At 52.5% G+C, this 70,808-nt stretch overlaps 1 protein-coding gene across 1 annotated transcript; it reads right to left on the bottom strand.

The window, feature by feature from the left end:
- Nucleotides 1–23,234: 23,234 nt before the first annotated feature.
- LOC120394616 (butyrophilin subfamily 1 member A1-like) lies at nucleotides 23,235–65,889 on the bottom strand. Its single transcript, XM_039518857.1, has 11 exons — nucleotides 65,783–65,889; nucleotides 62,084–62,431; nucleotides 58,221–58,502; nucleotides 54,640–54,756; nucleotides 52,078–52,110; nucleotides 51,162–51,194; nucleotides 51,041–51,073; nucleotides 44,273–44,293; nucleotides 42,676–42,681; nucleotides 42,553–42,579; nucleotides 23,235–23,814 (listed from the first exon to the last, which is right to left on the bottom strand). Exons 1-11 carry the CDS (start codon nucleotides 65,886–65,888, stop codon nucleotides 23,255–23,257), a joined length of 1,566 nt encoding a protein of 521 aa, XP_039374791.1. The 5' UTR covers nucleotide 65,889; the 3' UTR covers nucleotides 23,235–23,254.
- Between the last annotated feature and the right edge of the window lie 4,919 nt (nucleotides 65,890–70,808).

The following is a 70,808-nucleotide window of genomic DNA, read 5'->3' as shown; positions in this document are numbered from 1 at the left end:
TAGCTTCAATTCATACTAGTGCTTGTAAAAACTGCTTCATCAAAGCACTTAGTTCAATTTTGCAATAAATGTCAGAATCCAATAAAGACTACTAAATCTGACTTATTGGCTACATATGTATTATATTTGGAGATGCAGTCAGCTATTATTCAACAGTGAGTTTCGGGGGGTGGCTGTCAGGGGGCAGGGGTGTGGAGGGGGTCAGGGCAGTCAGGGGACAGGGAACGGGGCAAGTTGGGTAGGGGGTGGGGACCTGGGGGGGTAGTTAGGGTGGGGGGATCTTGGGAGTCGGTGGTCAGGGGACAAGGAGCAGGGGTGGGGTTGATGGATTGCAGGTTCTGAGGGGGGCAGGACGTGGGGGGGGTGTTGGATGGGGAGGGCAGCTGTTTTGGGAGGCACAGCCTTCCCTACCTGGCCCCTGATACAATTTTGCATCCCTGATGTGTGGGACCAGCTTTAGGAAGTGTGGGGCCCGATTCGAACAGTTTTGCCAGGGCCCCGGCAGGGATGACTTAAAAAAAAAACACACGTAAAAAAAACACGTGAGGCTTACTCACCAGGCGGCGCTCCAAGTCTTTGCGGCACTTTGGCGGCGGGTTCTTCACTCACTCCGAGTCTTCGGTGGCACTGAAGGATCCAACGCTGAAGTGCTGCTGAAGACCCGGAGTGAATGAAGGACCTGCTGCCGAAGACCCAGTAGGGAACCGGTTGTTAAGATTTTGGCAGCTCCTCACTGACCACATCTGCACCTAAGGTAGCATTCTATGATTTTCAGTCATAGGGCTTGGCTACACTTACAAGTTGCAGCGCTGGGAGTTACAGCGCTGGTCATGCAGCTGTGTAGGGCCAGCGCTGCAGTGTGGCCACACTTGCAGCACGTTCCAGCGCTGTATTGAGAGGTGCATTGTGGGCAGCTATCCCACAGAGCACCTCGTCCCATTTTGGCGCTGAGTATTGTGGGAAGGGGAAGGAAGTGTGCGGGTCATTCCGCTTCCTGTGTGCCAACGCCCCGTGGTGCATCGCTTCACATCCCAGCATTCACTCTTTCCGGCAACATTTGGCGCCATTGTGAGTGTCTTTCTGTTTTACTCTCTGTGTGAATCGCGATTTCTGTGGCAAATGGAGCCCGAGCTGCTGAGGACTGTGCTGATGAGTGTCGCCAGCACAACACGTTTGGCAGTCGAGCTATTCCTTCAGCTCCAAAGTGACAGTGAGGAGTCTGACGATGATATCGATATCGATTCTCCTGCCGCGTGTGACACTAAAGTGCTTGTGGCATTCACGGAAATGCTCAGCACCGTTGAACGCTGCTTTTGGGCTCGGGAAACAAGCACTGAGTGGTGGGATCACATCGTCATGGAAGTCTGGGATGACGAGCAGTGGCTGCAGAACTTTCGTATGAGAAAAGCCATTTTCATGGGACTGTGTGCTGAGCTCGCCCCCACTCTGCGGCGCAAGGACACAAGATTGAGAGCTGCCCTGATGGTGGTAAAGCGGGTGGCTATTGCAATCTGGAAGCTGGCAACTCCAGACAGCTACCGGTCGGTCGGGAACCAGTTTGGAGTGGGAAAGTCGACCGTTGGAATCGTTTTGATGCAAGTTTGCAAGGCAATTAATCGCATCCTGCTAAGAAAGACCGTGACTCTGGGGAGCGTGCAGGACATTGTGGATGGCTTTGCACAAATGGGTTTCCCTAACTGTGGAGGGGCGATAGATGGGACGCATATTCCTATTTTAGCCCCCCCCCCCACCTGGCATCAGAGTACGTTAATCGTAAGGGGTATTTCTCTATGGTTCTCCAGGCGCTTGTGGATCACCGCGGGCGTTTCATTGACATTTACACAGGCTGGCCTGGAAAGGTGCATGATGCACGCATCTTTCGGAACAGTGGCCTGTTCAGGAAGATGCAGGCAGGGACTTTTTGCCCAGACAGGAAGATCACAGTAGGGGACGTCGAAATGCCCATTGTGATCCTTGGAGACCCCGCTTACCCGTTACTGCCTTGGCTCATGAAACCCTATACAGGGAAGCTTGACAGGAGCAAGGACCGGTTCAACTACAGGCTGAGCCGGTGCCGGATGACTGTGGAGTGTGCTTTTGGCCGTTTAAAAGCTCGCTGGAGATGTCTGTATGGGAAGCTAGACTTGGGGGAAAGCAGCATCCCCGCGGTTATATGCGCTTGCTGTACCCTCCATAATATTTGTGAAGGGAAGGGTGAAACATTCAGTCAGGCATGGACCACCGAGGTTCAAGTCCTGGAGGCTGAATTTGCACAACCAGAGAGCAGGGCTAATAGAGAGGCCCAGCACAGGGCTTCAAGGATTAGGGATGCCTTGAGGGAAGAATTTGAGGCTGAAAGCCAACAGTAATGTTTGCTGCCTTGCATGGGAGTGAATTGCACTGTTTACACTGTTATTCTATTATCCCTAAAATGATTTGCAGTGCCTCTTTCTTTACTGGGCTAAGGTATCTTTCACTATCTGCTATAATAAAGACTGTTTTCAAAGCCAAGAATTGTTTTATTGAAAAGAAAAAAACTTCCTTGACAGACAGACAGACACACAACATTTCATGAACACAAGAGGGCAGGGGTGTGGGTTGGTGAACTGTACAGTCACAAGTTTGCATATGTCCTGTCTGGAGTGCTGTTTAATGAATCCTGCACTTCAGGGTGCATATACTGCATGGTGATGCGGGTTGAGTGCAGAGGGTAAGGGTGGTGGTAGGTATCAGGGCTGGTTGGTGAACGTACAGGTGTTGGAGGCAGCTGGTGATGGTAAGAACCAGGATGCTGGGGAAAGGTGGTTTGAGCTGACATTGGGGCACAAGGCAAAAAGCTTTGGGACGGGGGGGGCCTGTGGGGCAGCACGGGACTGCTCTGCCTGCATGGCTACGATAGCCTGGAGAGAGTCCGCTTGGCGCGACAGGATCTCTAGCAGCTGGTTTGTGCTTTTCCTCTTTGCCACAGCGTTTCTACGCCAATGTCTCTGGCGGATCATGCTTTCCTTCTCTCTCCACTCCTTCAATTCTTTACTCTCTCTAGCAGACTGATGAAGAACAGTTTTCAACATGTCCTCCTTGCTCTTTCGGGGATTTTTCCTCAAATTGTGCAGCCTCTGTGCCGTGGTGCATCTGCTCAGCCCAGCAGTCAAGGTCACTGTAGAAAGCCAGAAATGTATACATTTAACAGGGCATCATTGTATTCACTATCTCCAGACATTCTTAGTCCTCAGTTTAGCATTCTTTTACCACACACATAACACAACAGAAGCCACAAAATGGTGAGTGAGGGGTGCTTATAGAGGGAGAAGTGGGGCTTGATTGATAGAGGGGAGCTGGTTGCTTCGGGTAATCTGGAGTGATAGAGGGGTTGAGTGAAGATGCAGCTGCAGGGGTGATCTTCACTATCTCCCTATCTCTTCACTAAAGAGTCTCCCAACATTTTTCACAGGAGTTAATCCTGGAAGATGTCTCCCTGCTGCGAGTCACTAGGGAACAGCGAGAGGCTCTTTTACAGCAATGTGGATTCCGCCCTGGGCCCTATGCAGCTTGCCTGTATTCAGAAATGGTCCCCCCACCCCTCGCGGCACAGTGGCGCGGACGCGTCAGCGTGGCTGGGACAAGGAACACAGTGGCTCTCCCTATAAACCTGCGAAGGCACATTGCCCACGCTCTGGCTGAAACTTTTGAGGAGATTACCGAGGCCGATTACCGCGACATGATAGACCACATCAATGGGCTATTCCACATCTAGGCTGGCATGCATGCAGCCATAACCCCCCTTCCTCTCCAGAAACATTTCCACCCAGAAAATAAAAGCCGCTTACCGGTAACCCGCTCCTCTGCTTGTCCTTCTGCAACTGCTGGCTGCTGCAATTGGGTACTTTCCTCCTGGCTTGAGAAGAGCTCCTGGCTGCATGCCTCCTGGAAATCTGGGGTGTCTTCCCCCATCCCAGTAGCTTCACTCGCGTTTTCCTCCCCCCGCCCCGCCGCCTCTGCCTCCGCCTCCGCCTCCTCCTGTCCCCCAGCCTGCTCAGAAGTGTCCATCGTTGTCCTGGGATTGGCAGTGGGGTCACCCCCAAGTATCGCGTCCATCTCCCTGTAAAAACGGCAGGTCGTGGGGGCAGCTCCGGATCGGCGATTCCCCTCGCGGGCTTTGTAATAGGCACTCCGCAGCTCTTTAACTTTCACCCTGCATTGTAGTGCATCCCGATCATGGCCCCTATCCAGCATGGACCTTGATACCTGCTCAAAGATATCGTAATTCCTACGGCCGGAGCGCAGCTGGGACTGCACAGCTTCCTCCCCCCAAACACTAATGAGATCCTGCAATTTGCCAGTGCTCCATGCTGGGGCTCGTTTGCCGCGTGGAGGCATGGTCACCTGTAACGATTAACTGATTGCACTCCACACACACCTGGCTGCAGCAAACAGGAAGGAGATTTTTAAAATTCCCGGGGCATTTAAAGGGCGGGTCACCTGAGGCAAGAGCAGTAGAGTGCAAACTGATGAGCAGAGTGGCTGAACAGGAATTCTGGGATAACTCCTTATTCCCTGGAGGACAATTAAAGCGCTGGTGAGTGTCCACACCTGCTGAGCAGCGCTGGATCACCAGCGCTGCACTCCTTATACCCCAACCGGGATGGGTTTTCAGCCAGCGCTGCAACCAGGGAGTTGCAGCGCTGGTTGTGCCCTGCAAGTGTGGACGGGGTGTAATTGCAGCGCTGGAAAGCCTCCACCAGCGCTGCAACTTGTAAGTGTAGCCAAGCCCATACTGTTACAGATCACTGTATCTGTCCAAAACTTACTGTGTCCTATCACCCATGACAGATTTTTTTTAAATAAAATTCCTTTTACTCCTTTGCCCTGAAAGCCAAATAAAGGAATAATTTGTCCTTTTTGCATGTCCTCCTGCACCAATTTAATCAGAGTTGCCTCTGTTCCTGTATCAATTAATGCAAGTAACCATTGTATGTTTCCTTTCACCCCCACCTACCCCGCTTCCACATAAGGTCTAGCAGCTACGTGTGGCTGCAATTTAGCCACTAACATTCAATCTTGGGGGCAGGGGTTCCCTGACGGGAAGCTGCCACATCCATCTGAGCCAGTTCCTGGGACAACAAGCCATAAGGGCCGACCAGATCTCCCGTACCTGTTCCCACAATCTCAACAGCCTTAGCCCCAGGTTGTGGCATAGGCCGTGACTTGTTCCCTGCCAAATCACTCACAGCATTTAACAAAACCTCTAAAGACTGTCCATTTAAATGAACCATATCCACTCCTTTCTCCTGGAGTAAAGCCCATATTTGTGCTCACACTGATCCTCCACTGGACCCTCTGTTGGGTCGTCCTGCTCCACGTCCCATACTAGCGTGATTACGACCCCTGTAGCCTGCTTGGCTGTTGTAAGAAACCTCGCTGACTGCCTTCTGGGAGGAGCCACTTATTCTGCTTACTATCTTTTTTGCCTCTTGGGCCATCTTAATTAATTTAGCCTGATCCAACTCCTTTTGAGATTCTATAAACACCTTAATGTCTCGATTTTATAGGGACAGTCCTGATTTTTGGGTCTTTTTCTTATATAGGCTCCTATTACCCACTGTAACACGGCTCGGCCGCGGTTTGTCCCTCAGCAGGGCGGTGGGGTGTCCCAGGGCCTTGCTACTAATAGCCTGAAGCTTGGTCATTGGTCAGGGCGGGGCAACAGGCCCGGAGTCAATATGCTCAGGCCCTCAGGTATGGCTGAGCAGCAATAGTTATAAGCCCGGCCCTTAGGTCAGGGCGGGGCAGCAAACACAGAGTCAATAGGCTCAGGCCCTCAGGCAGGGCTGAGCAGCAACAGTTTTAACAAGCCCAAGGAGCCCAGGCTCCTGGGCCTGAGCGTTGGTGTGAGGGGGAGACTGCCACCCATAAGTGGGGTGGCAGGGGGGACACAGGCCCACCCACTCCACTGTGTCCCAGCCCGGGGCCCTAACAGCAGCAGGCTGCCTGCTGCTGTGTCAGTGGGGATCCAGGCCGCAACACACTGACATTGGTTCTGGCAGTGCTGCAGCCAGACTGGTCGGCTACCCCCGGGCTACTTCCACTCCCCTCCTCGTCAAGTACCTGCGTCGTTGTGGTGTCACCGGCCGTCTCAACCACCATCGGCTCCTCGGGATAAGTGTTCAAGGGTAGGTCCAGCGGGTCCTCGGAGTAGTGGGCGAGAGGCAGGCTCGGCTCCTCCTCGGGGTAGCTGGTACAGGGTGATCCTGGCCAGTCTTCCTGGGGGTAGCTGGCGTGGGGCAGGCTCGGCCAGTCCTCCTCCAGGTATGAGTGTGGGGCAGGCTCGGCCAGGCCTCCTCCGAGTAGCGAGCACGGGGCAGGCTCGGCTGGGTAGGTGTGCGCCCCGGTGAGCCACGGCCGCAGACGTCTGGTCCCTGCGGTGGCTGGGCCCCTACTGAGTTATGCAGGCCAGCTTTTATTCTTCCAGGTCTGCGCTGTGACCTCTGAGGGGCGGGCTCAGGACCTGGTGACTCCGCCCACAGCAGGGTTGGGGAAGGTTTGTCCCTCAGCGGGGCGGTGGGGTGTCCCACGGCCTCGCTAAAGCCCCCCACCCCTTCCTGATTTTTCACTCTTGCTGTCTGGTCACCCTACTTTAAACCATTATATAACAAATTTGTTACCTGCCCTTCCTTTATATCAGCTACAGAACCTGCCAACAACAGTCTAGCACAATAAGCCATAACTGATCCTTGAGGGGGCAATTTGGGGATTGGTCCTGCTTTGAGCAGAGGGTTGGACTAGATGATTTACTGAGGTCCCTTCCAACCCTAATAATCTATGATTCTATGATTCCTCGTGATGCATCAGCAAAACTGCCTTTAACTCAGAAGGGGTTCAGAAATACCGAGTTATCGTCTGTACTGCAGCCTCTCTGTCTGCTCGATTTGACTCCATCTCAAGCTCTGCTAACACCCCCCCCCTTCCAGTTATTACCAGCTCCCTTAGGTCTCCTGAATCCAAATGTTCTCTAACAGTGTATCCCATTAATCAACTCAGACACGTTTTTTGAGTCAAGGGGCCTAATTGCTTTGCTAACGTCTGCAAGTTGCCTTTTTTAATAGGGGATTTAGGTATTTGAACCATCGACGCTAGCTGTCTTTTTATTTTTTCCCCTGGTTCAAGAGGCTCATCCTCCTCATGCAGGAGTTTAAACACCTCGCTGCCTTCTTGATCCTTTACCATCGTACCATCGGTATTGCATTTAGCTCTATATCTTTGTTTTTTAATCACCTGTGAACGTCTTATGGGTATATCAATGTTCTGGTATATACATAGGCTGACTTGCTGCTTCAATCCCATACTTTTTGCCAGACCATAATGACACACACACCCTTTTCCCATTTTTCCCCTCTTTCATATATTTACATGGAGGTGGAGGGGCGCTTGGCTTTACATATTCCTTCTCCTTCTCTTGTACTTTTTCCCTTTGACACTTTTTCACAGCATTTTCCCAATCCTCATCAGCTCAGGGATTATGACTAAAAGCCAAGCTACAAATCGTTTTTCTAGTCACCAAAGCAGACTCCAGCTTATTAATTACTTCAATGCATTTCTTATGATTCTCTTTTCCAGGTGGCTTTGTAACCTGTTCAGTTAAAATTGACACAGCCCCTTTATATTGTTTTGCCTCTGTAACAGGGTCCATGACCCGCCCCTTTTCCTGGGGCCTGCTTGCCACCCTCAATTAGGCTGAGAGAGGCTTCAGGGTTGTGCAACACCTCTGTCTTTATTTACTTAAGGTTATCTCACAGCCCGTGTCTATCTATATACAAGCTTTACAGGATTAGTCACCTCCTTTTCAGGCAGTCAGCCTTCAGGTACAAGGCCTCTGGTTCCCTCACGGACCAACTTCTCCCTTGCTGCTCCCTGCCTTCTGGCTTGCTCCCAGCCTTTATAGCTCTTGGCTTGTCAGGCCAGCAGGTGTTGCCAATTCTCAGGCCAACATCAGACCTTTTCTATCAGCCCCAATCTGTTTCCCCAATAGGAGCTGACTAGGCAGGGGCTAATTAGGTGTTTTTGCACCGGCACCCTGCTACAGCCTCCCATTTATACTTTCGTTTTTCCTGCATTTGTGCATTAATATTACATTTTAATTCCTGACAAGTTTCAGTTAAAGCTGACATCTCCTGGACATTAGTTACATTTTGCATCAGAGCACTTTGCAAATTTTTTTTCATCTCCTTATTTTGCAATTTCAGCTACTTCAGCTCCTGTTGCAAACTTTCCTTCTCCTGTTTCCAAATTTCACACTCCTCTGCAAACCTATTCACAGCCTGTTACATAAGCCACACAAGTGACACAACAGCATTTGTCATTTGTTTCTTTTTAGGAGTAGGAGTGCCACATGGACTATAAGGTGGATAGAAAGCTGGCTAGATCATTGGTCTCAACGGATAGTGATCAATGGCTCCATGTCTAGTTGGCAGCCAGTATCAAGTGGAGTGCCCCAAGGGTTGGTCCTGGGGCCGGTTTTGTTCAATATCTTCATTAATGACTTGGAGAATGGCATGGACTGCACCCTCAGAAAGTTTTCAGATGACACTAAACTGGGAGGAGAGGTAGATACGCTGGAGGGTAGGGATAGGATACAGAGGAACCTAGACAAATTAGAGGACTGGGCCAAAAGAAATCTGATGAGGTTCAACAAGGACAAGTGCAGAGTCCTGCACTTAGGACGGAAGAATCCCATTCACTGTTACAGACTAGGGACCGAATGGCTAGGCAGCAGTTCTGCAGAAAAGGAACTTGGGGTTACAGTGGACAAGAAGCTGGACATGAGTCAACAGTGTGCCCTGTTGCCAAGAAGGCTAATGGCATTTTGGGCTGTATAAGTAGGGGCATTGCCAGCAGATCGAGGGATGTGATCATTCCCCTCTATTCGGCATGGCGAGGCCTCATCTTGAGTACTGTGTCCAGTTTTGGGCCCCACACTACAAGAAGGATGTGGAAAAATTGGGAAGAGTCCAGCAGAGGGCAACAAAGATGATTAGGGGGCTGGAGCACATGACTTATGAGGAGAGGCTGAGGGAACTGGGATTGTTTAGTCTGCAGAAGAGAAGAATGAGGGGGGATTTGATAGCTGCTTTCAACTACCTGAAAGGGGGTTCCAAAGAGGATGGATCCAGACTGTTCCCAGTGGTAGCTGTTGTGTATTTGGTTGTCGTGGTAATAGGACCTTGTTGTTGCTATGGCAACTGAGTTAGATTATTAGGGGATAGCCCAGCCAGTTTTGGCTGATTTGGTTAGTTCAGCATGTGAAAATAAATGGTTGCTTTTTAAGGCTTACAACTCTCTTTTCTCAAGTGATTTCTTCCTAAACCTGCAGCCCCCAAAGATACAACAGTAGCAGATGACAATACAAGGAGTAATGGTCTCAAGTTGCAGTGGGGGAGGCTTAGGTTGGATATTAGGAAAAACTTTTTCACTAGGAGGGTGGTGAAACACTGGAATGGGTTACTTAGGGAGGTGGTGGAATCTCCTTCCCATAGGCGGCAGGTTATATACACCTGCGGTGCCCGGGCTCCAGGAATATTCAGGGCTGGGTGCCCTGCTCCAGCAATATTTGGAGCTGGGTCTCTCCCCCGGCCCTGCCTGGATCGGGACCCGGCCCCCGCAGGTCTCCCCCTGCCCCGCTGCGTCCCTGCCTGGAGCAGGTCCCAGCCCCCACCTGCCACCCCTCCCCCTGTGTGTACCCCCCCCTCCGCTGCGCCCTGTCCCTGCCTGACAGAAAGCAGCGGCGTGCCTCTCCCCTGCCTGCTCTGTGCTGCCGGAGGGCTCCCGGCAGAACGGCTGTCTGCTGCCACAGGGTCCTAGTGCCTGCCCCCCACTAATGGCAAGGCAGGCTGCCCTTACCCTGAGCCTCTCCAATGCCCCAAACCCTCAGCCCCAGCCAGAGCCCCCCTCCCCTCCGCACCCGACTCCTCAGCCCCAGCCGGAGCCCTCATCCCCCCGCACCCTAATCCTCAGCCCCAGCCGGAGCCCTCATCCCCCTGCACCCTAATCCTCAGCCCCAGCCAGAGCCCTCATCCCCCCGCACCCTAATCCTCAGCACCAGCCAGAGCCCTCATCCCCCCAGCACCCTAATCCTCATCCCCAGCCCTGAGCGCCCCGCATCATGAACCCCTCATCCCCGCACCTAATCCTCAGCCCCAGCTGGAGCCCTCATCCCCCCACACCCTAATCCTTAGCCCCCGCCAGAGCCCTCATCCCCCCGCACCCTAATCCTCATCCCCAGCCCTGAGCGCCCCCGCATCATGAACCCCTCATCCCCCCGCACCCTAATCCTCAGCCCCAGCCGGAGCCCTCATTCCCTCGCACCTTAATCCTCAGCCCCAGCCCTGAGCGCCCCAGCATAATGAACCCCTCATCCCCCTGCACCCTAATCCTCAGCCCCAGCCAGAGCCCTCATCCCCCGGCACCCTAATCCTCTGCCCCAGCCCTGAGCCCCCCCACATCATGAATCCCTCATCCCCAGCCCCACACCCCTCACCCCACACCCCAAACCTCTGTCCTAGCCCTGAGCCCCCTCCTGCATCATGAACCCCTCATCCCCCAGCCAGAGCCCTCATCCCCCCACACCCTAATCCACTGCCCCAGCCCTGAGCGCCCCCGCAGCATGAACCCCTCATCCCCAGCCCCACAACCCTCACCCCACATCCCAACCCTCTGCCCTAGCCCTGAGCCCCCCACGCATCATGAACCCCTCATCCTCAGCCCCACAGTCCTCACCCTGCACTCCCTCCTATCCCCAAACTCCCTCCCCAGAAGGTGCACCCCCTCCCCCTTCCCACACACCCCTTCCCAACCTCAAACTCCGTCCCAAAGCCTGCACCCTTCACCCCCTCCTGCACACCCACCCCCTGCCCCAGCCCAGAGCCTGCACCCAGCACCCAAACTCCATCCCAAAGCCTGCACCCTGCACCTCTCCTGCACCCTAATCCCCAGCCCAGGATCTGCATCCCAGACCTCCCCTGCCGAGCCCCCTCCCAGAGCCTTAGGCAGGTGGGGGCAGAGTTTGGGGGGGGCGGAGTTGGGGGCGGGTTCTGGGCACCACCAAAATTTTTACAAACTTGCCACCCATGCTTCTTCCTTAGAGGTTTTCAAGGTCGGGCTTGACAAAGCCCTGGCTGGGATGATTTAGTTGGGAATTGGTCCTGCTTTGAGCAGGTGGTTGGACTAGTTGACCTCCTGAGGTCCCTTCCAACCCTGATATTCTATGATTATCCCAGTGTTAGGGAGCGGGGCTAAACTCACTCACTGCTGCCCCCTGTGGCTGTTTCACTCCCCTCCATGGGCAGAGACTCCCCAAAGGCTGGAAATGCAGAGATGTTCCCATCTCAGAGTCAGATAACACAGTTAATGGCCCCCAGACTGACTCCCCCGCTACCTCCTCCCCCACTGCACAAATACAGCCCAGTTGGTGGGTAATCCTGAGTGGGGGCCTATCAGGGCAGATAAAGTCTCTCTCGTGCTGGTCACTGTGTGTAACAGGGATGTAAATTGCTTTATCAGGCACTGGTCAGCATCCCAGTCACGGCCCCTCAGGGGCATCAGCTTAGCAACGTCCACAGCCAGATCTCTATGGTAGGGACTGGCTACAAGAGCTTCCTGAACCAATGATCCTTCTCCGATGGCAGTGTGGAAGCAGAAAAAAAATTAACAAAAATTTAAAGGGAATCTTAATGTATGTCAGTCAGTTAGCAAAAGTTAGGCCACACTGTAACCCTAATAACGTAAAACTTGTAGAAGCAAAAATGGTGTAAGGCAAAAGAAAAAGAACTGTGTAAAAAGTTATTACGACCTTGCACTAATAACCAAATATGCAGACTGGTGTCTTCTAAAAGTAAAAAAATAAAATAGCAAAATGGCTTATGTATAAACAAAATGCAGTTGTTGCTCTTTATTGTCTGTATTATTCCTAGTTATTGTCTGTAACAAAGGTATAAATGCTTGCTGTAATTGTTTACCAGTTGAGAGACCTGTCTGGGACTGGGGCGACCCTGTGTCCTAGGGCACTCCCTCCCTCCATTGTAATTATTGAAAAAATAATAAAGTATTTGATTTTGCTGCACCCAAAAGAAAAAGCAAAAACTGAGTTTTTCTCCAACAGCGATGAGATCCAGGTCTCAGCACAGCTTCCAGAGGCTGCTCAAGGGGTGTCATAGGATATACTCAAACCCAGGAGCAAATAGGCAAAAGTTGGCCCCATCCCAACTTTTAAACGGGTTGGGAACTAGACACCAGAGGGCACACAGGTAAACAGGCCAGTAACAGTTGCCTGCAAAGCAGTGTGGGATAGCAATTGGAGAACTGTCAAAGTGATGTGCAGCAGGATTGTGTGCACACAGACAATAGATGGATAGGATTCTATTTGCAGCTGTGAAGGGTTGCAGTGTGTGTGCACATACATTTTAAAATCAGATCACTTCAAATTAATCCAGTTTAACCCCCCCTGTGTAGACAAGTAGGGTGGACACTGACCATCCCTGGAACACTGGACATTCCAGAACTTCAGGAACGGGATGAACCTGCCCTCACTGGTGTGACCCTGGCCCTGCCGTCATGACGTTGCCGGCACCATGCATGTGAAGTCACGCTGTACAGAGGACATCATTTTTCAGAGTGTGCCACCCTGCTCCCACCAGGGTGTCCAAGGTCATGCTGGCAGAAGCAGCATGGCAAGCTCTGCAAAATGGTGTCCTCCATAATGATACCAGATAAAACCAGGTATAGTACTAGATAGGGACAAACCTTTCCAAAACCAGCACTCTCCGACTTAAACCAGACAAACAGCCTGCCTAGAGATAAGCCTTAAATACGTTTTTAAATTCATTTAGTTAAACCTGTGTGAAAGGATGTATGGACACTCTTATTTCAGTTTGAACAAGACTTATTTCAGTTTATCTCAAGTCAATTAGGAATCAGGTTAATGTAAACCTCGATAAGATGTATTTAAAATGAAATAAGAGGAGCATCCACACAGGGGTTTGCTCTGGTTTAACTAAATTGGTTTAAACAATTTATGTCTATGTCTACACTGGCAAGTTAAAGCGCTCTAACTTGCCGGCTCAGGGCTGTGAAAAATCAACTCCCCCTGAGCACAGCAAGTTTGAGTGCTGTCTAGTGGGGACAGGCTACGCGTGACTCCCCTAGTGGAGGTGGATTATCCGGAGTACTGGGAGAGCTCTCTCCCAGCACTCGAGCGTGACCACACTCGCACATCAAAGCGCTTATCGTGGTCCAGAGTGGTTTATTTTGGTGTAGCTTAAGCCAGTGAGGCCATGTCTACACGTGCAGATGTAAAGCGCCAGAAGTTAAACCGCCCCTCAGAGAGCACTCCAGGGAAAGCGTTGCTGTGTGTTCCCACTGTTAGCTGCCAGGGCAATGGCATGGCAACACTTGCGGCACTTGCGTGTGCACTTTGGGCAGCTATCCCACAGGACACCTCTTCCTCTTCTGCCACTGAGGCTTGTGGGAAGGTGGAGGGGGGGATTGCGGGGCATCCTGGGTCCTGTCCCAATGCCCCATCATGCATCTCTTGACATCCCAGCAGCCCCTTTGCCTCCATCCGCACTTGGTGCAATCTTTTAATGGTTTTTGTGCTGTGCTCTCTGTCTGCCTCTTCGGCAGGGGCAGCTCTAGGATTTCTGCTGCCCCAAGCATGGCGGCACACCGCGGGGGGGCGCTCTAGTGGTCGCCGGTCCCGCAGCTGCGGTGGACCTCCTGCAGACATGCCTGCGGATGCTCCACTGGAGCCGCGGGACTAGCGGCCCCTCCGCAGGCACGTCTGCGGGAGGTCCACCGCAGCCGCGGTCCCAGCGGACCTTCTGCAGGCATGCCTGCGGGAGCCGCCTGCCGCCCTCCCGCTGGGACGCCGCCCCAAGCGCGCGCTTGGCGCGCTGGGGTCTGGAGCCGGCCCTGCTCTTCGGTCTGCAGGAATGGATCCTGAACTGCTGAGGAATGTGCTGATGGGTCTCACTAACACATCACGAATGGCAGCCCAGTTACTCCTTAAACTACAGATGAGGAATCCAACTATAATATCGCCACATGTATTAGCTATGACACAAGATTGCCTGTGGCATTCACAGATGTGCTGACCACCATTGGGCTCAGGAAACAAGCACCGAGTGGTGGGATCACATCGTGATGCACGTCTGGGATGGTGAGCAGTGGCTGCAGAACTTTCAGATGAGGAAAACCACTTTCATGGGACTGTGTGATGAGCTCGCCCCAGCCCTGCGATGCAAGGACACAAGAATGAGAGCTGCCCTGCTGGTGGAGAAGTGTGTGGCAATCGCACTGTGGAAGCTGGCTACTCCAGACAGCTACCGATTGGAGTGGGCAAGTCGACTGTTGGACTCATGTTGATGGAACTGTCCCGATTTCCTCCTCCTGGCTCGTTGCACTCTGGGCTGGCATGGCCTGTGAAGTGTTCATGGTGCTCCTTGGAGTGGAGGTGGGTGTGATGGGTTGAGTCACAGAGATCCCCTTGGGACTATCACCTGGTTTGCTGAAATCACTCCTGAGCCCATTTTCCCTGCCAGCCTGGGCCCCCCAGAACCCCATGTAATTGAGCCAGACACACTAGCCTGCCCAACACAGACCCAGGGTCTGTGCCAAGCCCCAAAAGCTGCAGGCTTCACTGAAAACAGCTCAGCAAGTTACCTGTCTCCAGCCCCCAGATACCCAGCTCCCAGTGGAATCCAAACCCCAAATAAATCTGTTTTACTCTGTATAAAGCTTATACAGGGCAAATTCATTAATTGTCCGCTCTCTATAACACTGATAGAGGGACATGCACAGCTGTTTGCTCTCTCAGGTATTAATCACTTACTCTGGATTTATTAATAGACAAAAGTGATTTTATTAAGTATAAGAAGTAAGATTCAAGTGGTTTCAAGTAATAGCAGACAGAGCAAGGAAGGTCACAAAAGTAAAATAAAACAAAATGCAAGTCTAACCCTAATACATTAAGAAACTGATTACTAGTAATATCTCACCCTCAAAGCTATTCCAATAAGCATACTCACAGGCAGGATTCTTTCCTAGCCTGGGCCCAATCCTTTTCAGACCAAAGCTGTAGTTTATGGCCTGGGTCCAGCAATCTTGAGACAGCTGAAGACAAACTGGAGGGTTTCCAGGGCCATTTATATTCTCTGCCTAGTGGGAGGAAACCCCTTTGCAAGATTACAGCAGCTAGATGGAGTTTGGAGCCACATGGGGAAGTCACATAGCCATGAATGATTCAGCTGTCTGCAGGCCGATGCCATTGTTTACATGTTAGCTTAGCACATGTGGATTGGTGTCTCCCACAGTCCATTGTTAGTCACCTACGTCCAATTTACTTGAATAGTCTTCACAATAGGTTGGCTCACTCTCCTTTATGTGTTTCCCACAGCAAACAGTTAACATACTAGAATAGAGCCAACGCTCATAACTTTAGATAGGAAAATGAGACATGCATACAAATAGGATGAATATATTCAGTAGATCATAACCTTTGCAGAGATATGTTACATGGCATATTTAGCATAAAGCATATTCCAGTTATGTCATATAGTAACTACTCACTTAAAGTCATCCCGGTTAATGTTGTTTCGTTATTACGTTGCTGATCAATTAGGCAATATGCTTGTTTAAAGTTGTGCAATGCTCCCTTCTAATGTTGTTTGGCAGCCGCCTGCTTTGTCCACTGCTTGCAGAAGAGCAGCCCTCTGCAGATAGCTGGTGGGAGGCTTGGAACTACGGTGGACCGGCAGCCCCCTATCAGCTCCCCGCTCCCCTAAGTTCCCTGTGCAGCAGCTGCCCAGCAGGCTAGCAATTGCCGACAGTTCAGCTGTCCCTCCCCCGACTGCCCTGTGCTGCTCCTGCCTTCTGCCTTGGAGCTGCTCCCAGAAGCCTCCTGCTTGCAGTGCAGGGGGCGGATGGGCGGGGGGGGGGGGGCTAATGTCAGGGTGTCCCCCTCCCTCCTGCTCCTGCACCCCACTTACCCATCTCCATATAGAGCAGGCTGGGGACACAGAGAGAGACAGAGAGAGCTTGGGGCAGCAACAGCTGCTGTCTCAACGCCAGATCCACTTAAAAAGACAATGTGCGGTCAGGTTACTTAAAGGGGCAGTGCGCAGCTTTCTCTCTCCAATACACACAGGGTGTGTGTCTTTGTCTCTGTCTGCCATGCTTGCTGTCTCCCTTCCATCCATTCCTGCTGCCTTGTAATGTGAGGCTACATTAACGTGTTAACCCTTGAGGGCTCAGCCAAAAGCTAGTTCATCATTTAGCAGTAAGGCATTCCCTGGGAAATATCCCACTCTCTTCCACCCTCTGACTTCACCACCTCAACCAAGCTTCACAATCATCACCAACTCCATATACAGTAATAAATTGTTTGTTTAAAACTTATACTGTGTGTGTATATATTTATATAGATTTTTTCCGGTGAAAAAAATTTCCCTGGAACCTAACCCCCCCTATTTATATTAAGTCTTATGGCTAAATTGGATTCGCTTAACACTGTTTCACTTAAAGTCACATTTTTCAGGAACATAATTACAATGTTAAGTGACGAGCTACTGTATTCACATTCATAAGCATATTTCCATAAACATATGGAGTGCAACGTCACAGTGGGGTCGCCCCCAAGTAAGCTCTTTGTAGAACTGGCAGGTCATGGGTGCAGCACTGAAGCACTGGTTTGCCTCCCGCACCCTGTGATATGCATTGTGCGGCTCCTTCACTTTCTCCCTGCACTGCACTGCGTCCCGGTCGTGGCCCCTTTTGGTTATGGCTCCTGAATCTGTCCATAAGTATTGTAATTCCTATGGCTGGAGCGCAGCTGGGACTGAACAGCTTCCTCCCCCCAAACACTGATGAGGTCTAGCATCTCAGCATTGCTCCATGCTGAGGATCACTTGGAGCGTGGAGGCATGGTCACCTGGAAGGATGCGCTGAGAGCGCTCCATGCCTTGCTGAGCAAATAGGAAGGGGACTTTCAAAATTCCCAGAGAATTTAAAGGGCAGGTCTGACAGTTGGTCACCTGAGGCCAGGGCAGTAGAGTTCAAACTGATGACCAGAGTGGCTAGAACAGGCATTGTGGGACATGTCCCGGAGGCTGATGAGAGCACAGCAATAGAGCAGGGCGTCCACACTGGCACTGCGGCATTTTAGCCTGGGCGCAGAAAGCTCTACGCCTCTCATCGAGGTGGATTACCAGGAGCGCTCCAGCCGCGGAGTCGGGGCACTCTATGTGCCTTGCCAATGTGAACCCGTCGAGAGTTATAGTACCCGGAACTCATTTAATGCGCTCCAACTTGACGGCATGCAAGGTGGAAAGAGGACATGTAAAATTATATATCGACATGGCTGTCCAGAGCAGAAACTGGCAGATCTGGGTTCTGAATATAATAATGAGGTAACAGTTTCCATTTGGTGTTATTTTCACTACATGGTCACCTACACAATCATGGCTGTGTGACAGGGGGCTGTTAGCAGCTACAAACTGAGCCCTTTCGAAGCCAGCACCCTGGTCACTGAGAGCACCCAGGGCACCGGGTGCAGTTAGAGTAGGAGGGACTGAGTAGTTTGGCTTTTGAAGGGTAGAGAGTATCATTTTCACCTGTAGGGAGCCTGATGAGGTCACTAGCTCAGTGCTGAGAAGAAAGCAGTAGTATAAAAGGCTGAACCAGGGAGCAGGAAGGGGCCTTCACGTAACTGCTGCTACCTTGTGATGCATGATAAATGGTATCTTGTGGGAGGTTCCCTGGCAGATTCCCTGCTGCTTAATTCACACAGAGGTCTGCCAGCCAGGGTTGCAGGAACTGATGCAGGAGCATTCATAGTTAGAAATTTAAAAATGAACATTGCCTGCAATCGCTTCATGACATTTCATGCTGTAAATTGTTAGTGACAACACACTTTTATGTCTTGTCAGATGTTAATATACAAAATAGTTTTTACTATTTGTGAACATATTTTCCCATGTAATAATGCAATAAGATTGGATAAGAAATCACAGTAATTATATATAATTCAATGGGAAATAGGAAAAGGAACACAGATATTTCTGGAGGAAATTTTAGCAAAAATTATCTATTTTTAGATTAACACTTCCCTGTGTTAAAAACTAGGAAAAACAGATAGCTACAGCCAAGGCTGGCTCTAGGTTTTTTGCCGCCCCAAGCAAAAAATTTTTTGGCTGCTCCCCACCCCAGCCCTGGGCTCCCCCCTGCACCCCTGGGCTCTCACCCCTCCCATCAGTGCCCTCCCCCCCCTGCACCCCCTGCCGCCCCAGCACTGGGCTCTCCCCCCCCGAAACCCACTGCCACCCCAGCCCTGGGCTCCCCACCACTAGTGCAGACTCCACCCGCTCCCTCCTCACCTCCAGCCGGTCCAGTGCTGGCAGGGTCAGGGTAAGCAGCAGGGCTCCCAGGCCGTGTCTCAGCCCAGGGTCCCTCCAGCCGGGGCTCCCGCCTCCAGGACCAACCGGAATCCGGGAGGGCAGAGCCGGGGGAACCGCCCCGGCAGGGGGCTGAGGATCCAGGGCAGGGCAGCCCCAGAGAGAGTGGAGCCCTGGAGAGTGGGACGCGGGCCCCGCATGGCAGTGGCCCGGGTACCAGTCCCCTCTAGGTCCCTGCTGCTGCTGCTGCTCCTGGCCACCCTGTCGCAGCCCCTGGGCGTCTCAGGCCGCTTCGCCCAGCCCTGGCTGCGGTGTTGGGGAGCAGCTGCCCTGTGGCACCTGCAGGCAGCTCTGTGCACCCCGCGGGGTGGTCCCCAGCCCAAGTGTCCCATGCTTGAAGCCTGCCTGGGTCAGCCACAAGGTGCAGGCGCTGCTCCCCGACATGAATCACAGCGGCCCCAGGGTGCCCCCTGCACAGGATGCGCTGCTGCTGTTGGGCTGGCTCTAGGCTTTTGCCACCCCAAGCGGGGTGTGTGGGGGGGTGAAGGCTGGCTGGAAAGCTGCCCCTGAAAATGTGCTGCCCCAAGCACATGCTTGGTTTGCTGGTGCCTAGAGCCGGCCCTGGCTTCAGCAGCCCATGCCACCTAGACAGCAGCAGACTGGATAAAAACACAAATGAATCCATCACAAGATAACTTTAGGGTATTTATTTTCAAACAATCAAGGCATGTTTAGGGCATGAATAAATTTTCAAAACTGAATTATTACATTGAAAATGTATGTAATGCATCACATTTAAAACAAAAAGTAGTCCTAGCAATGCCATGAGATGTGCCTCATACTCTGCTCAGCTAGCTCTTCAAGAAATGAGGTTCAATTGCTAATTTCAAGGAATTAGACCAGTCAGTCACTATTTGTACACAGCATCCAGGAAGGTGGTGAACAGAGAACCCAGAGGAACTGTAATGAATTTCCTGGAGCAACTTTATTTTTTAACCTGCTACAAACCACCGGACCAGGGCAGGGGATGAGGTGGACGAGGCTTTCTTCCTGCAACTAACAGAAGTTGCTAGATCACAGGCCCTGGTTCTCATGGGTGACTTTAATCACCCCGATATCTGCTGGGAGAGCAATACAGCAGTGCACAGACAATCCAGGAAGTTTCTGGAAAGCATAGGGGACAATTTCCTGGTGCAAGTGCTGGAGGAAACAACTAGGGGAAAAGCTCTTCTTGACCTGCTGCTCACAAACAGGGAAGAAATAGTAGAGGAAGCAATAGTGGATGGGAACCTGGGAGGCAGTGACCATGAGATGGTCGAGTTCAGGATCCTGACACAAGGAAGAAAGGAGAGCAGTAGAACAGAGACCCTGGACTTCAGAAAAGCAGACTTCGACTCCCTCAGGGAACTGATGGGCAAGGTCCCCTGGGAGAATAACATGATGGGGAAAGGAGTCGAGGAAAGCTGGCTGTATTTTAAAGAAACCTTATTGAGGTTGCAGGAAGAAACCATCCCGATGTGTAGGAAGAAAAGTAAATATGGCAGGCGACCAGCTTGGCTCAACAGTGAAATCCTTGCTCGTCTTAAACACAAAAGAACAGCTTATAAGAAGCGGAAGATTGGACAAATAACCAGGGAGGAGTATAAAAGTATTGCCCAGGCATGCAGGAGTGAAATTAGGAAGGCCAAATCACACTTGGAGTTGAAGCTAGCCAGAGATGTTAGGAGTAACAAGAAGGGTTTCTTCAGGTATGTTAGCAACAAGAAGAAAGTCAAGGAAAGTGTGGGCCCCTTGCTGAATGAGGGAGGGAACCTAGTGACAGAGGATGTGGAGAAAGCTAGTGTACTCAATGCTTTTTTTGCCTCTGTCTTCACAGACAAGGTCAGCTCCCAGACAGCTGCACTCTGCAGCACGGTATGGGGAGGAGGTGACCAGCTCTTCGGGACTATTTAGAAAAGCTGGACGAGCACAAGTCCATGGGGCTGGATGCACTGCATCCGAGGGTGCTAAAGGAGTTGGCCGATGAGATTCCAGAGCCATTGGCCATTATCTTTGAAAAATCATGGCGATCGGGGGAGGTCCCGGATGACTGGAAAAAGGCTAATGTAGTGCCCATCTTTAAAAAAGGGAAGAAGGAAGATCCAGGGAACTACAGGCCAGTCAGTCTCACCTCAGTCCCTGGAAAAATCATGGAACAGGTCCTCAAGGAATCAATTTTGAACCACTTAAAGGAGGGGAAAGTGATCAGGAACAGTCAGCATGGATTCACCAAGGGCAAGTCATGCCTGACTAATCTAATTGCCTTCTATGATGAGATAACCGGCTCTGTGGATGAGGGGAAAGCAGTGGATGTGCTATTTCTGGACTTTAGCAAAGCTTTTGATACAGTCTCCCACAGTATTCTTGCCAGCAAGTTAAAGAAGTATGGGCTGGATGAATGGACAGTAAGGTGGATAGAAAACTGGCTAGATGGTCGGGCTCAACGGGTAGTGATCAATGATTCCATGTCTAGTTGGCAGACGGTATCAAGTGGAGTGCCCCAAGGGTCAGTGCTGGGGCCGGTTTTATTCAATATCTTCATTAACGATCTAGAGGATGGTGTGGACTGCACCCTTAGCAAGTTTGCAGATGACACTAAACTGGGAGGAGTGGTTGATACGCTGGAGGGTAGGGATAGAATACAGAGGGACCTAGACAAATTAGAGGATTGGGCCAAAAGAAATATGATGAGGTTCAACAAGGACAAGTGCAGAGTCCTGCACTTAGGACGGAAGAATCCCATGCACTGCTACAGACTAGGGACCGAATGGCTGGGCAGCAGTTCTGCAGAAAAGGGTTGTATAAGTAGGGGCATTTCCAGCAGATCTAGAGATGTGATCATTCCCCTCTACTCAGCACTCGTGAGGCCTCATTTGGAGTACTGTGTCCAGTTTTGGGCCACACACTACAAGAAGGATGTGGATAAATTGGAGAGAATCCAGCGGAGGGCAACAAAAATGATTAGGGGGCTGGAGCACATGACTTATGAGAAGAGGCTGAGGGAACTGGGATTGTTTAGCCTGCAGAAGAGAAGAATGAGGGGGGGATTTGACAGCTGCTTTCAACTACCTGAAAGCGGGTTCCAAAGAGGATGGATCTAGACTGTTCTCAGTGGTAGAAGATGATAGAATAAGGAGTAATGGTCTCAAGTTGCAGAGGGGGAGGTTTAGGTTGGATATTAGGAAAAACTTTTTCACTAGTAGGGTGGTGAAGAACTGGAATGGGTTACCTAGGGAGGTGGTGGAATCTCCTTCCTTAGAGGTTTTTAAGGTCAGGCTTGATAAAGCCCTGGCTGGGATGATTTAGTTGGGTTTGGTCCTGCTTTGAGCAGGGGGTTGGACTAGATGACCTCCTGAGGTCCCTTCCAACCCTGAGATTCTATAATTCTATGATTCTATTTTATTTATGCTTTAAACCTCACATGACAACAAAAATATCACCCTTTCAATTGATTTATGGCCCAGAAGAAAGGTTTCCCAATAAAGCTTCACCAAATTTCATGTTATGGGCCATTAAGTGCCAGCATCTTTAATACAATTAAGTTAATTTGTGATGATTCAGTAAAGGAATACAACCCCGTCTCTATTTTTTTTACAAAAATACATTTGTTGCATCTTTAGAACCAAGAACATGAAGAGCCCGGCAGTACATTGAAATGAACAGTGGACGCTCACAGTACATTGGCTGCAAATAATATTTCTAAAGAAAAATAAACTAAAAAAAGGTTATTGTAGAAGAGATTTCTATCTACAGGAAGATAGCGTTTGAGGTTCCGGACCATGTTTTGTTAATTGACGTGAGAAGAAGAAAGGAAGGGTCATGTCTTGATTACCAATTATATGTAGCTAGAAAGTTAAAAATCATATGAATTAATGCTGACAGAAGTTCAAAGACTATTTTATAATCTTGTGTGAATTAACTTAAATATATTGCTTAATTAAATCTATTATTTTTTCACCTATTAATTTTCAAAGCTGTAGCAGGAGGTGGGTGTACGTGCCCTGCCTTCCAGAGAGAACCAGTCTATATAATAAAGAGAACGAGAGAGCAGCTGCACATGTGTAGTTGTGATGTTTATGACACATGTACATTGTAACTGAACAACCCAGTCTGACAGTTTTTAATAATTATTTTGATAAGAGAAATATTTTGGATTTCCTGAAGTAACACAGTTGAAATACAAATGGTGCCATGTAGAGAAGTTAAACCTCAATACAGATTTGAGGGAAGAATAAAAATAAATGTAAATAATTCCATTTCTAAAAATATGTTTAGATGCTTTTTTCTGAAATACTGTTGAAATGTAAATGGAAATGTTTTTGTTTATAATAACATTTTCTAATTTAGACTAATCTTTTTTTTTCATATTTTGCACTGAGATTTCACAGGGGTAGAACATTCTGGCAGGAGTAAATGATCTCCGTCCATCACCATCTGCTACCCCTGGGCAGGGGACGGGGAAAGGTGAGGGCAGCAAAACCCACCAGCTGTCTGGCAGTTTTTCTTACCAGCATCACCCTGTGCCGGGGGTGCAGCAAACACAGGGGGAGCAGGGGTGGAGGGGACGCTTTCTGGCTCTTTCCAGCAAGTGGGTCCCATTCACCCAGCCTGGGGTGGGGTCGCCAGGTGTCCGGGTTTCTACTCCAGCTGAAAAGGGAAACGGGCAGTGTCTGGTCAGCATCAAAAACTCCAGTTCCCTGCAGTAACTGGCCTCCACCACCAGGGGGCGGGAAGAGCAGCAGGGCTGGGAGGGGCCAGTCTGTGCCGCGGGGTCACTGTCAGGGACAGAGATTCCCTCCGGCCTGAGCTGGGACTGGGCAGATGATCAGGGGAGCCGCGTTTGTACCCCCAGCGCTGTAACCAGGACTGAAATAAGGGCGGAGCTTCCCGGAGAAGGTGTCAGTGAAAGTGAAGAGATGGGACCTGTCAGTCACATTGTAAAACGAGACCTCGCCCGCCTCATAGTCCAGGAAAATCCCCACCCGGCTGGGCCTGACGCTCACGGGGAGGGGGGTCAGGGGAGAGGTGAGGGCCTCGTATCGCCCACCCAACAGCCACATGACCCAGTATCCATTCCCAGGTGTGTATGTGACCTTCCCCTTCCTGTTCACAGATTCCCTACAAACCCCCAGGTCCCACTCAGTCTTGTCTCCCACCTCCACCTCCCAGTAACACCTCCCACCCACGAACCCCTCAGCGCCCAGGACACGGGGATAAGAATCAAATCTCTCAGGGTTGTCGGGCAGATCCTGGCGTGTGTTTCCGCGTCTCACACGTTTCCGATCCTCAGACAGGACGAGGTAGGGATTTGCCGTGTCTGGATCCAGAGTCACGTCCACTGGGGAGAGAGTCACAGAGTCAGGGCCGGGGGCAGGGGCTGGTCACTGGGATCAAAGGGAAATTAACCTGCGTCCCCGTTAATCGCTGTGCGGGGGGGGGTGTTGTCTGAGGGGAGTCAGGGTTCATCTGCCTGTGAGGAAATGGCAGATGCCGGGGAGGGGTGGGAAGGTGTCAGTAGGGGTGGGGAGGGGAGGGCAGCGGAGGGATGGGGAGGAAGAGCTTGATGCTGGGAGAGGAAAGGGGTGGGGCAGGTGACGGGGCAGTGGCGGAGGGGCGGAGGGGGGCAGGCACAAGGGCAATGGGGGGCAAGAGGAGCTGGCACCAGGAGGGCGGAGGAGGGTGAAGGGTGGAGCGAGGGGAGGGGGGGCAGACACAAGTGCAAGGCGGGGCAAGGGAAGCGGTGGGCACCAGGATGACGGGGTGGGGAAGGGAAGAGCAGGTTCCAGGGAGTTGCAGGGGTGAGGGGAGGCGGCCACCAGCACAGAAGAAGGGGACAGACCCCAAGGTACAGAGAAGCAAGGGAAGGGGCGGGCCCCAGGGGTGTGAGGGAATGGGGAGCGCCAATGGGGTGGGGCGGAGGAATGGGGCAGGTAGTGGGAAGGCAGAGGGGGGTAGAAGGAGGGGCTGGCACCAGGGGAAAGGGGGAGAAGGTGCAGGTGACAAGGAGAAAGAGGGGTGAGGGTAGGGCAGGGGCCAGAGGGCCATGGGGGCAATGCATGGGGCAGACCCCAGGGGAAATGGAACGGAGAGAAGGGGCTGTCATCAAGGGGGAGAGGGGCATGATGGTAGGGGTGGGGGCTGGTGTGGCGGGGGAAGGGCTAGTCACCAGGAGGGATGCAGGGGCTGAGCAGAGGGGCAGATGTAAGGAGGGGAGACAGGAGAGGGGTGGGCACCAGGGGGCAGAGTGGGGGAAGGGAGCAGGTGCACATGGGGTAGAAAGTGGGGTGTGGAGAAGGGCAGGCCCGAGGGGGCACAGGGGTGTGGAGATGTGGGCACCAGGGGACAGAGGGAGTATGAGGGGAGGGGTGGGACCCAGAGGTTAGGAGAGGGTGTGGGGAGGGGTGGGCACCAGGGGGGCAGAGATGGGGGGAAGGAAGGTCTGACACCAGGGAGCCCAAAGTGGGTCAAGGGAAGGGGTTTGCACCAGGCAGGCCGAGGGGGCAAGGGAAGGGGCGGGCACCATGGAGGCAGATGGGGGCGAGGGTAGAGATGGGCCTCAGGAGGGCAGAGGAGTGAACAGAGGGGCTGGTACCAGGGCACTAGAGGGGGTGAGGGGTGCAGGTGAGGGGTGAGGGGTGCAGGAGGCAGAGGGGCGACAGGAGGGCGGGGGAGAACTAAGGGAAGGTGGCAGGGGAGGGGTACAAGGAAGTGGCAGGCACCAGGGGTGGGGTGGGGCCATGGGACGGGGCTTTTGCCAGAGGGTGAGGGTAGGGTGGGGGTCAGGGACAGGCACTGACAGGACAGAGTAGAGGAGAGGTGGGCACTGGGGTCAGTGGGGTTGCATGAGATGGGGCAGGCACTGGGGCACATGAAGATTGAGGGAAGGGTGGTCATCACGGGGTGGGAGGGCAAGGGAAGGGCTGGGTGCCAGGGGGGCTAGAGGGGCATGAGGAGAGGGGTGAAAGTCGGGGGGTAGAGGGGACAAGCAGATGGGCAGGCAGCTATGGGGCAGGGGGTGGGGCAGGTTCCAGGGGAGACAGTCATGTGGCATGGAAAGGGGCAGGCACTGTGGCCAACAAGGGGCAAGAGGAGGCATTGGGGGCGCAGGGGGCAAGGTAAGAGGTGGGTGCCAGAGGGGCAGGTGCTGGGCGACAGAAGGGGGAAAGGACGGGGCACTTCCTGCCCCCTCCATCTGGGAGAAGCTGCACCAGGGGCCAGTCCCAGCTCACACCTGCGCAGTGCGTCTGCACTAGGGGTTTGCACGGGGGCACCAACATGGCTGAGGCACTGCTGTGCCGGGACCGTAACCCCTCCCCTCACTGGGGTTATGGATCAATAATTACAGGGTCACTGGGGCAGGGGAGCTCGACTCTGGGCTCCCAGGTGGAGCCCGACCCACTGGGTTGCGGAGTCATTCTCACTCCCACGCTCTGGCCCAGGCCCATGGCAGTGTTTAGACATGGGGCGTCTTCAGCAGGAGAGATTGAGGGAGCCCCACATCAGACACCTGGAGCCCAGCAGTTCCAGCCCTCACCTGAGGGGGGGAGACCCCCATTCCAATTCCTGCCCCACATATCAAAGTGGGGGATTGAACCTGGAGCTCCCAGCGGAGGGCCCAGCCACTGGGCTAAAGGCTAGAAGGGAAGCGTAGGCACCTTCTGTTCATTCAAACCATTCAGCAAACTCAACATGGATTTGCAAAGTTTCAGTCAATCCAAAATAATATATTGCAGCAAATAAACTTTGTCCAAAACATTTCACCCAACTCCATTTCAAACGTGTCTGAACAACTTAGGAGCCCAAACCCCAGTGACTTGCAGTGAGTGACTGTCAACATCCCCAGCAACGCAGTTACGGGCTCAGGACATCGGCTATGAAACACCCCAGAGCTGCCTTTAAATTTGCCCTAGGTAGGAAAATTCCCCTATGCCCCCAGCTCCTGATCTCACCCCAAACCAGGCTGAAAATGGAGTCTCAGCTCCAGCCTGAACTCTCTGCTCAGAGCGATTTGTCCCCTGGACTCTGCGAGCAGCACAGACCCTCTGCAGCTGCACCTGGGCGTCTCCCAGAGAGTATAATGGTCACCGAGCCCGTCTCAGAGCCCCAGGGCTCAGGTATCTCCATCTAATGACTGCACCAGCCACCCCTCTTGCTCTCATTAACTGGCCCTGGGTCAGACACGCTGGGAACTTTCACACCCAGACTCTGGAGACACTTTGGGTTCGTCTACACAGCCCATGGCAGCGAGTCTCAGAGCTGAGAGAACAGACTGAGGTTTGTGGGGCTCCTGCTATGGCACTAAAAAGAGCCATACAGACCTGGCTCAGAGTGGAGCTGGGGCTCTGAAGCCCAGGGTGTAAGTGGGGGCTTCAAACCCAGGCTCCAGCCCCAGACACAACATCTACACAGCTGTATTTAATGCTGTAGCACCCCAGCTCTGAGACTCGTCCATGATGGCTGACAGAGCAGCACAGCACAGACACCTTCCATGCCGGAGGGACATTCACTCTCCCAAGCTGGTGTCTGGAGGGCCAGCAACAGCCAAGGGTTTTCCAGCTCCCATTGCTGGAAGTGCCCAGGCACCCACAGCGACGCACTGAGGAGGGCCAGTGACTGGAAAGCGTCACCCTGACCCACCGCAGACAGGGCTGGTCCAATGCTGTGCACTGACTGTGGGCAGGACGGGCACATGAGATGGGGCTGCCTCCAGGAGCAAGGATGGGGAGACTGGCCTGGTTTCCTAGAACATTTGGGGAACAGAGGAGTCCCGGGTTATTAAATACAAATAAATGTACCCATATACCATGGGGAGGTCAGACCCAGGACTGTGGAAACCCCATTTTGTGCTGGGAAGAGTGACCCCCCCCCTCCAGGGTTAATTTGTTTTGACTGCAGGGAAAAGGGACACAGAAAAAGATGCTGCTCTACAAGAACTTTGGATTTGGGGCAGAGGGGCTGTTGCTATGGGGCAGTGAGAGTTTCTAGTACTGGGTAAAATGGGTTGCTAAGAAAGCAGGCCCTGGGGTATGAGCTTCAGAGGGAGAGGCCAGCCATGGGTTTCAGACGTCCCTCCGCTTACCAGGGATACCTTAGCCTCCCTCCCAGATTCAAAGCTTGGGAACTGGGGGCATTTGAGTAGCTTCTCCCAAGAACCTGAAAGGACTCCCCTGGAAAATGATCCAACCAGCAGCTCTAGTGCACAGCCGGCTCTCTGGGCCAGGGGAGCTGAGGCAGAAGCTAAATGTGATTCAGCATTTCTGGTGGTCCCAAGAGAAGGGTGTGACAAGGGCTCTGACAGGGCTATTGAACAGCTCTGTAATTTGCAGGCCCAGTTGCAGGTTTTCTTACTGAAACTGGCCAAGCAACAGGAGCAAACCCAGTGACCAGAGGACAGGCAGAAGGAGCTACTCACAGAGCAGGACAGAAGCCACCAGGTTGAGGCTACAGAGAGCAAACAGGTCAAGGCACCGAAAAAGAAACAGGGCTTTCAGCAGAAGAAATTCTGCTCTAGCTCCCAAGAGGCCCAGCCATTGGAGATAAAGCTCCAGCACCTGCGTAAGCAAAGGACTGATGAGATTATTCAAATGCAGGAGAAACTCACAGCTGCTGAACGTACCAAGCACCAGGCACCACCCCACGGGGAGGAAGTGACAGTTGGAATTGCCAAAACCCCTGGTCAAGGAGCCCTAGAGGAGAAGCAGCACCTGGAGACCAGAATAGTTCAGTCATTGGAGGTGCAAAGCATCAGGGAGCTGGGGAACAACAGTCTCAAGACAGCCAAGGTAGGAAATGAGCCACGCAGAGGAAAGTTACCCAGGAACCAAAATGGTAAGGGCTTGAACAAACCCTAGGCCCTGCGAAGGAGGGGCCCAGAAAGGGCTGCAGGACGTGAGTGGTGTGGCTGGGAAACTGGAGCAGGGTTTGCTGGGACACAGGAGCCTGCCACACCGGTTAGAAGGAAGAAACCTGGAGAACTGGAAAAAGGCGGTTACTCACCGTAGTAACTGGTGTTCTTCGAGATGTGTTGCTCCTATCCATTCCATGTAGGTGTGCGCGCCGCGCGTGCACGGTATCTCGGAACTTTTTACCCTAGCAACTCCGGCGGGCCGGCTGGGCGCCCCCTGGAGTGGCGCCGCTATGGCGCGTGTTATATACCCCAGCTGGCCCGTCCGCTCCTCAGTTCCTTCTTGCCGGCTACTCCGACAGTGGGGAAGGAGGGCGGGTCTGGAATGGATAGGAGCAACACATCTCGAAGAACACCAGTTACTACGGTGAGTAACCGCCTTTTCTTCTTCGAGTGATTGCTCCTATGCATTCCATGTAGGTGATTCCCAAGCCTTACCTAGGCGGTGGGGTCGGAGCGAGACGTGGCAGAGTGCAAGACTGCTGAGCCGAAGGCTGCATCGTCTCTTGATTGTTGCACCAACGCATAGTGTGCCGCGAAGGTGTGGACGGAGGACCAGGTGGCCGCTCTGAAGATTTCCTGGATTGGAACATGGGCCAGGAAGGCAGCCGAAGAGGCTTGCGCCCTAGTAGAGTGGGCCGTCAGGCGACTAGGTGGTACCCGAGCGAGATCATAGCATGCTCGAATACAAGCCGTCACCCACGAGGAAATCCTCTGTGAGGAGACCGGTTCGCCCCTCATACGCTCCGCAATTGCAACGAAGAGCTGGGTCGAACGCCTGAAAGGCTTTGTGCGGTCAATATAAAAGGTGAGGGCCCTACGGACGTCCAGGGTGTGAAGCCGCTGCTCCCGCGGCGAGGCGTGCGGCCTCGGGTAGAAGACCGGGAGGAAGATGTCCTGGTTAATATGGAAGGCCGACACGACCTTCGGGAGGAAGGCAGGATGCGGCCGGAGCTGAACCTTGTCTGCGTGGAAGACAGTATACGGGGGCCCAACCGTCAAGGCACTAAGTTCGGATACTCGCCTCAGCGACGAGGAAGGCCGTCTTCCACGAGAGATGAAGCAGGGAGCAAGTCGCCAGAGGCTCAAACGGCGGGCCCATAAGCTTGGCCAGTACCAGGTTCAAGTCCCAGACTGGCGTAGGATATCGTAAGGGTGGGTACAAACGGTCCAGGCCTTTGAGGAAGCGAGAGACCATGTTGGTGGAAAAGATGGAGCGTCCCTCAACCGGTGGACGAAACGCAGATATAGCTGCCAGGTGTACCCTCAAGGAGGAGACCGCGAGGTCTTGCTCCTTACGGGACCAAAGGTAGTCCAGGATAACCGGGATAGGGACGAGAAAGGGGTTCATGCCTTTCTGGTCGCACCAGATGGCGAAACGCTTCCATTTTGCGAGATAGGTGGATCGCGTTGAAGGCTTCCTGCTTTCAGTTAGGACTCGCTGTACCGCCTGCGAACAGTCACGCTCCACGTGAGTCAACCAATCAGGTACCAGGCTGTAAGATGCAGGGAGCGGAGGTCCGGGTGGCGAAGCCGGCCGAAGTCTTGTGTGATAAGGTCCGGCCACAATGGGAGAGGAATGGGTTCCCGGGCGGACAGCTCGAGCAGCAGGGTGTACCAATGCTGTCTCGGCCAGGCCGGAGCGATCAGTATGAGACAAGCCTTGCCCCTCCGAAGCTTTAGGAGCACCCGATGAACGAGCGGGAACGGAGGGAAGGCGTATAGGAGGTGATCCTTCCACGAGCAAAGGAACGCATCTGACAGGGAGCCGCGGGAGCGTCCCTGGAAGGAGCAGAACCGGTTGCACTTCCTGTTGGTCTCTGAGGCAAAGAGGTCTAGTTGGGGAAATCCCCACCTTCGGAAGATCGTATACACCACGTCTGGGCGGAGGGACCACTCGTGGGCGAGGAAGGATCTGCTGAGGCAGTCGGCTAACGCGTTCTGAATGCCCGGAAGAAACGACGCTGTCAGGTGAATTGAGCGGGCTACGCAAAAGTTCCACAGGCGAAGCGCTTCCGTGCAAAGCAGGGAGGAGCATGCTCCACCCTGCTTGTTGACATAGAACATCGCCGTCGTGTTGTCCGTCAGCACGGTGACACAGCGCCCGCGGAGATGGGCCTGAAAGGCCTGGCACGCCAACCGAATCGCCCGGAGCTCCCGGACGTTGATGTGCAAGGAGAGCTCCGGAGGGGACCAGAGGCCTTGCGTGTGAACGTCGCCGAGGTGCGCCCCCCAACCCATGTCCGAGGCATCTGTGGTCAAGGTGACGGAGGGACACGGCGGGCGGAATGGTACCCCTGCACAGACGACCTGAGGGGTTAGCCACCAATTGAGAGTGTCGAGGGTGGCCCTCGGGACTGTGACGATCGAGTCCATGGGGTCGCGATGTGGACGGTACACAGAGGCCAGCCAAGTCTGGAATGGACGAAGGTGCAACCTGGCATAAGCTGTCACAAAAGTGCACGACGCCATGTGGCCTAGGAGGCGAAGACAGGACCGAGCCGTCGTCGTGGGAAAGGATTGGATATCCCTGATGCAAGCCACCAGAGTCTGGTACCGAGTGAGCGGAAGGCAGGCCTTGGCCAACTGCGAGTCCAGGACCGCTCCGATGAACTCCACCCTTTGAGCTGGAGTCAAAATGGACTTCTCGAAGTTGACAAGCAGGCCCAGCTCTCGAAACAGAGACAGTATATCGGTCACGTGGTCTGCTACCAGCTGACGCGATGGGCTGCGAATCAACCAATCGTCGAGGTACGGATACACGTGCACCCGACGACGACGGAGGGCCGCGGCAACCACCGCCATACACTTGGTGAAGACCCTCGGGGCGGTGGAGAGGCCGAAGGGAAGCACCGCAAACTGGTAGTGCCTGTCGTTCACCATGAATCGGAGGTATCAACGGTGAGGGGGATAGATCGCGACATGGAAATATGCGTCTCTCATGTCGAGGGCGGCAAACCAGTCTCCTGGATCCAGGGAGGGAATAATAGGCCCCAGGGATACCATGCGGAATTTGAGTTTTAGCAGGTACCGGTTGAGCTTCCGGAGGTCCAGGATTGGACGAAGACCTCCTTTTGCTTTGGGGATGAGGAAATAACGGGAATAAAAACCCCTGCCCCGCCGGTCGGGCAGCACCTCCTCTATGGCACCCAAACTCAGCAGAGTCTCGACCTCTTGTAGGAGGACTTGCTCGTGAGTGGGGTCCCTGAAGAGGGACAGGGAGGGAAGGTGGGAAGGAGGGGGCGAAACAAACTGGAGGCGGTACCCGGATTGGACCGTACGGAGGACCCAGCTGTCCGATGTTAAGCGGGCCCATGCCGGGAGGAAATGGGAGAGGCTGTTGGAAAACAAAGGGGAAGGATCCACTGGAGAGACTGAAGAGCCGTCCCCGGGCGTCCCATCAAAACCCCTGCTTAGGCCCTTGAGGGGCCTTAGAGGACGTCTGGGACTGGTTGCGCCCGCTGCCTGATGGTCGGCGGCGCGTCAGGTTGGTCCGGCGGCTATTATAAGGTCGGGATCTGGCCTGAGTAAACTGCCGGGATGGTTGTCTGCGGAAGGATTGTCTCTGGGTCGCTGGTGTGTGCATCCCCAGTGTTCGGATAGCCACGCGACCGTCCTTAAGGGTCTGTATACGGGAGTCTGTCTTTTCAGAGAACAACCCTTTCGTTTCAAACGGCAGGTCCTGGAGGGAGTACTGCACCTCCGGGGCCAAGGTGGAGGATTGCAGCCAGGAAATCCGCCGCATAGTGACCCCAGAGGCAAGGGTGCGGGCTCCAGAGTCCGCCGAGTCTAGCGCAGCTTGGATGGAGGAGCGCGCGGACTTTTTACCGTCCTCGAGGAGGGCGCTGAACTCCTGACGGGAGGTCGCCGGGACAAGTTTGGTTAACTTTGAGAGCGAGAGCAGCATCTCGTAGGTATATTGGGCCAGCAATGCCGACTGATTGGCAATGCGGAGCTGCAGGCCCCCCGCCGAATAGATCTTACGGCCCAAGAGGTCCATACGTTTAGCGTCCTTGGACTTGGGGGTTGCAGCCGGTTGACCGTTACGCTCCCGGTCGTTCACCGACTGGACAACCAGGGAGTCCGGAGCCGGATGAGTATACAAATACTCGTACCCTGTGGGGGGAACCGAGTATTTGCGCTCTACGCCTCGGGCAGTAGGCGGGATGGACGCCGGCGTTTGCCAGATGGTGGTGGCGTTACACTGAATTGTCCGAATAAAAGGGAGGGCCACTCGCACGGGGGCCTCAGACCCAATGACGTTAGTAACCGGGTCGTCATTTTCCACAACTTCCGCAACTGGAAGGTCAATGGACTGCGCGACCCTACGGAGCAGGTCTTGATGCGCCTTTAAGTCTATTGGTGGTGGGTCTGCCGTCGACGAACCTGCGACCGCCTCGTCCGGTGACGAGGACGACGAGAGACCCGGGCCCGCAGGTTCTGGTGGTGGCTCGTCCACCAGTGGAGCAGGAACCTCTGAGGCTGGCTGCACCGCCGGGAGTGGCAGCGAATTTCCCGGTATTGGCGATGGCCGGGCCTTACTGACAGTCGCTTCTGGCACGCGACGCTCAGAACCCGGAGGCCGTGTGGGCAAGGGTGGGCCTTGTGTCTCATGTTGTGCCCAAGGAACCCAGAAACCCCACTGTTGTGGGCCATAGGCTTGACCTGGGGTGTCCGCTCTGAGGCCCGCTCCGCTGCCGCCCTGGGATACGACCGAGGCCTGGCATGACCACTGGGGGGCCGATGCGCTCAACGAGTGTCCTGTTGACGGCCGGTGCGCGTCTGCTGGTGGTGCCGTCGGGCGATGCCTGTCCTCGCGGTACCGGGAGCACGACCGGGACCAACGGTCGCATCGGTGCCGGGACGGCGACCTGCTGCGGCTTCGGTGCCGGGAAGCGCTGCGGTCGTGGCGTCTGGAGTGGCTGCGGTCCCGGTGCCTGGAGCGGCTGCGGTCACGGTGCCGAGAGCAGCTGCGGTCACGGTGCCGGGAAAGACTGCGGTCACCGTGGTGCCGTGATCGATCTCGAGACGCAGACCTTCTCCGGTACCGGCGACTGGGGCTTCGAGATCGGTACCTCGACGCCGAGCGGTACCGTGAACGGGATCGGCGCCGAGACGAGGAACGGTCCCGAGGTGTCGACCGGCGCCTGGATCGAGGCTGGCGAGAAGGTGACCGGCTACGAGAGCGGGACCGACTGAAGACCCTTGCGCGGTGTTCCTCGGCGCCTAGGCGTCGCATCATGGCTGGCTTCCCAGCAGAGCGTACAGCCCGCACCGGCGGTGCCGGGAGCCGGAGGCTCGGCGCCTCTGTCAAAGCAATAAGCTCCCGCGCCTGTGAGTATGTCTCCGGCGTGTTCGGGAGTCCAAGCTCGACCTCGGGTGGTGCCGGGGAGCAGGGGGTGGCCGGGCTCAACGGCTCTTCTGGTGCCGGAGCCGCCGGGCCCGTGCACTGCGAGTGCACCGTCACCGCCGGAGCCGCAGGTGTTGGCAGTGGCTGGGTGACCGGTCCCGAAGTTGAGGCTTTAGCCACCGCTGGTGCCTTCTTTTTGCGCACCGGGGACGGGGAGCGGTGCCGCGACGCCGGTGCCGGTTTCGGCGGACGGGATGCCTCCGAGCTGTGCCGGGTCGGTGCCGCCGGTGCGCTACGTACCGAAGCTGATTTAGGCGCCGCAGGGATCGGTGCCGGTGGACGCAGTGCCGACTCCATCAGGAGCTGCTTAAGCCTGGAGTCCCGCTCCTTTCTGGTCCGCGGTTTAAAGGCAGCACAAATGGGGCACTTGTCGGTACGATGAGATTCCCCCAGACAACGGAGGCAGGAATCGTGAGCGTCCTCAACTGGCATCAACTGCTGACAAGCCGAGCACGGCTTGAATCCCGGTGTCTGGGGCATGAGCCCACACCGGGTGGGGGGAAAAAGGAGGGGAACCCCCCCCTAATTCCTTAACTACCTTAACTAACTAAACTATGAACTAAACTAACTAACTATATACAAAAAACGGAGAAAACTGCTTGGGGCGTGGAGGACTAACAGAGCACTCCACAGTTCCAGCTAACCGTCACGGGCGGGAAGAAGGAACTGAGGAGCGGACGGGCCGGCTGGGGTATATAACACGCGCCATAGCGGCGCCACTCCAGGGGGCGCCCAGCCAGCCCGCCGGAGTTGCTAGGGTAAAAAGTTCCGAGATACCGTGCACGTGCGGCGCGCACACCTACATGGAATGCATAGGAGCAATCACTCGAAGAAGAACAGAGGGTGTCTGCAACTGAGCTGGGAGGTGAGATTCCCAGCTCATGTAAACGTACCTGCACTAACTCTGCTCAGGCTAGCACACTGAAGCTAGCATGCTAATAGAAACAGTGTAGCCGGGCTAGGAAGAGCAGCTCGGGCCAGCTGCCTGAGTATGTACCAAGGGGGCTGGGCAGGTTTCTACTCAGGCAGTAGCTGAAGCTGCCACCTGTGCTACCCTGGCCACATGGCTATTTTTAGGTGCTAATTCAGGTACATCTACATGAGCTGGGAATCTCACCTCTTAGATCAAATGTAGACATTTGCTAATAGAGGAGAAGGAACAGCTCCTGGAATAAGTTAAAGAACTAGACAGACAGAAGCTGATGGCTCAGGAGCGGTCAGAGGTGCAGGCTGAGGGCTCTGGTGTGTGCGATAAAAGAGAGCCCAGCAATAAATCACCAGGAGGCTGCATTTACACAGGGGAGTGCAGTGATGCTGTGGGTGTCCTGAGAGGCTGTTTAGTGGAATGAGTGGATCACACACTGAAGGGCTGGATGTCAACAGGCACAGATACAGAGGTGCTGGCTACAAAGGAAGCTGCACTAGTGGCCGTGTCCTCTACAGCGACCCAACAAACCCACCCACTAATGGCCTGGGAAGAGCTAGAAGAAAAGGTTGCTGCAGCTGAGGGGAGCAGGACAGAAGGCCTTGCACAGCTGAGCACCTTCCAGGCCTAGAGGAGATGCACTGACAAGGGACTGGAGCTCTGCCCAAGCTATCCAGCAGGAGCAGGAGCACTGGAAGGTGACCGGGGAACAGCAATGTTTGTTCTTGCAGAAGGAGCTGACTAATCTCCAGAACCAGCTTAAGATCGAGTGTGGAATGAAGCTCAGCTCTGACACGCATACAAAGCAGGAGAGCCCAGAGGCCTTGTGGAAAGAGATGAAATTCTGTCAGACAGCAGGCACGGCTTCTCCAGAAAACAGAGCAGCTGGGCAGCAAGCTACACCAGCTGGCTGGAGACAAGGACAGCTCTGTGGTGGGTGCAGAGGTACAGGTCCATCGCGTGGAAGATGGACTGTCTGAGGTGGGGATTCCACCTGCTGGAGGGAAAAGTCACCATAAAACACATGTCCAAGAGGAAGTTGAAATAGAAAGGGAAGAAACTGGGGACCTCTCCCCACAGAGACCTGAAAGAGCAACACAAAGCCCAAACCAGCACTGGGCTAAACCGAACTCCATCCTACAGGAAAAGGGGAGGAGCAGAAAGGCCCTTTCCCAGCTGCTAACGTTACACCAGCCATGTGGGCAGAAGAGGATCTGAAATGTGCTCCCAGAGCTCATTTACTGAAGGCTGCAGGGAAAAAAGCTGTGCTCAGTAACAATTAGAGATACTAATCAGGAGCTCACTGAATGAAAGACAAACTTAACTCCAAAGGCACATGTGTGAGTGTGTCCTGGGAGGCAGCTGTTGGAGGGACCTTGTAGCTAGATGGGGCTGTGTGTAACTGACCTTATTTACGCTAACCTCACTCATACCTGGCAGAGCATTAAAGGGCCTTGTGATGAGCACGTCTGGTGTGTATCTGGCTGCGGGGGAAGCTCTGTAGCCAGCCCGTATCTGTTACAGCAGCATGACGGCAATGGTGGAAGCCCGGTGCTATTGCCTACTTCTGCTATGGCCAGAGGGCCTGTCTCACAGAGTACAAGTTGTTCTGAACTAGGCCATGCTGAAAACTATGGGGGATTTTGCCGTCACATGAGCTACACAGGACTATGGGGAACACAACTCCTGGTCTCTTCATTTTTTTTCACAATTCAGTGATGAGAATAAAAATATGGCCAAGGGCCTTGTAGGTTTCCTTGTGGCAGAAGGGCCGGAAGTCCCCCCTGGCTGCAGAACATAACCAAGTGTTAGCCATGGTCAAGCCTGCCTTTAGGTAGACTGGGCGAAGGGAGGTCATGGGGGCCGGCCCTTTAAGGGGAGTCATGGCCCAGCCTACCTGTGACAGGCTCCTGTAAGGGAGAACCAGCCAACCCAGCCCCACCTGGAAGTAACTAAATCCCTAGGTGGCTGGTTGGCAGCTAAACAGCTAATAAGTCTGATAAAGAGTTACCAGGGCTCAGCTGGAGGGATCCCAGAAATGGGAAGCTGCTGAAGAGAGGAGATCCTAGGAGAGCTCACAGAGCAAGGAGCCAGGAAGGTGTGGGTCTAGAGAGAGGAGCTCTTCTAAGGGGGAGGAGCTGCCAGAGATGACATTGATAGAAACAGCAGCTGTATGAGGACAGAGCCCTGCAGGTGAGGGCTGCAGGGAACAAAGGTACAGTCTGAACTGAACCTGGCTCCAGGATCGAGGGTGGGGGCGCCTGACTGGAGGAGAGTGAGGACCTTGAATTAGAGCCAGAGGCTGGAGCAGAGTAAAGGAAAAGATTTTATTTTGGGATTATCAGGACTCAGAGTGGACCCCAGCAGGGGACTTTTGTCTCAGCCCTTTTGGACTGTGGGGAGCAGTTTAAGGAGGGCTGGAGGGAGTAAACTGAGGCAGGGCAGTTGCAGGGCCACCCAGAACCAGCTGAGGGGGAACTTGGGGGAGCCACCCCATGATGAGTCTGCGCAGCTGGCCCCCATTTAACAGAACTGCTGCCTGTTCCCCAGGCAGACAGAGCCTCACTCTCTCCAGTCTGTCTGCTTGGGCCCAATGGAGCCTGCGTCCCTGAGTGAGAACCTGGAGCAACTCAGCACAGGGTGGTGCCTCCCACCTGACTCCTGGCCTCCCCATCCCAGCTCTCAGGCTGTTCCCTCTTCCCTGCAGCCTGCGGTGTCTCTGAGCCTGCTGCCCCTGCCCTCTGGCAGCCCCTGCCCTGTGCGTACTGAGCCCATGGATGGCTGGATATTGAACTGAGGGTGTCCCAGGGCCCAGCACGGAGCCAGCAGGGTCACTACAATACTCCATCTGACCCAGCCAGACAGGCCCAAGGTTGCGCTGGGATTGCACCATCTTAGCGTTTGTGGCTCCCCTTGAGGGGCCTTGTCCGCACTCAGACTGGGAGCCGTTATGGGGCGGCAGCCCCTTGTTCTGTCTCTGCAGCGCCTGGCTCACGCATGGGCTCTATATCAATAACACTCACTGTCTAGACCCTAAGGTCTGTATGGCAGCACGAGGCCTTCCCCATTGCACACGGGGACCCGGGGGTGCAGGGAGCCCTGGTTACTCTGCCCCACACATTCACCCAGCGACTCCCCTGAGCTGCTAGACCTGGGTCCCTGGGGTCAGAGTGAAGGCAGTCGAGTGGCACTGACTGGCCAGGGCTGGTGGGGTGGGTGGAAGGAAAGGGTTAATCCAAGTGTGGTGGCACTTTAAGAGTAACAAGAGGGGTTTCTTCAGGTATGTTAGCAACAAGAAGAAAGTCAAGGAAAGTGTGGGCCCCTTACAGAATGAGGGAGGCAACCCAGTGACAGAGGATGTGGAAAAAGCTAATGTACTCAATTTTTTTTGCCTCTGTCTTCACAAACAAGGTCAGCTCCCAGACTGCTGCACTGGGCAGCACAGTGTGGGGAGAAGGTGACCAGCCCTCTGTGGAGAAAGAAGTGGTTCGGGACTATTTAGAAAAACTGGACGAGCACAAGTCCATGGGGCCGGATGCGCTGCATCCGAGGGTGCTAAAGGAGTTGGCGGATGTGATTCCAGAGCCATTGGCCATTATCTTTGAAAACTCATGGTGATCAGGGGAGGTCCTGGATGACTGGAAAAAGGCTAATGTAGTGCCCATCTTTAAAAAAGGGAAGAAGGAGGATCTGGGAACAACAGGCCAGTCAGCCTCACCTCAGTCCCTGGAAAAATCATGGAACAGGTCCTCAAGGAATCAATTCTGAAGCACTTAGAGGAGAGGAAAGTGATCAGGAACAGTCAGCATGGATTCACCAAGAGCAAGTTATGCCTGACTAACCTAATTGCCTTCTATGAGGAGATAACTGGGTCTGTGGATGAAGGGAAAGCAGTGGATGTGTTATTCTTTGACTTTAGCAAAGCTTTTGATATGGTCTCCCACAGTATTCTTGCCAGCAAGTTAAAGAAGTATGGGCTGGATGAATGGACTATAAGGAGGATAGAAAACTGGTTAGATTGTTGGGCTCAACGGGTAGTGATCAATGGTTCCATGTCTAGTTGGCAGCCAGTTTCAAGCAGAGTGCCCCAAGGGTCGGTTCTGGGGCCGGTTTTGTTCAATATCTTCATTAATGATCTGGAGGATGGTGTGGACTGCACTCTCAGAAAGTTTGCAGATGACACTAAACTTGGAGGAGTGGTAGATATGCTGGAGGGTAGGGATAGGATACACACCTAGACAAATTAGAGGACTGGGCCAAAAGAAACCTGATGAGGTTCAACAAGGACAAGTGCAGAGTCCTGCACTTAGGATGGAAGAATCCCATTCACTGTTACAGACTAGGGACTGAATGGCTAGGAAGCAGTTCTGCAGAAAAGGACACAGGAGTTACAGTGGACGAGAAGCTGGATATGAGTCAACAGTGTGCCCTTGTTGCCAAGAAGGCAAATGGCATTTTGGGCTGTATAAGTAGGAGCATTGCCAACAGATCGAGGGACGTGATCATGGCCCTCTATTCGACATTGGTGAGGCCTCATCTGGAGTACTGTGTCCAGTTTTGGGCCCCACACTACAAGAAGATTGTGGAAAAATTGGAAAGAGTACAGCGGAGGGCAATAAAAATGATTAGGGGGCTGGAGCACATGACTTATGAGGAGATGCTGAAGGAACTGGGATTGTTTAGTCTGCAGAAGAGAAGAATGAAGGGGGATTTGATAGCTGCTTTCAACTACCTGAAAGGGGGTTCCAAAGAGGATGGATCTAGACTGTTCTCAGTGGTAGAAGATGACAGAACAAGGAGTAATGGTCTCAAGTTGCAGTGGGGGAGGTTTAGGTTGGATATTAGGAAAACCTTTTTCACTAGGAGGGTGGTGAAGCACTGGAATGGGTTACCTAGGAGATTCCACCACCTCCTTTCCTTAGAGGTTTTTCAGGTCAGGCTTGACAAAGCCCTGGCTGGGATGATTTAGTTGGGAATTGGTCCTGCTTTGAGCAGGGGGTTGGAATAGATGACCTCCTGAGGTCCCTTCCAACCCTGAGATTCTATGATACCTGGCCTTGGCTGGTTTCTGCCCTCTGGGTGCAGCACAGGGCATGTCTCTCTGAGCAGGTCCGTGCCCACTCACTTGCCCTTTGCCACAGACACAGACACAAACACAGATATGGGGGGGAGGGATAGCTCAGTGATTTGAGCATTGGCCTGCTAAACCTAGGGTTATGAGTTCAATCCTTGAGGAGACCACTTAGGGATCTGGGGCAAAAAATTAGTCCTGCTAGTGAAGGCAGGGGGCTGGACTCAATGACCTTTTGAGGTCCCTTCCAGTTCTAGGAGATTGGTATATCTATTATTATTATTATTAACCCAGGTGCTGAGGGAAGGAGCAGCCCCAGCAACACTGCATTGGCGTTGGCACAGGCTGAGCCTGCGAGCGCAGCAGCAGAGGCAGCATCAGCTCAGCCATTGAGAGCAGCAGCTTCCCCACCTAAAGGGGAGGGGTCAGTGTTGGGACAACAGGCCAGGCTGGGTCAGGGGCTGGGAGCTCTGGCAGTAAGTGCAGTACCAGCACCAATGGCCCTGGCCATCTGGGAACAGCCATTGAGTCTCTCAGAGACCAGGACCCTGCCCGGCAGGGGGAAGTGTGGCAGGAGGCTCCCCAGGGGCTGGAGAGTCCCTAGAATGAGGCATCGAGGAGACGGGCTCAGGATCTCAACAGGCTCAGGGGCCAGGGGTGTGAAATTGCCCAGAGAACCCAGCCATGCCCAGGGCCCTGTGCCCATAGACTGCGCTGGGCTGGATGCAGCAAGGGTGAGGAGGGAAGCAGGGCTGGCAATGGCAGGGATCTGAAATAACCCAGAAGGAGCATTTGGCCTTCCTGACTCTAGCCTTGCCCGGTCATTCTGTCCTGATCACTGCCACCAACTCCTCCTCCTCCTCATTCTGGCCCACCACATAAACATCAATGGCTCACGTTTTAGGTTCTTTTGCAAAAAAAAAAATCTAAATATATGAATGTGCCGATAGAGATGCTGTAGAATGGTTGTCTTCCTTCCCAAGCTGGGGTGTCTGTGACTTTGCTAAATGTGTTAATAAACTATTTGTAAATCTAAGAGTTCCTAGAGTGTGAGTGTGCAGCTGTGCACAGCGGGGTTCCCGACTATGTCATGATTTAAATAATACTGGGCCTGATCTTGGGACAAAAACCCTCAAAGTGACAACTACAAATTCATAAGTAATCAGTATAATCAATATGGAATCTCTAGATTGGGCTACAGGCCCCCTCACACCCACTGCTGTCCCCTTCACTCGCTCCACTCCTTGTCCCCACCCCCCAGCTCTGCTCTGCCCACCCCTCATCCAACACCTCCTGCTGCTCCCCCACTGCCAGCCCCACTCACCCTCCTTCTCCCTTTGTTCCCTTCTCCCACCAGCTCCCGCTGCACCCCGAACAAACTCCCTGCTGCTGAGCATCATCCAACCGCTGCCTCCTCCTTCCTGCCTCAGAACCCCCTGCTCTCACCTGCTTCCCAGCTCCGACTGCCCCCCACACTCCTGTGCTGCTTTAATTCACACACCCAGGCACTGGGCACTAGCACAGTGCAAGGTCCTTGTCCTATGGTGGCATATGAGACCCAAGCTCCATGACAGTCCCCTGGCCTCATGGAGCTCTGCTCCCCAAGCCCTCCCCTGTCACTGCCCCTCCCTGGCCAGTCCAGTGTCCTGTCTGTTATCGGGGTAGTGAACGGATGCTCTTGTGGATAAAGTGCTGATCTAGGAACCAGCAGATCTAGGCCCAGCTTTGCCACAGCAGGGGGGAGTCAGGGCTTGAGGCCCCTGGGAGGGGGGCTGATGGGAGGCTTCTCCTCTTTCCCTTAGAAGCAGGTATGAAAGTAACTTAAATTTCTTACAGGCACTGTCCTATGGCAACTGCCCCTTGGGGAAGGGGCTCAGGGCAGGGGGTTGGGGCAGTGCCACTTAGGACTGTGGGTGCTGGCTTGGGCTGAGGCCTCACCCCTCTGCCCCTGGTCATCTGGTTGCTGGGGCCAGGAGTCACAGGGGGTGGTGGTTTGGGGGAGGAGGGTAGAAGGGGAGGGATGGGCCGCCCATGCCCATCACCGCCCAGTGTTGCCCTGCCGGCAGCATCCAGAGCCCCGCCCCCAGCCAGCCAATCTCTTACCGGTGCATTGCACCGGGGTACCCCGGTTCACTTTCACCTTTGCTTGGAAGTAACTTTAAGAATTTTTCTACATGGGGGAAAGCCCTGAGTAGCTAGTGCAGAACAGTTAATCAGCACTAGCTGCCTGCGCGGACACTCTGATTCCATGCTAAGAGTGCCCTTGTCTGCTTTGGGTTAATCCCCATTGGAAGATACAAGTGCAGAATATTCCACACTAGCTATTCTGGGCCCTTCCCCATGAATTCCCCACGCTGAGAAGCCCTAAGTGTGGGGAGAGGAGGTTTAAATTCCTTGTTCCTCACCCCGGCAACCCTTCTAGAGCCACCAGCTGCTCCTCTGCCCTCCACCCACTCTCTGCCACTGCATCCAGCTCATCGGCTGGAGGTTTCTGCCAAACAATGGCCAGTATTGAAATAAACAATGTATTAACTAGAGGCTTAAAATAGCAGCAGAGAGCAGTTAAACAATTATCTGTTTGCACCAGCTCCCCCCTGCCCCCAGCAGGTACCCTGGGGGGCTGTGAATAACCAAGCTCCTCAAAGTTTCACACAATCACATTTTGCCCGACCCCTTAGATATTATGAGAGCTGTAAGAGGACTGAGCAGCGACCGAGTATCCCAGAGGAATAGGTTTGAGAGTGTGGCAGTATCAGTGTTAGTTACCTGCATATCCTTGGGCTCTGGTGAGTCCTGAAATAATCAGAAATGAGAATTTACACAAACAAAATGCAGACTCAGCAAGTCTCAAACTGTTAAAAACAAACCCCACAACCAGAAGCAGCTTACCCAGTTCTGCCAGAGGGTCCATGGGAACAAGAGGAGAGAAAAGGGAAAAAAAGAACATAAATGAATCAGCAGGAGAGATTCTCAGTAACAAAAGTGCCCTGTTCTAAACCCACATTACATTGGCCTCAGTGGGAATTTTGCCTGAGTAAGGACAGCAGGATTGGGATCCTAATCACTAGTTATTTCTCCTTTATTGCATCTGATCCTGCAAACCCTCCCCCCAGAAATCAATGGGGCCACACCTGTGGGGATCACTCATGTGGGGGGGGGGGTCAGATAAAGGGCCCAGTTCTTTCCCCTGCTCCAGTCACTGTGCTGGGATGGTGCCGACTGACTAGAACCAGGCCCTGGACATCAGAGAATAACCCTGCTGAAGGGAGAGCCCAGCCGAGATAAAGCAGCATAGCTGGCTCCTGTGTCAACTGCCCCCCTCCCCTGCCATCCTGGTGTAGGGGGAGTGTCAGGGCTCGGAGGGGCTGGGTGTGTGTGTGCTGGAGCAGGGCAGGGCAGGGCACATCACCAATTCTCAGGGCCCACAGCCAGCTGGAGCAAATTAGAACAGCCCCTGGGGCAGCCTGAGAACCAGGGAGCCATAACCAGCTCCCTCACTGCCCCCACCCCAAGCAGGTCATGGACCTGCAGGGATCAATGGGGCTGCACCTGTGGGGATCACTCATGTGAGTCCGGGGGGCAGAATGGGGCCATTAGTGATAAGGGGCCCAGTTCTTTCCCCTGCTCCAGTCACTGTGTGCAAGGATTGTGCAAACTGGCTGGAACCAGGCCCTGGACATCAGAGAATTCCCCTGCCATAGGGAGAGCCCAGATGGGATAAAGCAGCATATCTGGTTCCTGTGGAGGGGGAGTGTCAGGACTGGGAGGGTCTGGGGTGTGTATGCTGGGGCAGGGCAGGGAACATCACCAATTTTCAGGGACCACGGCCAGCTGGAGTGAATCAGAACAGCCCCTGGGGCAACCTGAGAACCAGGAGCCAGAATCAGCTCCTGCCCTGCCCCCACCCCCCGCCTCGAGCAAGTCCTGGCCCAGCAGAGAACCTGGGCCTGCAGCTCAAATAATTCTTCCTTCATAAGTGACTCCATCCTTTGGGTGATGCAGGCACTCAGAAACCCTTGGGGTCACCCAGCAACTCCTGCTGGCTTCAGTGGGATCAGACCCATGTGGCTGATCCTACAGCTGCTGTGTGTGGAAGCCAACAGGGCCCAATCCTGCTCCAAGGAGACCGAGGGGTGCAGGATAACATCCACGGGGAGCTCACCAGGCTGGGTCCCATTGGTATAAAAGAATCATTGTTCTCGTTACAGGGTCTCTCCAGTGTCAGTAAGTGATGTTTGTTTGTTTGCTTTTTAAAGGTATTTCCAAGGGTTAATGTTGTGAATAATAAAACTGTTAATATTCATATTTCAATTCCAAAAATTTCCCATCCATTATGTCTGGGTAACATCTGGATTTCCCCTTGTCGTGTACGTTACCTGTCTCAGTAACACATTAATGTTTTACACTAACACATCTTTGCGCACACAGCGCTGAGTGTTCCTTTTCCAATTTAAAGCATAATCAAAACTAGTACAAATGCCCTCACCTTTTGCTGCCTCGTATTCCGCTGGAAAGTCAAAGACATCGGGAGTTAATGTTGAGTCTCAAAACTTAATGGGCAACAGTCAAACTAAAAGCGACGTCTCCCTCACTGGTGATACGAGTGTTTTGGAAGATTTGCCCATAAGACACTAAGCACAGCACAGCACAGGAGCCGGCTGCTTATGGGTGAATGGACTGAAGCTGTCCTGCCCCATCTGTTATATCTACTGCGTTATACACCTCAGATACTGGACAGGTAAACCTGGACCAGAGAGCAGCACTTCCTGGCTCCATGCCATTACTCATCTCCGGCCGTGCCACATTGGTCCCTGCAACACCCCCCCCACCTCGTTCCCCGTCCTCTGCATGCGAACGCATGCGCACACACACACACACACACACACACACACACACACACACACACACACACACACACCTTTAAGCCCCACCCCAGGCCATAACTCCAGTCTCCTGCTCCACTGCACATTGTTATTTGCATTCAAGTAGCATCTACAGGTCGCACTCAGTGCCAGGCCTCATGGTGCTAGGACCTGTACATACACACTCAGGGCCAGGGCCGATCGCGCTAGGTCCTGAACACACACACTCAGGGCCGGGCTTCTTTGAGCTAGGTCCTGTACACACACATTCAGGGCCAGGCCCACCACATGCCCAGCCAGGAGAGATTCTAGGGGTCACAGCACAGCTGGGTTTGGAGGAGGGATTGAAGAGAGAAGGGGGCAGCTTTACAAATACCGATGAGGTGTTTTTCTGTACATGGATTGGGAAGGGGGAGAAAACACTAAGGTGTTTCAGGAAGAAGCAGACAGACGGATGACCCAGGCTGTGGGTGACCAGACACCCCAATATTATCAGGACCATCCCAATATTAGGGGCTTTGTCTTATATATACACAACTATCCCCCGCCCTCGCCCCCTCCCCTCCACACACACTAAATGTGTCTAGATTTTTCACACTTACTATCTGGTCACCCTACCCAGTACCCAGGCTGGCTGCCAGGAGAAAAACAAAATAGGAAGCCCAGTGGCAGTACAGCTCCATCTGGAAGTGGCGCCGAAGGTGCCGGCCCCGTGTGCGCAGGGCTGGTGCAACCACTAGGTGAACTAGGGGGTCGCCTAGAGCACCAAGTGGTTGGGGGCACCAAAAAGTGGAGGCACCGGAGAGCCAGAGCGTTGGCTTGCGGGGGCGGAGAGCCCCAGCCATGGAAGAGCCGGCGTGGTGCAGGGGGGCAGCAGCCCTGCAAAGGCAGCGGCACTTCTAGCGGGGAGCAGCCATGCTGCCCCGCTCCTGCCCAGGCTGTGGCCCAGCTCCCTGCCCCCCCCCGGGAGGCTCCTGCAGGCTGCAGCAGATGCATACGGATACGGGTGGCAGCCCCGTGCGCCCCCCCAGCTCCCCGCTTGCCACGCTCGGGCTCTGCTGCTCCCGGGCGTGTGAGCCGCCGCCGCTGCCCCTCCCGGAGCTCCCTCCCTCCCCTGCCTCAGCACTCTGCAGGGGAGGGGCTGTGCGCATGGCAGCCCGGCAGTGTGTTTTGCCTCCACGTGGAGCCAGTGTCTGATCGGCATGGGCATGGTAAGGGGAGTCCCAGGGGACAGTCAGGGAGCAGGGGGAGGGTTGGATGGATTGGGAGTTCTGGGGGTCCTGTCAGGGAGTGGGGAGTGGTTGGATGGGGGCGTGGGTGTCTTGGGGGTCTGTCTGGGGGCGGGGGTGTGGATAAGGATTGGGGCAGTCAGGGGACAGGTAGGGAGTAGGGTCCTGGGGGGCAGTTAGGGTGGGTGGGGTTCAGGAGGGAGGGGCAGTCAGGGGACAAGGAACAGAGAGGCTTAGGTAGGGGGTGGGGTTCTGGGGGGCAGTTAGTGGCAGGGGTCCCAGGAGGGGGGAGTTGGGAGTTCTGAGGGGGCAGTTAGGGGGTGGGAAGTGGGAGGGAGTGGATGGGGCCTAGAGCAGGGCTCTCCCTCTGTCCTCCTTTTTGATTGTTCAAATATGGTAACTCTAGGCAAGGGGGGAACCAGGAGGTGCATCGGGGCCGGCACCCGCATGCATCCGCTGCAGACTGCAGGAGCCCCCCTGGGGGGGGGCACCGGGCCGCAGCCTGGGAAGAAAGGGTCGGGGGCGCGGTTACTCCCCACTAGCAGCGCTGCCGCCTTTGCAGGGATGCTGCCCCCCTGCACCATGGCTGGGGCTCGCCGCCGCTGCAAGCAGGACGCTCTGCTCTCCGGTGCCTCCGGAAGGCGGCTCCTCCCTGCTGAGCTGCTGCAGTGGCCCAAGCCCGGCAAAGTCAGAGAATGGACTCGGGGTGGGGTGGGGTGGGGAGGGGAGGGTTCATGGCGGGGGAGGCTGTGCACCCTCCAGGGGAGTTCAGGGGGCGGGGCGGAGGGAACCTGGTCTGGGAAGCAGCCCCTGGGCAGGCTGGCCCCTGGGGTCTATAAAGGCTCGTTGGGATTTGCCCCTCAATGAACCAATGTGCAAGGGGGGCACAAGGTGGAAGTTTCGCCTAGGGCACAAAATATCCTTGCACTAGCCCTGCGTGTGCGAACCCCTGGAACCGGCCATTGCTGGCAGGGGGAAGGTGGCGCCAATAGCTCAGACAGGGTGGGTCTAAATGTTGAGTTGAGGGGCCTAAAGGCAAAGCCAAGGAGCTTGTGCTGGAGCGGTGCTGGAGGGGGCTCAGTGGAACTAAGTGGTGGAGGTGGCAGGAGAGACGAGCCTGAGGGCTGAGCCCAGCAGCCGGGCTTTGGGTGCAGCTGAGGGGACAAAGCGGCTGGCATCAAGGCCGGGCAGGAGGAGATCACAGCAGTGGAGGTGTGAGATGATGGGGGGAACGAGAGCCTGGGCTGTTGGGACAGACACAAGAGGCTGCATCTATGACGTGTTATACATGCAGGAGCAGGGAGACTGGGGTGAGGTCAGGACATGCAGCCCAGCGAGAGGCTGAGTCAGAGACGATGCCCAGATTTCTGGCCTGAGTGACTGGAGATGTTGTTAGGATGCCCAACACTATATTTAAAAAATACAGGACAGATTTTTTCTGCTATCTTCCCCCCGGCCCGACTTGGGCCTACATCGTGGAGCGGTTCTCCCAGCCAGGGTAGGGAAAATACCCCCCAGCGCCTCCTATAAGAAGCCATCTCGAGCCAGACCCCAGGCCTCCCGCTCTACTTTGCCGCCAGCTCAGGCCTCACACCCCACCTAAGGACCACCATCCATGGCCCAGAGAAGGGGCAGATATCCTGGTACCTAGCTTGGGGCAGCCCAGCATGTGGGATGGGAGGCAGGTAGAGCTCATGGTGTTATCCAAAGAGATGAAGAAACTAGGAAGTGGGGTGGGCTGTGAGGGGGCCGAAAGAGCTTTGACCTGAAGTTGCCCTCTGGACATTGACGAGGAGGAGATGTCAGACAGGCTGAGATGCAGGGCCGCCCAGAGGGGGGGGCAAAGGGGGCAATTTGCCCCGGGCCCTGGGCTCCGCAGGGGCCCCCAAGAGAACAGCGGGGGCTCCCGCCTTCGCCCCTCTCCTGGAGCCTCAGCGCATCAAGCGCCGAGTCTCCGCCGGGGCCCCTGAGCCCCGCCCCCCTCAGAGCCGCGTCGTCAGGGGGCGGGGCTGGGAGCTCTGGGCTGAGCTCTGCTCCCTCCGCTCGGCGGGGAGCTCCCAGCCCCGCCCCCTCCCCACGCGGCTCTGAGCGGGACGGAGCTAAGGCCCCGCCGGCCGCACGCTGCGGCTGTTCCGGCGAGGCGCTGAGACTCCGGGTGAGGAGGGAGCCGGGAGTAAGAGGTTGCGTGCGTGCGTGCGGGCGTGCGGGCGGGCGGGGGTCGCCGCCGAAGCGCAGCCCGGTCTTCGGCGGTAATTCGGCGGCAGGGGGCCCCTTCCGTTCCGGGACCCGCCGCGAAGTGCCAGACCCGCGGCGGGGCCCCGCCGCCGAATTACCGCCGAAGACCGGGCTGCACTTCAGCGGCGGGTCCCGCTTCGGCGGTAATTCGGCGGTGGGGGGCCCCCGCCGCGGGTCTTCGGGGCACTTCGGCGGCGGGTCCAGGAACGGAAGGGCCCCCCGCCGCCGAAGACCCCGGGCCCCCGGAATCTTCTGGGCGGCCCTGCTGAGATGTGGGATGGGAGGCCTGGGAACAGTCTTTAGCAGAGCAGGAGTTTGAGAGTCACTGGCATAGAGGTGGTATCTGATGCCGTGAGTGTCCGCAAGAACCACTAGGGACAAGCACTGAGCTTTGAGGATGTGCTGTGAAAGAGGGGGACAGGAAGAGACCCACCCAACAGAACAGACACAGAGTGATGAGAGGCAGGAGGAGAACTGGGAGAGGAGGGAGCTGTGAAAGGCGAGGGTTTAATGGAGATAGGAGTGGGCAGGCCACCGACAGCAATTCCGGGACCCAGGGCAGAACAGTCATGGGGCCCCCACGCACATACAAGCTTCACCCATGCAGACACGGTCCACTTGACATTTGGGCAGTGCTGCCGGCTGTGCTGTTGTGCGCGCTCTTCCAGCATGGCCAGGGCTGCCACATGCCCATCTGGTAACGTTGTCAATTGTCTAATGGCACAAACCCAAAGACCCTTGGCATGCCCCTGCCCCGCCCCTTCTCTGAGGTCCTGCCCCTTGCTCATGCCATCCACCTCCCGCTGACACTCGCTCTCCCCCCTCACTCACTTTCACCAGGCAGGGGCAGGGGATTGAGGTCTGGGAAGAGGTGTGGGGTGCAGGCTCTGGGAGGGAGTTTGGGTGTGGGATGGGGTTCAGGCTCTGGGCTGGGGCAGGGGGTTGGGGTGCAGGCTCTGGGAGGGAGTTTGGGTGCTGGCTCTGGGCTGGGGCAGGGGGTTGGGGTGCAGGAGGGGGTGCAGGGTGCAGGCTCTGGGAGGGAGTTTGGGTGCAGGGGGCTGGCTCTGGGCTGGGGCAGGGGGTTGGAGCACAGGCTCTGGGAGGGATTTTGGGTGCGGGGTGCTGGCTCTGAGCTGGGGCAGGGGGTTGGGGTTCAGGGGGGTAGGTGGGCAGTGCTTTCCTCAGGCGGCTCCCAAAAGTGACTGGCACACCCCTCTGGCAGTGGCTGCTAGGCATGGGGGCTGGGGGCACTTGGGGGGCCAGCAGCCTCGATGGGGCACTCAGAACTCGGGCAGGGGCTCAGGAAGGGGGCAGGGGGTGGAGGGGTGGTTCACGCACTTCCCTGTCTCTCACCTCAGTTCTGTGTGCTGTGGTGTTGGGTGGCCTCTGAACACATCTACTGGATCAGGCCCCATGGGTGAGCTAGATGCTCCTCCCCACAATTTATGTGTCGCCGGGGGCACAGGTGGGAGATAGGTGCCCAAATGTCTAGAATAAGGCAGCAGCACATTCTTCATGCCCAGAGGCAGAAACTTAGACAGTGTGAGAACTTACACAGTGATTTATGTCCTGAGTGAATTTAGGTGTCTTCAGGGATAGGCGTCAGCCAAGTAGGGGGTTGTGGATCACGGTGCCTAAAACGGGGATTGAGGCTGGAGTTTAGGTGCCTAAGGCTCTTTGTAGATCGGCGCCATAATGCGATTCTGAGATAAAGCTGAGGGAGGTTGTGGAATCTCCATCATGAGAGCAGGTTAGATGAACACCTGCCAGAGATGGTCTAGATGATAATACTTAGTCCTGCCAGGAGTGCAGGAGACTGGCCTAACTGGCCTCTCGAGGTCCCTTCCAGTCCTAAGAGTCTATGATTAGTGTGGGGTTAAGGTGGAGAGGACGTACTTGTAATTTAAGGGGAAAGCACATTACAGGGATCTTGTAATTATCCCCAAACCAAGCGTTATAAACTCAGGAAATACAGAACTAAGGTTAAATTAAAAAGAAATCCAAACATGCCATGGTGTAGAAATGCAGCTAAGGCACCTAAGCAACCTTAACTCTGCCCGTAGTAACTTTATGAGGGGAAAATTAAAAAAACCAAACCCTAGCATGCCTTTAAAAATCAGTTTAATTTAATATAGACCCCACCCCCCACTGCTCTGGATTGACCAGACCTGTACGGTTATTGTGGGGAGTTGCTGCAGCCTGGAGCTGAGGTTGTGGGTGCGTGTGGTCACTGAGGGTGAAATCCTGCCCCCTCCCACATTACATGGGCATGGAAGGGCCAGAACACAGGGGCTTCCCAAGTGAGGGATTCTGTTAAATACTGGACAAGTCTCTGTGGATTTGTCACCCCCCCCCCCCCAAAAAAAAAGCCCTGTGGCAGTTGGTCCCAAAGCCAGGCTTGTGAGGCTCACGCAGTACAGACGTTCCCACTCAGGCTGGGACCTGGGCTCTGACATCCAGTGAGGAGGGAAGGGGGATGTCTCAGAGCAGGAATGGCTACACTGCTAGATTTAGCCCTGCAGCGCGAGCTCCAGTCAGCTGATCCAGACTCTGAGACTTGTGGGCATGGGAGGTTATTTGCACTGTAAACGTACCCACAGTCTCCAGCAATGAGACTGACCGAGCTGGGACAGTGTATTTAGGCCCCTGGGCTCAAGGTGCCATTTCTGTAATTCCCATGGGGTTTATTAGAGCAAATGAATCAGAGCCTCTTTGTGTCAGCATAAGCTGAGCTCACTGCTTGGGCCCTGGTGCTGATATGGAGACCCCCATCACTCATTCAAACAGACTGTAACTCCACCTGCTAAAATTGAGCTCAAGGTGTTAAACTGTGACTACACGGGCAGTAAATGGGATTTTCAATTGAGTTAAGTTGGCTTGACTGAGCTGACTCGACTGACATGACTCCTATTGGTCCCAGACACTGACCTTTCTGTCTCTCCATCTCAGATTGCAGAGCCTCTAGAGGGAGAAAAGAGGAAGAGGTGAAACTTCCCCCTGTCGTGTTTATGGGGATAATGTTAATTTTGTAACTGGCCCAGACACTGACCTTTCTCTTGTTCCTGTTCAGACAGCAGGGTCTCTAGAGAGAGAAAAGGGTGAGAGGTGATGCATCAATTCATAGAGTCCAAGGCCAGAAGGGACCATTGTGATCACCTAGTCTGACCCCTGCATAATGCAAGCCCGAGGGCTTCCCCACAATAATTCCCTACAGCAGATCATTTAGAAAAACATCCAATCTTGATTAAAAACTGCCAGTGCTGGAGAATCCACCATGACCCTTGGCATGGGCGGTGGGTATCATAGGCTAGGAGAGGCTCAGCCTCCCCTGCCACTGCCGTGGCCACCAGACCTCTGTTTGTGGGGTTTTGGGGGGACGTTTTTGATTTATTACACCCCATGCAGGTTCAGGGCAGCTGAGGAGGTGGTATGTGCTATTCAGCTTCCTGGGTTCAATCAGTAATTTCCTTGGACTGGAGATTACTGAGGAACCCAGGAAGCTGAGTAGCACATAGCAGCTCTTCAGCCACCCCAGAACCTGCATGGGGCATAGCAAAAGTGTCTTCCAGACCTGAGAGATGTTTTTCCCCAGGCAGCTTGGGGTCTGGGGAGGGGAGGCACAGCACAGCTGCCACTGACCCAGGGCAGCTACGAGCAGGTGGGAGGGGAGAGCTCGGGACTTCAGCTGGCCTGGGGCTCCTGCAGCTGAGGGGTGCTTGGGGCTCCTCCACGTGTGGGGGAAGGACGGGGCGCTTGGGGCTCTGACTGCGGGGGGGGGGGCCCGGGTGAAAGAGGCAGAGCTGGGGCTAGCTTCCCCAAAAGGGAGGCTCCACCCACTGCCCATGACCTTCGGTAATTTGTTCCAATGATTAATTAATAATTAATAATAGCCGGCAAGATTTCACCCTGTTGCGTTTGTGGGGATAACTCTACTGCCAGGTAATGTGATGGGCCCAGACACTGACCTTTCTCGCTCTCCTTATCCGATCGCAGAGTTTCTAGAGGGAGAAAAGGGCAAGAGGTGAGATTTCACCATCACATTTAAGGCGCAGTTCCTGCTATTAACGTAATTGCGCTGTAACTATGAAAGTGAGGCAGACAGACTGACAAACAGGACACACAGACAGATCTGTCTCAACATCCCTGCAGCCAGCATCCCCACTGCCTGGGCCCTGTCACACTCCTGTCTTATCTGGCTGTTGCGGGTGGTGGAGAGGAGAGGGGAAGGGAGATAAGGTCTCTTTTTTTGTCCAGTTCCTTCCCTGTTCCCCTCTGGTCCATCCCCTGAACAGCCCCAGCTCTTCCCCCCGCCTCCAGCTCCTGACTGTGGGGATGGAGGAGGGAAGTGAGCGATGGGAATGGGGCACTGACCTGGGCTGGGAAAGGGACGGGGTCTGATTGGCTACATTCTAGGCCAACTCCTGACTCTGTGGCACGTGCCTGTCCCCTGGTCCTAGTGATACATGGGAACAGCTCCCCCTAGGGCCTGGGCAGCTGGGGAGTGTCCCAGCTAAGAACAGGGCGGAACGACCTTTCTTTAGCTGGGTGCTCAGGTCAGCAGGAGCCAGGGATGGGGTGTGGATGGGCCCCTACAGGCAGCGCATCTAAAATCAGCTCTTTCCCACTGGGAGCTCGTCCCCTTGGTGCATCAGCCCTGGGGTACCAACGCTGCTGGAAATGGAGGTAGCGTCATGTCTGTCAGTCATTGCTGAGAACAGCCCGAGTGAGACCATTTTGTGCCCAGTGTGAGCAGTGTCTCAGATCAGCTGTGCAAATCCTGAGTGTGTTTGTGTTATTACAGCATCCGAGCCACAGTTCACCAGGGCAGCTAGTGTGGAGAATTCTCTGAAAGGCCCCAGGAACAAGGCAGTGACAGTTAATTGTTCTGATTGTTTAATGCTTCAAAATGAACCCAACAGAGTTCTCTCTCTCTGCATATACACGACTTTTACATACAACTCAAAATGAGTGTACCCCTGTCACCTAAACGTGCACTCAACCCACATAATGTATCTGTTAACTAAAGCCACTAACTAAACCAGTCACACCTGGTGCTGAAGGTGACAGTTCTAAAGGTGCAGCATCCAGTTCCAGCTTTCACAAGTACAAAGCTCCTTTCTGCTTCTCTTAATTACCTGCTTCCGTCTCCACTGGGAAAGCATTGCAACAGACATTTCCCCTTCCCAATTCTTCTGACACTGGTACATTTCTACATCATTTTCACAGCCCTTCAGGTGAGAAAACCCTCTGGGTGGGACTTTCACAGCTGTCTTGGGGGTTTGCACACTCAGTATCCATTAATTTCAACAAAAATTGGGCATTCAGACCCCTTAGGCAGCTATGAAAATTCCAGCATTGCTATAAACATATAGATCACTGAAGGGCAGTTCTGCCTTTTGCGACTGGAGAAAAAGCTACAGTTGAGCACTTATGCTACAATAGAGAGTTCATTGCCCTGTGTACCCTGCTGGCTGACATCCTGAGAGCCCAGGGTTATGAGGTCAAGATCCACGCCCTGATCGTCGGAGCCCTGGGTGCGTGGGACTCCAACAACGAACCGGTGCTCAGAGCGTGCGAAATTGGTCGGCGCTATGCCCGGCTAATGAGGGTCATATACACAGAACACATCACAGGACACCGACAATACCAGAACCAGACCACCGACAAGGGACACTGTCAGGGAAATAACCCATTTCCTTCCCTGACAGACTGTATCTGTCTCTAGAAGACCCTCCAGACACTGACGGACCAAGGGACAAACTCCACCCATGTACCAATCCACTTTACTGCTACTGACTTTGACTCTATACACAATATGGGTGGCGTACCTGAGAACACTTATTCCCTACCCCTTAAAAACTCACAGACCTCAGTCTGGGACAATGGTTGCTATGTACCCTACATATCTCATCAGCTTTGTAACCAAGACTTTTAATTTTTCATACCCAAGTTTAACCCCAGATGTACAGTGCCTTTTCTTTAAACCTGTGTAACATGAATTTGATTCCAAACATTAGTTTAATAAAATATTTGGATCTCAGGCAGAGCAAATCTGAGTGTAGATAAGTGCCAACCTTTCCATTTGCACAGCCACTGCTTTGCCCATCCACAGCTCCTACTCACAAGCACTGACTGGGGGTAAGAATTGGGCCCTAACAAGCCCCTCTTCTACTTTGCGTTCTGTTTTTCTTGCCAGCAGCCAAGTTCCATATATTGGGGCTCCAGGCTCAGCTCACTGAGCCCCACATGGTGTTTCAAACAGAGCCGTGTGGATCCCCAGGGAACAGTTCAAAGTCACATATGCTCTGGATCCCAGAGTGAGATCTGAAACCATTTGGCACATCTTGGTTCAAACCTGATCATACTTTCTTCAGCTCCCTCTTCACTCTCAGCCTGCCTCCCACTGCCTGAAACTCTTCCGAACACTGAATCAAAGCCCCTTAATCCCTGTCTCTTTACTTTTGGTTTGTTTTTTAAATCTCTGTCTGTCTCTCACCATGTTCCCCTCACCCCTTTCATTACATCACCTTTCGCTTTGCGTTGCCTCCAGAAGCAGTAACTGGCCAGGGCCATGAGAACAGCCAGGAGAGGCAGGATCACCCCCAGAGCCACCGTCCAGGGATTGACTCGTGGGAAAAACAGCTCTGCAAGAGAAAGTGCCATTGACTAGGGCGCAAACACGCACAGAATGAAGGCAGGACACTGGGACAGTGGTGACGCTGGGACTAGTTAAAAGACTCTCACAGGGAAATATACAGGGAGATGTGGCTGCTTTGTGCTTTATTATTAAGCCAGTGGAAGCCCAAGCTTTAGCCTGGTTACTGAACATGGTTAATTAATGGGAGGGGGGTGTTGGGGATAGGGAGGGGGTCGGGGGCAGCTCCATTATGCTACACCTATCCCCCACTGGCATAAATTCAGCATTCCCTAGGCTGCTCTAAGTGATCCCAAGGCTGCAGCCAGTGCAGACTGGCCCTCAGAATCAGAGAGTTATGACCAGCTTCCTGATACTTGCAACTCCCCTGTGCTCCCAGGGGCTCAGCTACATGACAGTGTCTGGACCAAAATACACTAATGCAGGATTTTAATAAAAACAAAACTTGAGCCTATAGATTCAGAGTAAAAATTCCTCCAGAGTTCTCTTCCCTGGGCCTTGGAGCAATGGCTGACTAGTGGGTTCTTTGCTAAGTAAATAGTGTGGTGTATTGAAAACTGTGTAAAAGTAACAAGCTGACTCTTGAAATCCTGAGGGGATTCCTGGTCCTGCTTGCAGGCTAAAGGGCTCTTTTGGGAGCGTGCATCTGGGTCCTCTGCAGTCAGTCTGCAAAGAGCCAGCCTAGAGCAGGGTGGGTTTGGTTCTGCCTCTCTGCCTTAAGGAGCAGCCTGTTTTGTCTCTCTCTGTATTTGGCTGTGGCATGTTAGAGTTCTGGATTCTTAGAAATAAAGCAGTGCTACATTGCAGCTTTTGGGAACATTATTTATGTTTTGTTTGTAACTCTCCGTGTGTGTGCTGTGAACACAGCAATCAAGTAATACTGGGTATATCATAGACTAACCAACATTGTAGCACTATGAGACCTCAGATGAATAGTGCTTTACAAATACAACAGTCTTACTATTATAGTGCTGAAATATTCATTCAATAATAACCAAATTATTTGGTAGATAATAATACATAAAATCACAACCTTTTTTCCTAATTTGTTTCTGCCTATTTTAGGCCTCAACTTTTATTACTAGTATTTTCAGATGTAATCTAAGTAGCGACGCACAGGCCATATCCAGAGAGCTCTCTTGTGCTGTTCAGGAAAAATGACTTTATTACCCATATTTTCATAAATACTCAGCACCCAGCAGCTTTCACTGACAACAGAGGAGAATTCCCTTCCCCACCCCCACTGAGAACTGTGATGGTCAAAGCACCCAAAGACATTAGATACAAACATAAATACTCCTGCTGGAAGGTTGCTGCATAACACAACTTTATGTCTTAGAATCCAGAACCTTAAGACACACGAACCCAAAACAGAGCAGGGTGGCTGCTCCCTAAGGCAGCGGGCACAACTCACCCCATCTTGCTTTATGGTGGCTCGTCTATAGGCACAGGGAGTGCATGGCAGGCTGGGGTGTAAATCCACCTCGCACTAGCCTGCTGTGCCCTAACTGGCTGTGTGCACCCTGCTGCACTGCACTAAAAGTTCCCTGGTGCACTTTGACCTGTTCCTGTTTCAAAGTGGGGCAGATCAAAGCGCACTATGGAATCGTTAGTGCATGTGGTGGGGTCCACAAGGACAGTTAGTGTGTGGCAGGCTAGTGTGAGACAGATTTACACCCCAGCTTGCCACGAACTAACTTTTCCTGTAACTTTTGCTATAGAGCAAGAACAAGGGAGTGTTCCCTCCCCCACCCCTACTGAGAAGAAGGATGATTGCTGGGTACTGAGCTGTTATGAAAATCTGGCCAATGTTGTCCCAGCCTGCAAGGTGCTAACCACCCTCAGCTCCTACTGGAGTTGAAGGGTACGTCTACACCAGGGATCTCAAACTCAAATCACCACAAGGGCCACATGAGGACTGATAAATTGGCCTGAGGGCCGCATCACTGAAACCTTTTCATACAATGATACAAAAGTATAGTAAAAAATGAAGAGTAATATAGTATGCTATTAAAAGTCAATGTATTAACTTTAAAACTGTAATGCAAAAAGTCAGTGCTAATTTTGACAGTCATTTCATTTTTGGCCACTTAGATGGCAGCGTTAATTTGTTAATTGTATGACTTAAAAATTTTTCTGTCAGCCTGTGATGGGCATCCATCCCACACAAGCCCTGGGTGGGCAAATGTGGGCCAGAAAGGGCCAATTAACCTTATATGTTGCATCTGGAGGGAAGCCAGGGATTGATAACAACTAATGGAAGATGAAACCCAGCAGGGGAAAGACCTGGGCTAGGATGATTAAGCCAGCAAGTGACAGCAGGAAGGAGGCTGCAGGGTGGAGATCTGCAACCACTTCCTAGAGGGAAAGGGAGTTGGATAGAGACAAGGAGGTGGTTAGGGGAGAGTAAACCCTTTGTTTCTGTCCTGGATTAGGGATTCTTACAAGAGGCCTAAAAGGGTGGGGTACCCACCAGGAGGGGCTCCTGCGGTGAGTGGAACCCTTCACACAGGTCTGCAAATGTACCTTGTAATTTCAGTACAGCAGTGTTCCTTCTTGCTTACACTTCTTCACCAATACTATATTCTGCATTGGGAATTTAGGGTCTTGTCTAACTCCCATTGAAATCAATGGAAAGAATGTCATTGACTTAAAGGGGGGTTGGATTAGACTCATAGTCAAAAGTTCTGTTGATGATGCATAAACCAGAATAGCATACAGCTCATACTCCCCCTCCCTGCCCCTATTCCAACTCCTTCCCCAAATCCCTGCCCCAGTCCTGCCTCTTCTCTGCCTCCTCCCCTGAGCATGCCATGACCTCACTCCTCCCCCTCCCTCCTGGAAAGTAGTAAGCGCTGCCAAACAGCTGTTTGGTGGCAGGAAGCACTGGGAGATAGGTGGAGGAGCAGGGCCGTGGTGTGCTGCGGGGGGGAGAGTGCGGGGGGGAGTTGGCACCTATGGCAGGCCTCAGGAAATAGCTCCGCAAGCTGCATGCGGCCTGCGGGCCACGTGTTTGAGACCCCTGGTCTACACTGCAATTAGACACCTGCAGCTGGCCCATGCTAAATGATTCAGGCTCAAGGGGCTCGGGCTAAGGGGCTGTTTAATTGCAGTGTAGGTATTTGGGCTGAGGCTAAAGCCTGAGCTCTGGGACTCCCCCAGCTTAGAGGGTCCTAGAGCCCAGTCTCCAGCCCAAGCCCAAATGTCTACACTGCAGTTTAACAGTCCCTTAGCCCAAGCCCCTTAGCCTGAGCCAGCTGGCATAGGGCACTAGCAGGTGTCTAACTGCAGTGTAGACATCTCCAAAGAGAACTGAGGTTGCTCAGGACTTTCCAAGATGTGCTCAGCACCTTGAAGTTTCAGGCCAATAAATAGGAGACACAATGATAAATATTCTCCGCCCATGTCTGCAACATCTCGGTCTATCCATGTGCGGCATGGACGGGCACTGACCTGCTAGGGAAATCGCTGTCTTTCTCTCCTGGTTGAGTAGGGGATTCCTGACATAGCAGGAAACTTTCTGGTTGGACTCTTCTGTTATAACAATGGCAATCTCTGCTTGAAACAGGCCATTGGCCTTTTGGTCAATGTTTTCAGAGGCTGATGGTAAGATCTGCCCCAGGAGATCTCTCCACTGAGCCTCGGGCTGTGTGTACCATCCAGATGATCGACACACAACCCGGATCCCTCCGTCCTGATGTCCCTCCACAGAGATGACAGGATCAGAGCCCAAACCTACAGAAGAAATAAATGAACAGTGCCCAGTAAAGAGCCAAAAGTTTTATTACACTGTTATCAAAAGCTGTTTCCTATTAAACTAATAATTGACTGAGAGCTCATAAGTGTGGATGGTGAGTTGATCTGGCCAGATTCATATTTGATATACAGTAAAATAAATGTTAATGTCAGGGCTTTTCTATGCACAAACTTGCTCCAGTTTAGTTAAACTGGTTTAGTTAATCCAGGGCAAATCCCCTGTGTGGACACTCAAATCAAGAAGAAATTGATTCAAGCTAAAGCAATATAAGCCATTTCCAAACCCATTTAAGGGTCTACATAGATGTTTGTACTAGTTCATTGAAAGCAGTGCACATGTATATGTAGACAAGTCTTAAAATAATTCACAAATAAAAAACCTTGTAATAGGGGAGTTTGGGTTGTGTTGGCAGGGCCTTGTACCTTTCCAAAATATATAATGGAGATATACCTATCTCATAGAATTAGAAGGGACCTTGAAAACAGCCCCCTGCCTTCACTAGCAGGACCAAATACTGATTTTTGCCCCAAATCCCTAAGCAGCCCCCTTAAGGATTGAACTTACAACCCTGGGTTTAGCAGGCTAATGGTCAAACCACTGACCTATCCCTCCCCCTTAAATGCAGAAGTGGATAGCAGAAAACTGGTACCTCCGAAAGCCAGGAAATAGAAACACAAACACTAGATAGAAGGAAATGACAGGTTGTCACGCCTCCCACACCAGATCACACTTGGGTTTTTTTAGTACTGACAAGCTAAACTGAAATAAAATTCTCTTAATCTGAAGCAAGAATCTTGTACCTCAACCAGGTGTGAATTCAAAGAGATTTCACTATTGTTGTGTCAGTGTGTATGCAGAGAGGCCCTCAGGGAGTTGGGAAATTTCACACAGACCAGCCTAGAGAGGGAAACAACCTCCCAGGAGAGACAGAGAAGGGATGGGTGTCAGGTGTCTGGAGCCTTCCCCATGGGATTCTTGCCCAGAAGAGCACAGGCTACTGTGTCCCCTCCCAACATGGGCTTGACTCACAAGGTTTTGGTCTGACAGACTCATGGGAAATGCCCAAGAGCCACAGACAAAAACTGAGGTTAAAGGGCCTATGGTGGAAATTATATGTAACCCCCCATCCCATGCTTCAGCATCTGTTCCTTTTTAAACAGTTCACTGATTCCAGCTAATCAGGGATTAGGGTCTGGGGACTTTTTCCTGCAGCCACATTAGGAGAGCAGCAGCCATGAGCCAAGAAGCAGAATGTCCCATCCTCACATTCCATCTAAATTACATTAAAACAATGTAATATTGGGCTGTTAAGAAGAGGATCCTGTCCTAATAGTATCCACCATCATCAGATAAGCCAGGAATCTCTTAAGATGTTTAACGAAAACTTTGCCTGATGGCCTCCTGTCTGGGAAGGAATCACTTATCAACAGTTGTGGGTGTGAAACCTCTACTTCATTATTGTTTTACCTTTATTGTCCCTGCTTCTCTATTGTTTATCTGTCTGGTTCTTTGATTGTTTCTGTCTGTTGTGTAACTAATTTTGCAAGACTTAAATCAACTAAGGTGATGGAATATGATTGGTTAAAGAATTGTTTCACGGTATGTTAGGACTGATCAAAGAATATTTTGTAATATTTTAGTAAAATGATTGGTTAAGCTAAGCATGACTCAAGCTTCACTATATAACCTGGGATCCAAGGAGACCAGCAGAAGGAACAGAAGAAGAATAAGAAGAAAAGACCTGGAAGGAGAAGAACTCACCTGGAAGATCGGTGAGCATAGCACTGTATACTTAGCATGTATATTCTGCTTGATAATTGTTAATAAATAGAGGATAAGGATATTATTGTGTAAGGGTCTTTCACTGGTAAAAGACCCTGCAAATCTGCAGAAGAGTCCCCCTGAGCTGCAGGAATTGGGTAAGGGTGGGGTGTCCTAGAGTGTGTGGATAGCATGGATGAACAAAGGAAAAAGTTAACGAACTCTTGCAGTATGCTCAGTAGGGCATCTCCAAGAGTGGGAGACAATTCCATTCCCAATATAAGGAAAAAAGTCTTCAGTTAAACCCAGAGGGGAGGTGAAGATCTCTGCCCTGAGCGCTGATACTCACAGGCCTGCTTTAACTTATTGCATCAAGAAGATAATCACAAAGAGACGGATACCAGCTTTTTGGATGAACTGGGTGCTTGCTGCTGGTTCAACTCAGAGCAATGTGGTGGCATTAATGCCAAATCAGCAGTGTATGTTTAAATGTGGCCTGTGAACTATTTGGTACTGAAGAAATCTGTATGTTTGAGGCTAATTTTGTTGGTGCTGTTTGTAAAGTATTTGCTGTGTGGATGTCATGATAAGATTGTGTCTAGATTTATGAGGAGTCTCAGTTAACCCTGTTCCCTGGAGTGGAAGGAGTTACCCTGCTGCGCTCCAGTTCGTGCCTGTTCTTGGCCTCAGCCGCTCTGCAGAGCAGACTCCATCTCGGCCACAAGGGGTCTATAGTTACATATTAATGCCCACAAACTACTTGCCGATGCAGAAGTAAGGCTGCCCAGCAGGGCTTTGTGCATTTCCAAAATGCAGAGAGCAGCTAAACTTAAACTTCTGAAACCCAAGAGATACAAAGTAACAGCACACAGCACCCCAGCCCTGCAACCTTAACTCTGCCTCCTGAGGCTGGCAATAAGCTCTGGGAACGGTTCAGTGAGGGTGGTTCCATAATACACAGGCATGACAGAGACCGTGTTTGGAGTCGTTGTAGTGACAGGGGGAGGGATTAATTCAAGCAGGCTGGCAGAGCTGTCACTGCGATGTGAGGAGAGGTGCATATACCTTGAGGGGTCATTACATGTGTCATTTCAGTGCTGAGGTCTGTAGGCTGTGTCAGTAGAATTGCACAGAGGTGTCTTCTTGCCATGGGGACTGTCAGCTGTCTGGTGTTCACTGCATCTGACCTAAATCTCATGTCCTTGTTACAGACCTAGCTACACATGTGCTCTTCCTGGTCTCTCTGGCAGCATTTTCAGGTATCAGGCCTCCTGCCTTTCCCTGTCCTGGGGGGCGGGGGGAGGGAATTCCTCAATTCTCCCATTCTTATACCAGGCTCTGGGCTATAGGACTCTGTGTAGCAACCACTGTTACCCTGTGGGTGCCAGACACAAGCCAAGATCAATCCCAGCTGGTGACATCAGCATGGGGAGGATCAGCCATTGTCTGGCCCCAGGTGTGCACAAAAAATTTGTAATAACCACAACATGTCAATATCACCTAACTTGTTAGGGGTGTTTGTGTATATCATTAATTCCTTGCTCTAATGACCTCAAATTTAGCCCACTAATCCTGTCCCAGACTCCAATGTGTCAGAGCAAATTTCAAGACAATCTGAGTATGTGTGTGGATTTTAGAGCCCTTAGACAAAACAGCTGTTAAACAGTGAACTAGAATAAACCTTAACCAGTGCAGAGCTACTGCCCCACTATAATGAGACACATCAGGTGGCATCTCACAATGACCCCTCTGACTCCACCCTTTTGAATATGTCAAAGTATCACAACAAGTTACTGACCTGCCACCTGTAGTTCCAATAAAGCGTCTTTATAAAAGACACTGGACTGAAAAAAACACTTGTACTGCCCATTGTCAGAGGGTTGGATATCGCGTATTCTCAGCAAAACTCTCCCATTGGTGATGTCATCTCTCAAGAGCTCAGTCCTCCCACTATATTCTGGCATCTGCTGTCCATACTGATGCTCCCCATCACGGTACAGGTGCACGACTTCAGAGTCCTGGGATCGTAGCCATCCCACCTCCATGTTCTCAGCGCTCATACTGGGGGAGAGATGGCAGGACAGGATGGCCACCCCACCTAGGGAGGCAGTGACTGCATGGTCAGGTCCAGTCACTGTGAACTGTGCTGTGAAATGAGTCAGAGGAAAAAGAAAATTAAAGTGGAGAGAAACCGAGACACACAGGAATGTGAGTGCAGCAGGATGAGTATTGCCAAGTCAGGTCCCCGCCCCCTCAAATGATGAGCTTAAAAATAAAGAGATTTAAAAAAAAAATCATAAAATTGGGGTTGTTCTTTGCCTTCTGATTTCTGAACCTTTAAAGTAGCCTTGGGTCACATTTCCAAGCATTTATCTGTAACCACAAGGGACAGAAACTTCCTTTATAACAAAATGAAAGTTGAGATTCTCACCTAATCACAGGCCTCCAGGAGCTGTGGCTTTAAGAAACACATCAAATGTCATGAGACTTGTGATAAAATTCTGCAAGCTGGTAACATTGGATGGGGATGTCTACAGCGGGAGCTGGAGATGTAATTTCCAGAGTGCGGAGACATGCACCCACTAGCTTTGATTGAGGTAGCATGAGAAAGTGTAGCCATGGTGATGTGAGCGGGTGGATGGGCTAGCTCTCCAGGTATGATCCTGCCCAGGGCCCTAGGTACATATTCAGGGAGGCTGCTCGTGCCACTGTGGCGACTCTGCCATTTATAGCACGACAGCTTGATCAGAGCTAGTGCAGGTATTTCTACCCCATCTGGAGACAGCAAGGAACAACATCTTACGTATTAAAGGCTTCGACAGTGCTAACTAATGACTTCATGGCAAGGGAAGGGGAGGAAGAGCTGGAATGGTGGAGGGGGAAGGGGGGGCTACATGTTGTGACGGATGGTGGGGCAGAGGATGGAGAAGGAGTCAGGCTCAGCTGTTTTCTCTCACACTTACAGTCACTGTAAGCACCAGGGAACTGTCGAGATGTTGGGACATGGGCTGTGTCTCAGATTTCTCGCACCAGCTCTGTTAGCAACTACACACTGTAAAACCTTCAAACCACAAGGAGTTCCTCCGAGGAGTGCGGAGGAACGACATAGCAACCATGTGGCCTAGTGGAGAGACCACTGGCCCACTGGGTGATCTTGGACAAGTCTCCTCACTGCTCTGTGCCTCAGTTTACCCATTTTTAAAATGGGTATAATGAATAAAGTTCCTAGAACTCTACTGATGAAAAGCACTATATAAAGGTTAAGGCTTTGTGTTATTATCTAGCCACAGTCATGTATCAACTGCAAATCTAAGTGAGGACTACAACTGCCTAAATGATCATTAATGTCTACTACAAGGAGTCCTCTTTCTGTTCAAGGAACTAGAAAAGACACTGACAAAAATCTTTGCTAATGCAGAGTTAAGGTTCCCAGAGGTATCTCAGGTCCTTCCAGAAAACAGTTCAGCAAAACTCAGGCCTCTGAACACCAGCAAATGCAAAGTTAAAGTACAGGCCAAAGCAACTTTAACTCTGCCCTCTCTGAGAGATGATCCAATATACCAGGGATCAGCAACCTTTGGCACACGGCTCGCCAGGGTAAGCACCCTGGCAGGCTGGGCTAGTTTGTTTATCTGCCGCATCCGCAGGTTTGGCTGATTGCTGCTCCCACTGGCCTCAGTTTGCCGCTCCAGGCCAATGGGGGCAGCAGGAAGCAACGGCCAGCACATCCCTCGGCCTGCGCCGCTTCCCACACCCCCATTGGCCTGGAGCGGTGAAGCACGGCCAGTGGGAGCCGCGATCGGCCGAACCTGCGGACGCGGCAGATAAACAAAGCAGCCCAGCCTGCCAGGGGGCTTACCCTGGCGAACTGCATGCCAAAGATTGCCGATCCCTGCAACACACCCACTGCACACAGACCCGCACTCTGCCTGTGCAGATAGTGCACATCACTCAGGGATCAGGGCATATGACAACTGTAGCACAGAGTCAAACGCCTTCTCCTTGCTAAGGGAAAACTTGTTTTTAGGGGAGCTGCTCTGAACAGGAGCTACCGACCCTGTTCTACACTGAGCTACTGCCCAGAAACAGCCCCCACACTTTAACAGCCCCTTCACCCTCACCCCCTTTAACAGCCCGTCACCCCCTTTAACAGCCCCTTCATCCTCACTCCCAGGATTCCATCTAAGAACATAAGAAAGGCCGTCCCGAGTCAGACCAAAGGTCCATCTAGCCCAGTATCTGTCTACCGACAGTGGCCAATGCCAGGTGCCCCTGAGGGAGTGAACCTAACAGGCAATGATCAAGTGATCTCTCTCCTGCCATCCATCTCCACCCTCTGACAAACAGAGGCTAGGGACACCATTCTTACCCATCCTGGCTAATAGCCATTTATGGACTTAGCCACCATGAATTTATCCAGTTCTCTTTTAAACGCTGTTATAGTCCTAGCCTTCGCAACCTCCTCAGGCAAGGAGTTCCACAAGTTGACCATGCGCTGCGTGAAGAAGAACTTCCTTTTATTTGTTTTAAACCTGCTGCCTATTAATTTCATTTGGTGACCCCTAGTTCTTGTATTATGGGAATAAGTAAATAACTTTTCCTTATCCACTTTCTCAACATCGCTCATGATTTTATATACCTCTATACTGGCACTATATGTTCACTTACCCATCACTGAACACACAGACCCAGCTACAATGACGGGGAAACAGACCCCTGAGCCCTACTACTGACACAACTACACAGCTCAGTGCTGAAATGGGGGATACTAGATCCTTCAAGGTAGACATGCACCTCTCTCCTTTCCTCACATGCCTGGGGGAGCTCTGACCCAGATCACCTCACATCACAGCAACAGCTCCACCAAGCTGCTCCAGCTAATGTCTCCACCATTCAGTCCAGCTACACCTAACACAGTGACTGCAGCCGGATGCATGCAGGTAATTCCCAGTGGCTAGTGCAAGCTCTGGGGAGGAGGCAAAGTAAAGGTTGTGTTGGCGTGTGCTTTAACGCCCTATGTCCTGGTTTTCAGCAGTTTGAGTTTGCTGAATTCAATGCTCTCGAAGGGCAGGTGAACCCCCCGGTAACCATGGCTCTGTGTCAATGAAAGTTATTGTCAGTGAATGTGCCAGGTGGCAGGAGGAGATGGGGTGGGAGGGGGACACTCTCACACTAGCAGGAAGGGGCAGAGCGGAGGCTGGTGCTAGTTTAAAGCAGGGACCATAAGGGAAGTGGAAACACCAAATCCAGGGAGAAATCCAGGCCCCACTGAAGTCAATGGGAGTTTTCACCCAGGGGTTTGGCTGGCAGGAATCCACCAGACAGAGTTAGGAGGAGGGATATTCTGGGTGTGCCCTGAGCTGTGGGGGTGTCCAGTGGGGGTGACCCTGGAAGGGGTGACATGGTCCCTTCTCTCTGTATGTGTGAGGAGCTGCAGGGCAGCAGAGCTCTGTGTGAGAACAGGCAGCAAACCCAGCGAGGAGGCCGGAGCTCCTACCTGACACCAGCCTGTGAACCTGTAGAGTGAGGCAGAAAGCGACGTAGCCGGGCAGAGCAGAGCTCACCATGGAGCCCCGGGAGAACGAGAGAACCTTCCCCATCATCGTAGCTGGGTCTGGGCACAGAAGAAACAAACAAAATCAGACGTGCAGTGACTGGCAGGGTTGTGCAGTGCCTGGAGTTGGGAAGGGATTCTCCCTATAGCCCTAGTTTGCACTAGCTCTAAGCAGGGTCAAACATCATTGAGGTTAAAATGCCAGCAGTAGCTGGCAGCCCGTCTGCACTAGCGCTTGCTCCCTGGAGCTGCACCTGTGCTAAGGTTAATGGTTATTCCAGAATAAATCCATATGTGGACACACTCATTTCGGAGCAAGAATGCCCTGTTTCTGTGTTAGCCCACTTCTGCAGTGCATTGGGTAAACAGGAACAGTGCAATTGTCTTCTGGAATAACAGTGTTGTATAAATTTAGCTGTAATATAGGATGTGTCTACACTTTCTGTTGACCCAGACTCTGAGACTTACTGCTGCAAGTCTTTTATTGCTGTGTGGACGTACCCATAGGGGCCCAAAGAGTCAAAGGTGTTAACATGACCCAGTCACTGTTCAACATTAAACAGTTAAAATGGGCTTGGATTTAGTATACAGAGACCTCAGCCTGCTTAGCACCATGGCAAATGCACTATAACAAATGTTTTCAATCTTTTATTAAAGATATAGAAAAAGAAAGAAAAACAGTTAAAGCATTTGAAATACAAAATATTAAATTAGACTTTCATTTAACAACATCCCTGGTTTCCTTTCCCTTTAGCTGGAGAGAGTTTTTAAAAGGAAAAAGCCTCTTATCTGACAGTCTCTTAGATGGTAATAAATTATGGGAATAAAGATGGAGACCTGAAGAACAGCTCCGTGTGTCTCAAAGCTTGTCTCTCTCGCCAACAGAAGTTGATCCAATAAAAGACGCTACCTCACCCCAACTGTTTCTAATATCTTGGGACTGACATAGCTACAACTACATGGCATACATGTTACTAACTGCTTTGTGAGGAAAAGAGAAGAAGTTACTGACATGGGCTGACTCTGTTGTTGTTGCTGTTGTTGATAACGTCCAGTCATATTTGCTAAGAAGACAAAACAAGACAAACACACACAAAAGGGGAGAGACAAAACCAGCAAAGAGAGAAAATACAGCTTCTGTCTCTGGCGCGGACTCTCACTTGCAGTATCACTGCTGGAGAAACACAAGACCAGCACATGGTGGGACCTGGGCGCTGAGATCTGGCAACTTCTTCCCAGAAGCTGGCTGTTTAGGGCTTTGCTTTAACAGGCACACAGGAGTGTTGCAAAATATGCTGTCTTGGCCGACTAAGTCAGACTCGTATTAGACAGAAGGAAAAAGGAGAGAGATAAAAAATTAAAAATGAGGTAGGGAAGTAAAAGGTCATTTGGAGGCAGTGGGAGAGGGAGAAAGATACGTTCAGAATCTCACATCCCAGATGGTCTTTGGGATTCAGCTGGAGCCCGTGGAGGTGGTGATGCCATCAGGGTCCCTCTCTCTGGCCTGGTCTCAGGATTGAGGTGAGAAAGGCTGGGATCCTAGGAGATGCTGGGGGAGGCAGGTATCATGGTGAAGCTCAGGCCAGTGGCCAATTTTTCTCCCCCAGAATCTTTCTTTACACACTCTGTCACGGGGTGCTCCACTCCCCCCTTGTCTGGCACCTCCTGCTGGTCACCCTGGGGATTAGCTCTTCCGATAGGTCACTTTTCCAGCTTCTGGGGTACAGTCCTCCAATGTCTCTGTCAGTCCTACAGTGACCCAGGCAGTCTTTCCAGTTCATTGCACCAATGATATCTGTAACAGTCTCAACCCCCGTGTTTACCTGTTTCATAGGACTATGATAAATCTTGTACTACATATGCCTCATGAGGTATCATTTGAAAACTCATAATTTGCTGATTATTATTGTCCTGGTAAAATATGCATAGCAACATTGTAAGTAAAGTTATAAGATTCTACCGTATGATGTTAGTAAGACAAATTCTAAATCTAGAGAGAGGTCACAAACTGGTTGTCCAATAACAAAAGGCAAGCCAATGCCTCAGTCAGGTATCAGCAAAATCAAATGGAGAGAACTTGGAGCATTTGCTCTCCTTTCCTATACAATTTTTTTTCTCTCTCCCTTCCTCTCTACCCACAGCATCAACAACACCCGACAATCAAAGGAAGCAGCACTGGACGGGGGGGGGGGGGCGGGGGGAGGAATTCTGACTGATAGGAATTCAGCTAGTAAGACTGCTGGAATATGTGGTAAGAGAGACTTTTGCTTTGACTTCACTTAGATTGTTAAATTATGTGTTAGTTGCATTTTACTTTTATTTTCTTGTAACCATTTCTTACTTTTATGCCTTGTTACTTGTAACCACTCCATGCACCAATTTGACTGAATCTGGCCCAAGGATTCTCCCTCTTCAGCTGTCGCTGCCTTGTTCTGTTATCTCAGTGCAGTGACATGGATATTAAAAACACAATGATGGACAAAAGCTCTCACACACACCTGGCAGCATTGCCAAGGATCCACAGATTCACAGGGTCTGGTCTATACCCAGCCTGTAACCAGTCTCCTGGCAGTGACCCCTTCAGTGTGCCAGGCCCCAAGGACCCACACAGTTCTACTGGGGCAGTCCCATGGCCTCCAAGGCTCCAAGACTGGAGCATCAGGCAGCAGCAATCCCTGTGTCTCTATGTGGCTCGCTGCAGTGAATCCAGTCCAGCCAGACTCCTGCAGGAAGTTTGTACTGGGCCCCTTCAGGGCTCAGAGGTCTCAGTGTGTATTTATAGTGACACAGGCAGCCTTTGCAAAACAAGAGAACCATTTATTGGTCATCAGGTATGCAGAATCCGAAAGTCTTTGGGTTAGAATGAGAGAGGGAGGCATAGGATATGGTTCCTCTGCGTGGAAGCCAGGCTGTCACCAGGACCACCCTCACCTGCCCTGTCTTCTTTGTCTCTCCATTCCAGCAGCGCTCTGTGTCTGCGTACCCTGCTCTTCTTAACCTAACCCTGACACCTCTCCTCTTTGCTCTCCAGACACAGCCATGTTGTGCTCCCATGTTCAGCTGTCCCTGCAGCTCGGTGTTGTGGTTTCCATTGTCTCTGTAGGGTCGGCCATTCCAGTGTGTTGATTCCAGCCCAGAAAATCTAAGTAGCTCTATGTCTGAGATACCTGCCTTCATCTCCCATGTCCCAGGGAGAAAATCAATTCTTTCCCCCAATGGATAGTGCTGCCAAGGTGATAGGTACACAGTCTTACAGATAGTTCATAAAAATATTACATAAAGTTCCCAGTTTGTTACATCTCTTTCCCCTTTGAGATCAAACAGAATGAGCTCTTTTCAACCAGTGACTTGGGAATGTTCGTATCTCCTGCTACCTTGGGACTCAGATGCCTTCCAAGTTCAGGTAAAACCACAGATGTTTTCCATAGATGCCATAACCAATTTCCCATCCACTTGGTAGCTTTTCTACCAGGCAATTTCAAGATTCTTAGAGCACAGACTTTTATTACTCAGACTGTTTTCATAACACAGTTCAGAGCAGTTTCACACCCTCCCTTGGGTCTTATCTTTTGGATGACACTAGCAGGATGCACATGGGGAGATTCCATGTGCCTCTTTGTTCTCCTGCCACCCCAACACCTTGAGGGTTGAAACTGAGATGGGAACCTGCCACTATCCCCTCCCACTCATCTTCCAGGGAGTGAGGAGGGCTGTGATCCCTCCTTCCTCCATATGTCAGCTGACTTGGCCACAGCCTTGGGGTGTCTTTACCCCTTGGTTGGTGTAGGGAGTGAGCCTTTGAGTATTTGGGAGAATCAGCATAGAGAAAATGCTCAGAGGCAGAAAAATAAGCACCTGTAAACTGTTACTGCAAAAATTTAGGCACCAAGTGATTGTAGGCACTGCAGGGTTTGGCTGCAGATGAACAAGGTTTTGTGAATCCCAGTGTGTCCTGATTCTGGGATTTTTTTCTAGGTACCTAAAGTGACAGACACCTAAGTCCTCTTATGAATCCATCCAGCGGTAAGGAAGAGGAGCCTCACACTGCCAATAACATCACGTAAGGAAGCGATTCACTAACTACAGCTCCCATCAGGCAGCAAAACAACACAAGCAAACGAGCTCTATTGCAAAGACCCAGGCTCCGCTAAAGCCCCATGAACCAGCAAAGGGAAAAACCTTCTCTTCATCTTCAGGCTAGAAGATCTGTGGGGCAGAGACTCCACCTCATTGTGGGATTGGAATGGACTAAGCACACTGTGGTGTTACCAAAACCAAACACTTACTGATCATGCCAAGGCTAAAATTCCCCACTCTGGCACTTCAAGTGCAGAGGGTGGGGTCCCGCATGAAAGATCCCCTAAACTTATATTTTACCAGCTTAGGTTAAAACTCCTCCAAGGTAGAGAGTCCTCTGCCTTGGACAGGCATCGCTGCCACCACCAAGTGATTTACACAAAATACTCAGGGAAGGGTCACTTGGAATCCCTATTGCCCCAAAATATTCCCCTAAGCCCTTCACCCCCTTTCCTGGGGAGGCTTGAGAATAAAATACCAACCAGTTGTCTTATCAAGGTGAGCACAGACAAACCCTTTGTTTTAAGGACTTTGGAAACAAAGGATTCTTAAAAAAAGTAAATTTTATTATAAGAACAAAATAAAGAACCACATCTGAAAACATCATAATGGTAATAGATTTTACAGAGTGCTAGAATTTAATACACACAGAATTCCTCTCCGGGTTCAGCTTTGGTTACCAAAAGAAAAAGATGAAAAAATCCTATGAAAGCACAGAGAAAAGCCCAACAAACAGTCTAATCGCATCTATCTAAACCTTTTTTTTACCCCACTCATATTTCTGTGGTTTTAGATGGATTATTCCAGGTATGGTTTTAGGAGATTTTGTACCTGATGACTTCCTCTCAGTTCTGAGAGAGAAGACTCAGACCAAAACCAAAGACTGCTGAGA

The sequence above is a fragment of the Mauremys reevesii genome, unplaced genomic scaffold (assembly GCF_016161935.1).
Source record: "Mauremys reevesii isolate NIE-2019 unplaced genomic scaffold, ASM1616193v1 Contig7, whole genome shotgun sequence".
Classification (NCBI taxonomy): domain Eukaryota; kingdom Metazoa; phylum Chordata; order Testudines; family Geoemydidae; genus Mauremys; species Mauremys reevesii.
The sequence above is the reverse complement of the archived record's forward strand: the minus strand, read 5'-3'. Positions and strand labels throughout refer to the sequence as shown.

Coding starts and splice junctions, on each gene's coding strand:
- LOC120394616 (XM_039518857.1), bottom strand. CDS start 65,888: ATGATGGGGAAGGTTCTCTCGTTCTCCCGGGGCTCCATGGTGAGCTCT. Junction 54,757..58,220: donor GACAGCGATTTCCCTAGCAG/GTCAGTGCCCGT, acceptor TTTCTCTTGCAG/AGCTGTTTTTCCCACGAGTC. Junction 51,195..52,077: donor GGATAAGGAGAGCGAGAAAG/GTCAGTGTCTGG, acceptor TTCTCTCTCTAG/AGACCCTGCTGTCTGAACAG.